Source organism: Periplaneta americana, chromosome 6 (genome assembly GCF_040183065.1).
Source record: "Periplaneta americana isolate PAMFEO1 chromosome 6, P.americana_PAMFEO1_priV1, whole genome shotgun sequence".
NCBI lineage: Eukaryota > Metazoa > Arthropoda > Insecta > Blattodea > Blattidae > Periplaneta > Periplaneta americana.
The window spans coordinates 179,198,997-179,271,085 of NC_091122.1; positions in this window are offsets into that span (position 1 = coordinate 179,198,997).

Genomic DNA, 72,089 nt, shown 5'->3' on the forward strand with positions numbered 1-72,089 from the left:
TTTTTAAACCAACACACATAAAATGTTCTTAAAATAACAAAATAAAGTGCCTGAAAAGGATGATGAAGCCTCTTTCTTTTCTAATAAATACAGTGGGGTCTATAGGCCTATCCATTTGCTATAGTCGTTTCATGTAGAATACCGACTTGTTTTTACTTACAGATGGGCACTGCTTTACAGTAAATCCTCTAACGCTTTATCTGTATTCAATTGAGTAGAAGAATTTAGTTGGTTTTTAGCAATCCAATTAAGCTTCTGGTCGTGTGGATATTTTGAACGGGATTTCTGGATAAACCTCGTTTGCTTCGAGACTTGCCCTCAATTAGCGGTGACGGCAGAGCGCAGGAGAGGAGGAATTTGTTACCATGCCAACTGCAATATCCTGTCGGTTGTAGCAGAATCGCTAACAAGTCAACACGTCTCAAGATAGCTTACCAACTTAGAAAAATCTTATTTCATTAACAGAAGGTAATTTTATTTCAGTCACTTTCCACACAACTATTAAAAGTTTTGTACAAAGTGAAGGATCCATAGAGACACCATGCTGAAAACTGCGAGGTACTTTCTACATGGCAACAAAACAAAAGTAGGTAGCTATGCGCGACAATTTTTCCCGTCCTTCCGCGGGTCGTAGAACTAATTCCAACCGAGGTAGTTGTCTTATTTGAATTCCATGTCAGATTTCTCTCCTTCCTAATTTTTTCTGCATTATTTTTGTATCTTACATGCTATCTTCATCTATCGTCCAGAGGACTGGGTGTCGTGTGTTGTTCTGTGTTGTCTCAGCGGTGGTACTGTACAGTGCTGACCACACGACCAGTGAGGTCCGCAATGTGTGGCTGTCTAGTGTTTGTCAAAAGGTAATACCTTCCCTTACACAGCATTGTATTGGATTGTAAGGTGGTGTGGCAGGATTAGGTAAAACATGATAAAGGAAATATATTGATGTTTGCTTCCCACCATCCTTTCCATTTTGTCCAGACAGTTATTTTGCCACTAATTCCTATTATACTAATTCATTACTTTCATGCCTCCCTCTTTCTTTTTGGCGCCGTATTTTAATTTATGCCTTCGTTTTCCTTGCCTATGCCCCCCATTTTTCTGTGCTTAATCGTCCTCCCTTTTTTTCTTTGCTCATGTCTCCGATTTTTCTTTACTTATACCTTCTCTTTTTTATTACTTATGCCTTCCTTTTTTCATTACTTATACCTCCCCTTTTTCATTACTTATACCTCCTCTTTTTCATTACTTATACCTCCCCTTTTTCATTGCTTATACCTCCCCTTTTTCATTACTTATACCTCCCCTTTTTCATTACTTATAACTCCCCTTTTTCATTACTTATAACTCCCCTTTTTCATTAGTTATACGTTCCCTTTTTCATTACTTATACATTCCCTTTTCATTACTTATGCCTCCCCTTTTTCATTACTTATGCATTCCCTTTTCATTTCTTATACCTCCCCTTTTTCATTACTTATACCTCCCCTTTTTCATTATACCTCCCTTTTTACATTACTTATACCTCTCCTTTTTCATTACTTATACCTCCCCTTTTTCATTACTTATACCTCCCCTTTTTCATTACTTATACCTCCCCTTTTTCATTACTTATACCTCCCCTTTTTAATTACTTGTACCTTCCCTTTTTCATTACTTATATCTCCCATTTTTCATTACTGATACCTCCCCTTTTTCATTGCTTATACCTCCCCTTTTTCATTACTTATACCTCCCCTTTTTCATTACTTATACCTCCCCTTTTTCATTAATTATAACTCCCCTTTTTCATTACTTATAACTCCCCTTTTTCATTAGTTATACATTCCCTTTTTCATTACTTATACATTCCCTTTTCATTACTTATGCCTCCCCTTTTTCATTACTTATGCATTCCCTTTTCATTTCTTATACCTCCCCTTTTTCATTACTTATACATTCCCTTTTTCATTACTTATGCCTCCCCTATTTCATTATTTATGCCTCCCCTTTTTCATTACTTATGCATTCCCTTTTCATTACATATACATCCTTTTTTCCATTACTTATACCTCATCTTTTTCATTATTTATACATTCTCTTTTGATTACTTATGCATTCCATTTTTCATTACTTAAGCATTCCCTTTTTCATTACTTAAGCATTCCCTTTTTCATTAGTTATACCTCCCCTTTATCATTACTTATACATTCCCTTTTTCATTACATATACCTCTCATTTTTCATTACTTATACCTCCCCTTTTTCATTACTTATGCACTCTTAATCTCTGTTTCTCTCTCAAAGTGAGAGTCCAAGTTTCACAACCATACAGAACAACCGGTAATATAACTGTTTTATAAATTCTAACTTTCAGATTTTTTGACAGCAGACTGGATGACAAAAGCTTCTCAACCGAATAATAACACGCATTTCCCATATTTATTCTGCGTTTAATTTCCTCCCGAGTGTCATTTATATTTGTTACTGTTGCTCCAAGATTTTTCCACCTCTTCGAAGGATAAATCTCCAAACTTTTATAGTTCCATTTCGTACAATATTCTGGTCACGAGACATAATCATATACTTTGTCTTTTCGGGGTTTACTTCCAAACATATCGCTTTACTTGCTTCCAGTAAAATTCCCGTGTTTTCCCTAATCGTTTGTGGATTTTCTCCTAACATATTCACGTCATCCGCATAGACAAGAAGCTGATGTAACCCGTTCAATTCCAAACCCTGTCTGTTATCCTGAAATTTCCTAATGGTATATTCTAGAGCGAAGTAAAATAAAAAGAAATATGTATCTTTGTTCTACCAATAAATTATTATTATGATTATTATTATTATTATTATTATTATTATTATTATTATTATTATTATTATTATTTGCCAATGATTTATCAGTTCATGTGGACACATATTACGCTTGGGTCGACCATATAGTCGAAATTGGTTAACAATTCTGCTTAAAACAAAAGACAAGAGATACACAATCATTGCTATGCACAGTAAGTAAATGTCCGCTTTCCCACAGGGAGTTCCAATCGATTTGCAGCTCTGTGCACATATTCAGAGATCAGGAATATTCGCTGATCTTGATGACCCCGCTATCAGCTAGTAATCTCAACATGATTTATGTCTCTGAATAATGCGTTATGTCTCAGGTGTTAACTTAATAGACTGCGGTCGTATATTGAATCATGCAATTATATCGCGGACCAATTAGATTCCCCTTGCGTGCAATAGGTTAACCACCTCTGCCGTAAGGAAGGGGAGGTAATAATTCCGTGAGTTGCAGCACTGGCCTGCCACCTACCGAGCGCGGCCGGAGTCTCGCAGAGCCAGTACATGTGTCAGGCCGAATTAAACTGCTGGTTGACGTCTATTTCCAATTAGTACCGCTGCAAGTAATGGGCGCGGCAGGGCGCCGAGGTGACATCTCCGGGGACAGGATCCCCCCCCCCTTCCGGCCACGGCACTGTTTGATTTTGTTTGATAACGTCTCTGTTGAATAGCATTCGTGATGGATGTTGAGAGCCTCCTAACAAATCTACTCGTTGCTCGTGGATGAGGTTTGGCTTACCAGAGACCTTATTTGTTTTAAGGCGATTGTCGACTATTTATGCACAGAATGTCAACAAGAATTCATTCCCATGCCGTCCACTTCAGTTTATTTTAAATTCGGTTCTTTTCTATCTTCATTGATTCTCTGGGGGTAACCATATGAGTCCTACAGTTCCAAAACGTGTCTTATCCACTTTTGATGTTTTTTCACAAATCACGAAAAACATTTTTCTCGTTTTTTATGTTAAAATAATAACTTTTCCTCTCTCTAAAATAAATATTTTATAGTATATAGGTCAGGAGTATAAGCTTAGTAGATTACTTTGTTCAGTAAGGTTTGTATTTAAATGTTAAAATTAGAGAATGCAAGTTCTGGAACTAAACCTAGGAGAAGGCAAGTTTTGAACTATACCTAGAAGAAGGCACGTTTCAGAACTATGCCTACAAGACAAGATTTGGAACTATACCTAGGAGAAGGCAAGTTCTGGAACTATACCTAGGAGAAAACAAGTTCTGGAACTATATCTAGTAGAAGGCAAGTTTCGGAACTATACCTAGGAGAAGGGAAGATTTGGAACTACACCTAGGAGAAGGCAAGTTTTGGAACTATACCTAGGAAAAGACAAGCTTTGGGACTAAACCTAGGAGAAGGCAAGTTTTGGGACTATACCTAGATGAAGGCAAGTTTTGGAACTATACCTAGGAGAAGGGAAGATTTGGAACTATACCAAGGAGATGGAAAGTTTTGGAACTATACCTAGGAGAAGGAAAGTTTTTGGAACTATACCTAGGAGAAGGCAAGTTTTGCAACTATACCTAGGAGAAGGCAAGTTTTGCAACTATACCTAGGAGAAGGGAAGTTTTGGAACTATACCTAGGAGAAGGCAAGTTACGGAACTATATCTAGGAGAAGGCAAGTTTTGGAACTATACCTAGGATAAGGAAATTTTTGGAAACAACATTGTTGAATAAGGCAAGATTTGGAACAATACAAAAATCTTCAAAGTAAATTATATTTTGTATTACAAGACTTAAAATCAAAAGTCATACATTGTTAATGTACAGGGACATCATTTTATTTTTACTAACATTTTTTATATTAACCTGGCTATACCTTTCTATTAACGATTGAAACAGGAAACACCGTTTGCTACCCTTTCCACGACGGAGTTCGATGATACTGGCGTAAAATACAAATCACTTTACTAGGTATAGGAGGGAAGAAAAGTGGTTCATCCATTTATGTAAACTAGGAAATATCGCAATTTTGAGTTTGATAATTTTCATTAGGTTTTTGTTTAATCAAAATACAGTACTGTATTAACAGTGTTTTACACACGAATTGAGCTATACATTCGGAAGCATTAATTATGCAGTGTATATTGTACTGTTACAGTACATAAGCGTACAATATAGAGAATGAAGTTAAATTGAAAAATAATCATAATATGGATATTTAAACACATTTTAGAAAATGGTGGCCGTTCATTTCGATACAAGCTTCAGTTCTTTTGTGCATATTATCGCACTATAGACTATTGTACCTAATTCCAATTACCAGTTTCGTCCTTCGTACTAGTAACTCATGTTGAAATAATTCTGTACCTACTCTATAAAAGAGTACCTTACGTACTGTAAATTCAATCTTCACTTCTGCCCGATCCGAAAAGATAAAATCACTCAGAAATGCTATCTACTGTCCGTTCAAGTGATTTTGTCGCAGGGTTGTAGAAAGGGGGGGGATCACGTGACAGTTAATTACTTAAGGAGGTCCTTTTATTTTAGTTATTTTAAACACTTGAATAATATTACGTAGACGTCCAATTCCTAACAGAAATTATTGTTTTCAGAAAAGAGCTAAGATAGCCCAGCTACTAGACTTTACAAAGGGGCGAACAGAAGCAGGTGGGGGAAACCGGGATGCGACATAGGGAAACGGACGACAGTACCCGTACGAAAGTATGATTCAATATTGAAAGCTCTTTCGTCACTGGAAAACGCGAACATATTTCTGAAACGTACTATACTCAGTAACTCAGTACTGCTTACGCGCCCTCGGCTCTGTGTCGTGAACGGTTGGAAGTTTACTAGTAGAAGGGGTGGGAGTGAAGTACATTCCAAAACTGAGGTACAATAAAAATTGAAGTAAAAATAAAATGATGTCCCTGTAGTAGTTTAATGTCAATAATTAGTAAAAAACTGGAAACCTACTAAAAGATAATTCAAACTACATTCATAATTAGAAAACGTCAATGTAAATTAAATTTTGTATTACAAGACTTAAAATCAAAAGTTATACATTGTTAATGTAGTAGTTTAATGTCAATGATTAGTAAAAAACTGAAAACTTACTAAAAGATAATTCAAAATACATTCATAATTAGAAAACGTCAATGTAAATTAAATTTCGTATTACAAGACTTCAAATCAAAAGTTGTATATTCTTAATGAAGTAGTTTAATATCAATGATAGTAAAAGGAAAAGCTGACAGCTTACTAAAAAATTCAAAATACTTTCATAATTAGGAAAAGTCAATGTAAATTGAATTTCGTATTACAAAACTTCAAATCAAAATTTATACATTGTAATGAAGTAGTTTAATATCAATGATTAGTAAAAAAACTGACAGCTTACTAAAAAAAAAATTCAATTGTTTTTAAGTCTCCTAAGTAACAACTAAACTCCAATTGCTTATAGCAAAAACAACTTCAATTGTTTTTTAATGACGAACCGTAGATTCGCAAATCCATTATTCTGTAGTTAATAAAAAACGACAGTTGATTTAGAGTCGCCAAACCTAACAGCACTACTACAATCGTTATGGAATTGTCAAACATGATTGATTATTCAAATTGCAAGCACAGGCTAACGAAGTCAACCCGATTAGCAGACCTTCACATCTCGACATATGAATCTGATTATTAAAGCAGGAAGTGGTTTGGAATCGTCGAAGAAATTAAATCACAGGTCAGAATAGCGAAAACATAAGCGAAGAGAGTTGTGCACTTCTTGCTCTGAATTGTGTCCTCTATTTACCTGCCGGCAGCTTTGTGTACTATTCAAGTTTCTTTCCATTTGTGTTGTTATTCGCAAATATTTATTTACATAACTTCAATTTGTTCAACTCTTGCCCAGGGAGTTAATTTTTTGCTTCCTTCGTTAATTTATTTTCAGCAAAACATAGAATGTTGAGGTTATTTTGTTAACCTCCCCCTCTTACTGTTAGTTGTAATGCATTTCAACATATTTAATTCATTTGGTATTCTGCCCAAGGCCAGGTCTTTCACTGCAAACGCAGCTTTCTCCAATCTTCCCTATTTTCTGCCTTCCTCTTTGTCTCCTCATATGATCCATATGTCTTAATGACGTCTATCATCTGATAACTTCTTCTGCCCCGAACTCTTTTCTCGTTCGCTATTCCTTCCAGTGCATCCTTCAGTAGGCAGTTTCTTCTCAGCCAATTCCTTTTCCTCTTCCTCATCAGTTTCAGCATAATTATTTCTTCACCCACTCTTTCCAACACAGCTTCATTTCTTATTCTGTCTGTCCACTTCACACGCTCCATTCTTCTCCATATCCACATTTCAAATGCTTCTATTCGCTTTTCTTCACTTCGTTGTAATGTTCATGTTTCTCCCCCATACAATGCCACGCTCCGAACAAAGCACTTCACTAGTCTCTTCCTTAGCTCTTTTCCCAAAGGTCCGCAGCAGATGCTCCTTTTTCTTTTAAAAGCTTCTTTGGCCTTTGCTATCCTAGATGATCATAGCAGTTTGTAAAGCGTCGTGAAATAACCAATTAAAAATTCAATTCAATTTAATAAATTCTGGTAGTGTGGAAGAAAAGACCTAAATGAATAATAAATAAATAAATAAATTTAATTAATTAACTAACTAATTAACTAACTAATTAATTAACTAATACATAAATTAATTAATTAAGAAATAAATTATGAAAGAAAGATATTAATTAATAAATTGATAAATTAACCAATTAAAAATTACCTAAATAAATAAATATATAGAAAATAAATAAAATAAATAAATAAGAATATGGATTAATTAATACATTTATAGATTAATAAATTAAAAATTAAAGAATAACTAAATAAATAAATAAATTTGTTTATTAAGAAATAACTCGTAAAATTAATTGATAAATAAATAAATTAATTAAAAATTAAGTAATAACTAAATAAATAAATATGTATTTAAGCTTATATAAATAATATTAATATAATTAGGAAATTAATTAATTAGTAAAGAAATTAATAAATTAAACAATTAAAATGTTGAGGAATAAGTAAATACATAAATAAATGAGTAAATAAACAAATAAATAAATAAGGAAATAAACCAATGAATGAATAAATAAATAAATAAAAATAATGAAAAAAACTTCATGAATGAATAAATACATAAATAAATGGATAGGTAGATAATTGAATTACCCAATGAATGAGTCAGTGAATGAAAGAATCAATGAATGATTAAACAAATGAATAAATATATAAGTAAATGAAGGAATAAATATACAGTAAATAAATAAAACATAAATGCATGAATGAATAAATACATAAATAAGTAAATTGGTGGATGGTTAATTTACTGAATCATTTAATGAGTCAATGAATGAAAGAATTAATTAATTAATTTATTAATTATTCAATAAATTAATGAGTAAATGAATTAGTGAATGAATAAGTAAATAAATGAATAAATCAATAAAATAATTAAATTCATACATACATAAAAAATAAATGAGCCACTTCTCGCTATCATTTATTGCATTGACGCCAAATAACTAGTAGTTGATAAATAACCAAGTAAAAAAAAAAGCGAAGTAAGAGACTGAAATGAGATTAGTGGGCAAGTTGACGTACTGGTAGATAACTTATTCTGTACCATTTTTAATAGAATCTGCAGGGGATCAAACCCTTGTTCTTCAGTTGAGAACTTTTCAACTAATTTAAGTACTTACAGTAGCCAGTTTTTTAAAACTCAAAAGAAATATCAAGTATGAAACACCGTACAAAGATTTCTCTAAATATAGTTGAAACAAGACCTATTGGCATCTATATGCATATAACAGTATATAGGCCTACATAATGTACGTATGCCAGTTTCTCTTTTTACAGTTGGGTTTTATTATTCACATAAGGAATAGCTTTTCAGACATTACTACTGTTTTTATCTGCATGATATTTAATTTTTTCCGATTTTAGAACATGCCACCTTATGTATTACGTTAAAATATGTTATAATATATAATTATTTTAAATATTACATTATATTTCAGCGAAGTAATAGGGGCTGGATTGAGTCCAGGCAAAGAGTCATCTAGACTTACAGCTGGATGCAACAGTTTTTATTCATCCTTCCGATTGGTTAGTTTTGTGTGTTCTGTATAGACACCTGCAAACAGCTATGATACACGTCCTTCACGAAGAGAATCCCTAAGAAAAAGTGTAGAATTGAGCCATGCGTTTGCAATATCGTTTGCCGAGGCACTGTAATTTTATATAATGCTGGTGTGTTCTTCTAGCCAATAGATTCATTGCTTTTAAGTTCGTATGGTAATAGACGCCATATTTTCTGTGCCTTGTACTTTTTAGATGTTATGTGGGTGCTTGTTAGCAGAAATTATGTGTATTTATACTGAAAAATTGCGGTTATTTTAGTGGTGTATTAATTTTATTTAAGTGTACATTTAACATAAAGTTATTTCGACATTAAAAGATGAATATCTGCAAGCAGCAGAAAGGTAAGACTAAAATTATGCTTAGGAAATTGTCTTGGGGTAGAGGTGAATACGTGAAATAGTTCGTATATTTATTTTCATTAAATCTGTATTATAAAAACTTTGCATTATTTTCAAGCAAGGTACCTGACAGACAAAACATTCATCACTTACAGGGCAGCAATGATATAAACTTGAAATTTTGGTATCTTTACGAAGTTATTTTACTTTAGGATTGAAGAGAAGTGAGGAAAGAAATTTATAAAGTAATCTTGTGAAGTAGATAGATATCTTGATTTGGGACCAGTTTCAGAAGTAACGACTCTGTTTTATGAAGTGGACTACATTGGGAATTCCGTGCATCTAGTGTTTTACCCACGATTTAATTATGTCATAAGTAATAAGAAAGAATTTTGTGTGGATTGATATTTCGATAACAGTTTTATGAAAATGTGATGGAGGATCTTCTGAATTGCCCCAAAAAGATGTAGTGCCGACACCAATAATTTCACACCGAAAATAACGGTCGAAAGTTACTATGAAAATTGAGTCCGGCGGAGATGTGCGGTAACCTGTGACAGGTTAGGTTAGTTTAGGCACTAAACTAGCGCTGAGGTAGTTCCCTTCGTACTCTTCTTTATACAACTGCAACTCTCTTACAGGTCTTTCCTCAGTCTTACCAACATTATTTATTTAATGCAATAAGCACATGGCTCGCATCAGTCTCCTTACAAATAAAGACAAAAACAAGTCAATACCAACGTAACTTAGGTGACAATCCCAAAAGAGTCACGCTAGTGTACACTATATTTTTTTTTATACATGTGTATCACGATACGCGTCTTTCGTATGCCTTGCATATACTAATGTTACAGGTTAGGTTAGGTTACTTTAAGCTTTTGGTATGCCTTGCATGTACGAATGTGTGATAGGTGACGTTAATTTAGACTTTTGATATTTATTTTATTTATTTCTTTATGTATTTATTTATGTATTTATTTACTTATTTATTTATTTACTTAATTATTTTTTATTTATTTACTCACTTGCTTAACGGTACATATTTATTTATTTCTGTTTTTCTTTATTTCTTTCTGTCTTTCTTTCTTTATTTCTTTCCGTCTTTCTTTATTTCTTTCTTTATTCCTTTATTAATTTATTAATTTATTTATTTATTTCCGTTTTTCTTTTTCTCTTTCTTTATTTCTTTCTGTCTTTCTTTATTTCTATCTTTATTTATTTCTTCTTTTCTTTCTTTGTCTTTCTATCTTTCTTTATTTATTTCTTTCTTTATTTCTTTCTGTCTTTCTCTAGTTCTTTCTTTGTTTCTTTCTTTGTCTTTTTTCTTTCTTCATTTCTTTCTTTATTTCTTTCTGTCTTTCTTTCTTTATTTCTTTCTTTATTCGTTTTTTTATTTCTTTCTGTCTTTCTTTCTTTATGTCTTTCTTTACTTCTTTCTTTATTTACTTCTTCCTTTCTTGCTGTCATGCTTTCTTTGTTTCTTTCGTTCATTCTTTCTTTCTTTCTTTATTTCTTTCTGTCTTTCTTTCTTTCTGTCTGTCTGTCTTTATTTCTTTCTGTCTTTCTTTGTTTCTTTATTTCTTTCTGTCTTTAATTCTCTCTTTCTTTATTTATTGCTTTCTTTCTTTCTGTCTGTCTGTCTGTGTTTCTTTCTTTATTTCTTTCTGTCTTCCTTTCTTTATTTCTTTCTGTCTTTCTTTGTTTCTTTATTTCTTTGTTTATTTCTTTATTTCTTTCTGTCTTTATTTATTTATTTATTTATTTCTGTCTTTCTCTAGTTCTTTCTTTATTTATTTATTTATTTATGTATGTATTTATTTATTTATGTATGTATTTATTTATTTATGTCTTTCTTTCTTTATTCGTTTTTTCTTTATTTCTTTCTGTCTTTGTTTCTTTCTTTATTTCTTTCTTTCTTTACTTCTTTCTTTCTTTATTTCTTGCTGTCATTCTTTCTTTGTTTCTTTCTTTCATTCTTTCTTTCGTTATTTATTTTTTTCTGTCTTTCTTTCTTTCTTTCTGTCTGTCTGTGTTTCTTTCTTTATTTCTTTCTGTCTTTCTTTCTTTCTGTCTGTCTGTGTTTCTTTCTTTATTTCTTTCTGTCTTTCTTTGTTTCTTTATTTCCTTATTTATTTCTGTCTTTATTTCTTTCTTTATTTGTTGTTTCTTTCTTTCTTTAATTATTTATTTATTTATCTGTCTGTCTGTCTGTCTCTGTCTGTCTGTCTATTTATTATAAAACAAACGTTCTATTGTACAATACAATACAAAACAATACAATATAATAATACTGTCAAAATCTGAAGACCGAATGAGCAGCGCTAGTGTTCGGTCGCAGTTCAGATATGTTATTAATATAAGAGGAACATAGAAAATAAAATAAAGTAGAAAATAAAATTAAAATTATAGCTACAATGAAATATATTATAATATTAACATAGAGGAGAATAATATCGTATATGAACAAGATAGGAGAATTTATGAAAAATATATATTCAGAATTTATAAACTACAAATATACTACTAAGATTTATTTTAAATCATCCGTCCTCAAGTGAGGTTGACCACTGGGATCCGGAATTATCAAACATAAAAGATAAAGGGAAATGAAACGAGCAAAATAATTATTCGACTTCTACATTAAAACAAAAAAGTATGTTTGAAATATAAATGATAGTGTAGAATTTGAAGAGAGGCCTTCAGAATTTCCTTACAATTTTCTGCATCTCATAAAAGGAAATTAATTAATTCACATAGACTATAAATTTATCTAATCAAATTAAAGACATTAACACATTTCTAATTTTTTTGTTATATGTTAGTGGGTTACATGTTAGAAGTTCTGGGTGTGATTTAGCTATGCTATGCTTTAGACCAGCAGATGTGAAACATTTAGGTCCTACTAATGTTGAATTATTATTTCGTCTTGTGTCATAATTGTGTGCCTGTAATGTAAACTTATTACGATTTTTGTGATAAAATTTTAATAGTGTATGTTTATAAATTTGTTCAATATTAAATACATTAAATTCAGAATAAATTAATTTAGTTAGATAATCAAAACGTTTCTTCAAACAAATTTTAATTATTCGTTTTTGTAGTAAATTTAACGGACTAAGATTAATTTTTGTACTTCAACCCCAAACAATAATGCCATATTGAATAATAGACTTGCATATACTCACAGTTGTTTGACAATGTATTCTTTTTTGCTGTCCGCGTTCTCTTTGTAACGCTATTGTGAAGATTTACAAAAAAATATTGAAAGGTCTGTAAGCAATTATTCTGACTTCACATAACATATTTTTAAATTCCGCATGCAATAAAATGCATTAAATATTAACTGTAAGCCACAAAAAGGGTGTAATTACCAATTAATACTCAAGTTTAGCCAAGTAGTTAATGAATTTGTGCAGGTTACATAAAAAAAATAAGAATTGATTAACGATCCATGAAAGGAAAGATGTAACTTAGCAACACGGGCGAACTGTCTCGATTGTAGGACTCTAGTTTAAATGAGGGCTCTGTAAATAACAAAGAAAATTAGCATGAATGCTTGAGCCTATATTTTGTCGGCCATTAAAATAAAATATTGCATTCTCTCAGATTCTCTCCTGCTTTTAATTGATCTTGCCAGAAGTAAAAATGGACTGACGCTGTAACAAGGGTGTAACCAACAAATCTATAATTCATGTTTCAGGAGAAAAGAAAATAATTTCAGGGGCATATTTCATTAGGCCTATATTTACTAGGAGAACCATTTGATTAATCAAGGATACAAGTTTATTCAGCTATTGGCTACAATCATTTATTATTTCGGAATATGTATGATAAGTACTTTCTTGTGTTAAATATTAACGGCAGATCATTTCAAACACGTTACAAAGAACACATCACAGCCATAACAAATTACAAAACACCACCACATATGCAGAACATATCACAAATGCCAACCACACCTACAGAGACATCAACACAGACATGGAAATACTGCACAACCAACCAAAAAGCCAGAAACTCAACACACTAGAATAATATGAAATATACAGACACACGAAAACACACCCAACGATATTCTCAACACACAACTCACAATTTCAAAACACATACACTCTTTGACTCTACACTACGAACGCACCCACACAGGAAACAAGAGGCGCCAAGACCAACAACGACCAGTTCCGAAGATGACCGAAAATAGGTCGAAACATGTTAACAAGGTACGTTAATATTTAACACAAGAAAGTACTTATCATACATATTCCGAAGTGATACAGTGTTAAAAGTTGTGTAATCAAGATGTATAACTTATTATTACAAACGAATGCTTAAAAATTAATTTTTCCACCGAAATCGCTTATTTAATTAATTTGACGTTGCACCCTTTCTCGAGGAAGGTCTTCTATTTATTGTTGAGTTTTAAGAATGAAAGAATATTCCAGATAAAGAATGAACTATTCAGGAGTATCATTTCTTTAATTAGCTAGTATCCTGAAGCTAAAAATGTGTTGTGGATTCCATAGTTGCTTCGTACAGTATTGTTTTCCATTTTGAATCTTGCGTACACTACTTTTAACACTTGAATATAAGTAATTGATTAATTGGCGGACTTACTCGTGTTAATGATGTAAGTCTGTGCGGCTTACAGGTGTTTCGGTGTTTCATCACACCATCCTCAGAGCCTACTAGATCTCAACAATCAAACGCACCCACATAACAGGCAGAGAAGTTCGAGATTACGCAGAGATCTAGTAAGCTCTGAGGATGGTGTGATGAAACACCGAAACACCTGTAAGCCGCACAGACTTACATAATTAGCACGAGTAAGTCCGCCAGTTAATCAATTACTTAGAATTTTTTTCTCTTTTTAATACAAAATTACATTTTCTTACGCATTTATTTATTTTATTTATATTTATTTATTTATTTATTTATTTAATACTATATACTTGAGCTACATTAGTCATTGCAGCCCGAAAGAGCAGAAGCTCGTGCTCGGGCGCAGTTCAGATCAGTTATACAAAATATATCACAAAATTAAGAGAGTTCATTGAGCACAATAACATTAATAATTGGTAAAATACATACAGCATGTAATAATAAGGTCTATATACAAATAGAAAATACAAAGTACATGAATATTAGAGTATCAATTTTCAACTCAGTTAGCTTAAACAATTAAATAATTAATCTGATTTGTTTCTTAAATCTATGTGTGTTAAGTGTACTTAGCTCAGGGTAAGCTCTAATTAATGTATTATATATTTTGGGTCCAAAATTTCTGCTGTGTTTTAATCCAGCAGTTGTGTGGCATTTGGGAGTATTTAGAAAGAAACTGTAGTTTTGTCTCGTCTGGTATTCATGAGGATCATATTTAAATTTATTGTGGTTTTTATGGAAGTAAATCAGCAATTTTTGTTGATAAATTTGGTCTAGATTTGATACGCCAAATTCCTGAAAAATTAATTTTGTTGGGTAATCAAAAGGTTTATATAGAAAAATTTTGATAATTCTTTTTTGGAGCAAATTTAAAGGATGGAGAGTCGATTTATCACAACAATTTTTACAAATCACGCCACTCTTGTAAACTCTTTAAGACTGTACATTAGGATGCATAATTAAACTGTAAAGAATCAAGTTCCTAAAGTCGTATGATTTGTAATATATTTTTTTTTTTGATAAGTACTTAGGAATGATGTCATTTTTTGGTTAAAAATAAAAAAAAAATAAATAAAATCTGTGCAAAACGATTAACAACATATTTTTAGATTCAGAACACTAGGCAATTAAAGAGGCGACATTTCAGAATAGTTCATTCTCTATTTCTAATATTTTTTTGCCCTTAAAACTAAAGAAAAAAGATATTTTACTAACAACTTCAAATCAGTGTAACTTCGAAAATATTGAGATTAGGACAAATGTTTATGTGACATTTTTGCTCAGAATGTCTTCGGATATAATCTCCGTAAGGGACGGTAAATCATCGTGAATCATCCTTTATATGTACAAATATGGAACTTAAAAACGAATATTGGGGAAAGCGACTTTTGACCCACCTTGTATAATTATCTTAATTTCCTGTCACATCTAAAAATTTTTAACGCCCCTCCTGGGTATGAACCTGAATTACCTTGGCTGTAATGTGCAACAGGACTGAAAATGCAGACTTTTATTAGACAGGGAAGCTATGGGAATGCCTGACAAATATCATTGCAACTCTGCAGGTTTGTTGCTCTTTTATGTAACACCAACATGGTATTCTTTTTTATTCTGCAAAATTCAATGCTTTTCATTTTGTACAACACCGTTAACTCATCCTCCCCCCTACCAATATACTAAGGTTTTTACGAAATATTCTGCAGCAGATTATAGATTGTTTTATGCTCGGATTGTTTATCCGCTGCATTCTTGTTTCCTAGCAACGTAAAATATTCATTTTTAAAATAAAAAATATCCTACAGTTAAATCTCGCTGTAAAAAATAATAATAATCTAATGCTGAAAAACGGGGTTCACCATGCGTTTAAATTGTACCAGTCTGGGGTGGAAAAAGGCTTTAAATCTGCGTAGGAACTCCGCTATACAGCGAGCATACGTACGTATATGCGGTCTATATACTCCCGACTATGAGAGGGCTATGTGAATTGGAAGCGTGGATTGTGTAGAGTTGGGGGTGGTGGGGGCGAAGTAGGGAAGGATTTGGGGGTTCTGTGCAAACCTTGTCTGTATAAACCTAATTTGTCGCCTGGACTACCCATAGGGTCAACCCTTTTTTCTTGTGGGCACGTTACTGTCCACTGGCAACACCAGACAGTGGGATGGGCGAATTGACGTCAGCTAATCTCATAAACGATTGTGAACCTTCGTGTACCACTCCGGATGTTGGGAAAAGGATAAGGGAGGGTCGGCTAAGAAAGGGAGCGAGGAAGAAATGGAGAATTGAGATACTGCACCTAAAGCCAAGTGGCTGTTTCTAAAATGAATGTAAAATCGTAAAGGTTAACAAGAAAGAATTGGAAATATAACTGTAAAAATAGGACTTGGAAATGTTTGTAGGAAGGTATTTAAATTTTATGATAACGCAATATAGACGAAAATGATCGTTGAATTTAGAATATGAAACCGATGACGTAAGGTCGTTATGGAACATTGTTTTATTGCTGATATTCTGTAATTGTTTTCGTTTTGCATGCTTTGTTTAGTTTTATTATATTTCTGTTTTCCTTTTTCTTTCATTTCTTTCCATCATTAATTTTCATTTTTCCTTCTTTATTCTATCTATTTTGGATATTTAACTATTTTGAATTTACTTTCCCTTTTGTCGTTGCTTTATCCTGCGATCTTTTCATTCCGCTGCTTTCCTTTATTGTTATTTCCCTCTCATTTAAAATTTCTGTAACTCCCTTTCTCTTTTAGCTATTATAATATTCTTAAATATTTTTATTTTCCGTGTTCTTCCTCTCCCCCTAAGTGTTTCCTCTTTCTATTCCTGATTTCCTTATTATTTAATTTCTTACTCTCTATTTTATCTTTCCCTTACTCTTTTCCCTTTTCTTTCTCTCTACCTTTTCTGATTTCCTTAATCTTTCATTTCTTACTCTTTTTTACCTTTCTCATTCTTTCCTTTCTTCCTTTTTCTCTCTCATATTTTTATCCATCTCTTTCTCTTACTCTTTTCCCTTTCCTTTCTCTCAACCTTTTCTGATTTCCTTAATCTTTCATTTCTTACTCTTTTTTACCTTTCTCATTCTTTCCTTTCTTTCCTTTTCTCCCTCATATTTTTTATCCATCTCTTTCCCTTACTCTTTTCCATTTTCTTTCTCTCAACCTTTTCTGATTTCCTTAATCTTTCATTTCTTACTCTTTTTTACCTTTCTCATTCTTTCCTTTCTTCCTTTTTCTCTCTCATATTTTTATCCATCTCTTTCTCTTTCTCTTTTCCCTTTCCTTTGTCTCAACCTTTTCTGATTTCCTTAATCTTTCATTTCTTACTCTTTTTTACCTTTCTCATTCTTTCCTTTCTTCCCTTTTCTCCCTCATATTTTTTATCCATCTCTTTCCCTTACTCTTTTCCCTTTTCTTTGTCTCAACCTTTTCTGATTTCCTTAATCTTTCATTTCTTACTCTTTTTTACCTTTCTCATTCTTTCCTTTCTTCCCTTTTCTCCCTCATATTTTTTATCCATCTCTTTCCCTTACTCTTTTCCCTTTTCTTTGTCTCAACCTTTTCTGATTTCCTTAATCTTTCATTTCTTACTCTTTTTTACCTTTCTCATTCTTTCCTTTCTTCCCTTTTCTCCCCCATATTTTTTATCCATCTCTTTCCCTTACTCTTTTCCCTTCTCTTTCTCTCAACCTTTTCTGATTTCCTTAATCTTTCATTTCTTACTCTTTTTTACCTTTCTCATTCTTTTCTTTCTTCACTTTTCTCCCTCATATTTTTTATCCATCTCTTTCCCTTACTCTTTTCCCTTTTCTTTGTCTCAACCTTTTCTGATATCCTTATTCTTTCATTTCTTACTCTTTTTTACCTTTCTCATTCTTTCCTTTCTTCCCTTTTCTCCCTCATATTTTTTATCCATCTCTTTCTCTTACTCTTTTCCTTTTTCTTTCTCTCAACCTTTTCTGATTTCCTTAATCTTTCATTTCTTACTCTTTTTTACCTTTCTCATTCTTTCCTTTCTTCCTTTTTCTCTCTCATATTTTTTATCCATCTCTTTCCCTTACTCTTTTCCCTTTTCTTTGTCTCAACCTTTTCTGATTTCCTTATTATTTCATTTCTTACTCTTTTTTACCTTTCTCATTCTTTCCTTTCTTCCTTTTTCTCTCTCATATTTTTTATCCATCTCTTTCCCTTACTCTTTTTCCTTTTCTTTCTCTCAACCTTTTCTGATTTCCTTATTATTTCATTTCTTACTCTTTTTTTACCTTTCTCATTCTTTCCTTTCTTCCTTTTTCTCTCTCATATTTTTTATCCATCTCTTTCTCTTACTCTTTTCCCTTTTCTTTCTCTCAACCTTTTCTGGTTTCCTTAATCTTTCATTTCTTACTCTTTTTTTACCTTTCTCATTCTTTCCTTTTTTTCCTTTTTCTCTCTCATATTTTTTGTCCATCTCTTTCTCTTACTCTTTTCCCTTTTCTTTCTCTCAACCTTTTCTGATTTCCTAATTCTTTCATTTCTTACTCTCTTTTTATCTTTCTCATTCTTCTCTTTCTTCCTTTTTCTCTCTCCTATTTTTTATCCATCTCTTTCTCTTTTCTTTCTCTCACCCTTTTCTGATTTCCTTATTCTTTCATTTCTTACTCTCTTTTTTATCTTTCTCATTCTTTTCTTTCTTCCTTTTTCTCTCTCTTATTTTTTATCCATCTCTTTCTCTTTTTCTTTCTCTCACCCTTTTTTGATTTCCTTATTCTTTCATTTCTTACTCTCTTTATTATCTTTCTCATTCTTTTCTTTCTTCCTTTTTCTCTCTCCTATTTTTTATCCATCTCTTTCTCTTTTTCTTTCTCTCACCCTTTTCTGATTTCCTTATTCTTTCATTTCTTACTCTCTTTTTTATCTTTCTCATTCTTTTGTTTCTTTTTCTCTCTCCTATTCTTTATCTATCTCTTTCCTTCTTTCCTTTTATTTCTCTCACCCTTTTCTGACTTCCTTATTCTTTCATTTCTTACTCTCCTTTTTATCTTTCTCATTCTTTTCTTTCTTCCTTTTTCTCTCTCCTATTTTTATTAATTTCTTTCTCTTACTCTTTCTCTTTTTCTTTCTCTCACCTTGTTCTGATTTCCTTATTCTTTCATTTCTTACTCTCTTTTTTATCTTTCTCATTCTTTTATTTCTTCTCCTTTCTTTCTCCTATTTATCCATCTGTTTCTCTTATTCTTTTCTCTCTCTTTATCCTATTCTTTTTCCATCTGTTTATCCTATTCTTTTTCCATCTGTTTCTCTTATTCTTTTCTCTCTCTTTATCCTATTCTTTTTCCATCTGTTTATCCTATTCTTTTTCCATCTGTTTCTCTTATTCTTTTCTCTCTCTTTATCCTATTCTTTTTCCATCTGTTTATCCTATTCTTTTTCCATCTGTTTCTCTTATTCTTTTCTCTCTCTTTATCCTATTATTTTTCTATCTGTTTATCCTATTCTTTTTCCATCTGTTTATCTTATTCTTTTTCCATCTGTTTCTCTTATTCTTTTCTCTCTCTTTATCCTATTCTTTTTCCATCTGTTTATCTTATTCTTTTTCCATCTGTTTCTCTTATTCTTTTCTCTCTCTTTATCCTATTCTTTTTCCATCAGTTTATCTTATTCTTTTTCCATCTGTTTCTCTTATTCTTTTCTCTCTCTTTATCCTATTCTTTTTCCATCTGTTTATCTTATTTTTTTCCCTCTCTTTATCTTATTCTTTTTACCCTCTCTTTAGCTTATTATTCTTTCCTCTCTTTCTCTTATTTTTTCTGTCCTATTATTTTTCTTCGTTATTATTATTTCTCTTTTTTTTGCTCTTTCTCATTCCTTTTTCACTCATTTTCTCTCTCATTATTTTTCCTCTTATTCTTTTTCTCTCTTATTTATTTCTCTCTATTTGTCGTAATGTTTTCTTCTTTCTCTTCTTTTCTTTCTTTATCCTTCGTTGTCTTTTCCTCTCTTTGTCTCCCTCTCTCTCTCTTTCCTTTTCTCTCTAATAAAAGCCGTCTATTAAACGGTTTGAATATTTTTCCTTGACTGTAGCACGTATGGGCGAATCCAAAAATGCATATAAAGTGTTAGTTGGGAGGTGGGGGGAATAAGACCTTTGGGGAGGCCGAGACGTAGATGGGAAGATAATATTAAAATGGATTTGAGGGAGGTGGGATATGATGGTAGGGACTGGATTAATCTAGCTCAGGATAGGGACCGATGGCGGGCTTATGTGAGGGCGGCAATGAACCTCCGGGTTCCTTAAAAGCCAGTAAGTATTCCTCACCCTGTTTCTCCCCCGTTTCATCCTGTATAGAGACAGTACTGTATCATGGCTATCACTGATAAATTATTTCCTACAACTACAAACAAAGCGTCATTATGTACCGAAACCGTTGGTGCTACTGTTACATTTTGTTCTATTTTTTATTTTTTTTTAGTAAAGTTCATCCTTTATTATTTATTTTCAAATTACTTCTTAGGTTTATGCATGTTTTTGCGTAATTGGTACCTCATAAGTGACTCCAATAAGGCATCACTCATGAGACAACTAAGCCAGAAGATAATGGGTTAGGGTGGCTAGTTTCTTTCTCCCTCCATTGCATACATGGCTGACTAGTAACTAAGCCTATAAAAACAATTGTTGTTGTTCTTCTTCTTCCATCTTCCTATCGAGAAGTGAGAAATATATTTTTCTTACTTACTTACTTACTTGCTGTTAAGGAACCCGGAGGTTCATTGCCGCCCTCACATAAGCCCGCCATTGGTCCCTATCCTGAGCAAGATTAATCCATTCTCTATCATCATATCCCACTTCCCTCAAATCCATTTTAATATTATCTTCCCATCTACGTCTCGGCCTCTCCAAGTCGACCTGGTTGGCAAGTTGGTATAGCGCTGGCCTTCTATGCCCAAGGTTGCGGGTTCGATCCCGGGCCAGGTCAATGGCATTTAAGTGTGCTTAAATGCGACAGGCTCATGTCAGTAGATTTACTGGCATGTAAAAGAACTCCTGCGGGACAAAATTCCGGCACATCCGGCGACGCTGATATAACCTCTGCAGTTGCGAGCGTCGTTAAATAAAACATAACAATAGCCTCCCCAAAGATCTTTTTCCCTCCGGCCTCCCAACTAACACTCTATATGCATTTCTGGATTCGCCCATACGTGCTTCATGCCCTGCCCATCTCAAACGTCTGGATTTAATGTTCCTAATTATGTCAGGTGAAGAATAAAATCCGTGCAGTTCTGCGTTGTGTAACTTTGTGCATTCTCCTGTAACTTCATCTCTCTTAGCCCCAGATATTTTCCTAAGCACCTTATTCTCAAACATCCTTAACCTATGTTCCTCTCTCAAAGTGAGAGTCCAAGTTTCACAATCATAAAGAACAACCGGTAATATAACTGTTTTATAAATTCTAACTTTCAGATTTTTCGACAGTAGACTGGATGACAAAAGCTTCTCAACCGAATAATAACAGGCATTTCCCATACTTATTGTGTTTAATTCCTCCCAAGTATCATTTACATTTGTTACTGTTGCTCCAAGATATTTGAACTTCTCCACCTCTTCAAAAGATAAATTTCCAATTTTTATATTTCGATTTCGTGCAATATTCTCGTCACGAGACATAATCATATACTTTATCTTTTCGGGATTTACTTCCAAACCTATCTCTTTACTTGCTTCCAGTAAATATATATTTTTTTTCTTACTGCCTGATAATATCTTAGATTTGTATACCAGTTAACCTCAATCGGTGACACCTCAGAGGTTAATAATGCATTTTTCGGCAACAATAAATGTGATTTATTAAAGAGAATTTCATTTATTGTTTAAAGCATTTTATTCTACTTAGTGTTCCTGGCGATGTTTTACCTGTCCTTAATTTCTCTCGTACGTGTTTTGTTTTTGATGTAGCAGACGGTTTCGCAGTTGTCACTGGAAACGAGCACAATATTATTTAATAATCTATCACGGAAAACTATATGCGTCATGTTTCCACTAATGTATTTGTAAAATAAACTTGAGAGTTTGCAGACTTCATTTTATGACAGAGTACCACCGTAAACAGTGCACCTTGTGTGTTTGTGTTCATTTCACAGAACTACTGGATCCAGCTGTTATGTGTTGTAAATTCATGACAAAATGCGGTGTAATGCATACGAAACAGTTTTTTTATTATTTAAATATGATGTGTCACATTTGTAACGCAAGTGATATTTAACATCTGCTACACTGTGTGCGAAGCTAGAGTCAGCAAAGTGGAAAATACATCGTCCTCCACAGCGAATATATGAAGCTTTGCTCACACGCAATACTTTTGCTCTGCACATGTACGGGTAAATGGAGGAGGATGAGTCAAGAGATGTTCTCACTTCAGGTGCGGAAGCTTGGCTGCTGCTCAACTCCAGAAATGTTGAAAATAAATTGATGAAACTGCACGGTGTACATCTCTTTCTTACTACGTCTGAAATTTCGATAGATTCTCTTCTGTAAGCAGTAAATAAATTATTGTTAAATGTATTAATTGTAATTAAGGAAAGATTTATGTATGTGTATGTATTTATTCACACTGCAAATGGATATATACCCGGTGGCAGTGGTAACTAATTATACTCAATAATGACAATTAATAATAAATATAACTAATAAAACAATAATTAATAATAATTAATAATAATAAATTAATAATAATAATAATAATAATAATAATAATAATAATAACAAGGAGCAACCTAAATTAAATGAAGCACGACCACTTAAAATAACATTTAAAGTAAATCTAATTTGTATCTTAACCCTAAGTTCGAACTAAGACCCACGAGTCTGACAGGATCATACCTGCACAAGTACCTTTCGACACTACACTTATTTCGCTGTCAACTAACTCACTGCACTGATTCTACCTGATTTCACTAACACTTCTAACCATTTCACTGTTCAAATACTTTGCACAGCCACTTCACTGACACCAACACACTTCACTTACACAATAGAATTCACTGACACAACACACTTCCTCACTGATAGAACACTTATAATAACAAGATAACAATTACACCCTTTAAGTAGTGTGTTTAATATACTACCGTCTATTAGTAAAGTCCTTAAGCCTATTTTATTTCATATTTAGTAAACAAATTTATAGTACATTTTATTTTATTTTTTTTTTTCATCCTTCAGAGCTGCTGTATTCAGAATTCAAAGTATTTGACTTCCATCAAATTTATAACAATGTATTATTGAATTTCGTACACAAAAACCGAAATATATTTTAAATTTATTACTTACTTACTTAATTGCTGGCTTTTAAGGAACCCGTAGGTTCGTTGCCGCCCTCACATAAGCCCGCCATTGGTCTCTATTCTGAGCCAGATTAATTCATTCTCTATCATCATATTCCACCTCCCTCAAATCCATTTTAATAATATCTTCCCATCTACGTTTCGGCCCCCCTAAAGGTCTTTTTCCCTCCGGCATCTCAACTTACACTCTATATGCTTTTCTGGATTCATCCATACCTGCTACATGCCCTGCCAATCTCAAACGTCTTGATTTAATGTTCCTAATTATGTCAGGTGAAGAATAAAATGCGTGCAGTTCTGCTTTGTGTAACTTTCTCCATTCTCCTGTAACTTCATCTCTCTTAGCCGCAAATATTTTCCTAAGCACCTTATTCTCAAACACCTTTAACCTATGTTCCTCTCTCAAAGTGAGAGTCCAAGTTTCACAACCATAAAAAACAACCGGTAATATAACTGTTTTATAAATTCTAACTTTCAGATTTTTTGACAGCAGACTGGAATTTTTAATTTATATTCACATAAATATAAAATCAAAAGATCAGACAACATATGCTTAACAGAACCTAAAGGTACCACAACTGTAGCTTATAATCACAGTAGCAACTTCGGTCCAAGGCTTTGTAACAAGATAATAGCTAAATTACCAAACGTACAATTTGCTAATGCTCCTTACTTCAAAAAATCAATTAAAAATTGCTGTTTAGAGAGACAATTTAAAGTGCAATTATTGTGATATGTGTGTTTTTTCTTCTTCTTTTTCCCTTTTTTAAACTTTTTACTCTGTTATTCAATAAAATGTCTTGACATTATGTGGAATGCCCCTTAGCACGAGTATGTAACTTATTGTACTCTTTCTGGGGTGCTAGGGTGTTTTATATAAAAAAGCAATATATGTCTTTGTTCTGGCAATAAAGTATTATTATTATTATTATTATTATTATTATTATTATTATTATTATTATTATTTAAATATTAGTCATAATTTCTCGACTGTCCATACCGCAGACCAGGGTTCTCTTCTGTAAACAGTGAAGAATTGTTAAATGTTTTAATCATAAAAGGAAATATTTATTTCATATTTAGTAAATAACTTTACAGTACATTTTATTTTTATCCTTCAGAGCTGTTGTATTCAGAATTCAAAGTATTTGACATCCATCAAATTTATAACAACGTATTACTGAATTTCGTACATAAAAGCAGAAATATATTTAATTTATATTCACATAAATATAAAACCAAAAGATCAGACAACATATCCTTGACAGTACCTAAATGTACCACAACTGTAGCATAAAATACAGTAGCAACTTCGGTCCGAGGCTTTATTTATTTATTTATATAGCAGGGCAAAGCCCCAATTACAATAGACAGTACAGATATTAGTTTCAAAAACATAAAAATATAACATAATAGCTAAATTCCCAAACGTGCAATTTGCTGATACTCCTTATTTAAAAAAAAAAAAACAATTACAAATTGCTGTTTAGAGAGCAAAATTTAAAGTTCAATTATTGCGATATTTGTGTTTTTGCCCCTTAGCACGAGTATGTAACTTATTGTACTCTTTCTGGGGTGCTAGAGTGTTTTATATAAAAAAGCAATATATGTCTCTGTTCTGGCAATAAAGTATTATTATTATTATTATTATTATTATTATTATTATTATTATTTAAATATTAGTCATAATTTCTCGACTGTCCATACCGCAGACCAGGGTTTGAGACCTAGTAAATTTCAAGTGTGGTGAAGCACAGACTACGCTGGTTTGCTTTTCTCTTGCCACAATTTCAGTATTTTCCGACTAAATGGAAGCATACTCTCTAAATTATTTTCTTACCAAAATAATTTTTGTTTTCTCCCTTCATTATAACTCTTCCTTCTCCCTTTTCCTCATCCATCTCCTTTTTCCCCTCACCTATCTTTTTTTCCCTTCATCTGTCTTCCCATTACCCTATATGTCTCCCCTTTCCTCATGTCTCAAATTTTCATCTGTTTCCCTTTCTCCTCATCCGTCCCCCTTTCCACGTCCGCCCCACTTTGCTTTATCCATTTCCCTCTTTCTTGTCCGTCTCCCCTTCTTCTCGTATCTGTTCCCTATTCCTCATCCATTCCCGCGTACAGAAATTTGATCCGAACAAATGTAACATTGTAAAATTATTTTGTGCGAGATCGTGCGTATTTGCTTGGTTTCCGCACAAAACCAATCCGCGGAAAGTCTAAAATTCCACATTCAGTATTCCCAACCTAACACACACAACAATTTCCCTCTTCTTACCGCTTAAGTGACATATTGATTTTACTGCTTTAGGCTTTTAACATATTATTTTTAGAGACGTTCATTATAGTAATAATTATAAATTGGAAAATTACCACTGCAATTTCACCTAAATTGCACTGTTAATTATTGTTTTTAAGTATTTGCAAAAATTAAGTAAAGTCTACAACTCCACTAAAGTTGCTGCATTCGTGATGCAAGTAACATTAAGGAAGCCGTGAAAAAATCAACAAGATTCCAGACTCATCATTGACTGGGGGGGGGGGGGAAGACAGACGTATATCACGGCCTGCTGGAGTATAGTAAACACAGAAAACATTTTAAAGCAACAATGTTGAAAATAGATATTTTTGTTTTGCAAATTTGCCGTCATTGAACAGAAACCAAGATGGAGATTTCATTGCAACTAATTAGAAATTCCTCTTTCAGGTATGTAATAAACAATCTTCGCACAAAATAATGTACGATACACGAGCGGTATGTTTTCTTTCAATTCTCGGAAATTAAAAAAGTTCAACTACGTTTCGCTTTTTCAGACTTTTCCTTGAACATGAAAACTTCAACATACCGCTCTTGTAACGCATATTACTATTACAGAACGAAAAGTTACATTTGTTACGTTCAATTTTATGCATATATATGTGACAAAACTAAAATTCTTTGAATAATTTATTATCATAATACTACTTTATGACGTCACAGTTTGGGATCGAACCTTAGACTCCATAATCATATACCTCCTTACAATTCTATCCTTTGCGGCTGATATCCACCGTCTGGTTTTAAAAAACGTGTTGGCATCCTTTGCCACTGCAACAATTCAGCGATCCCTGTGTTTATCATAATACACTGCTCTCTTAAATTGACTGAGCATATTGGGAATTCAATCAATGGCTTTCCCAGAACATGATATGAAATGTTTTATATAAAACAATTTTTATCAACAGTAATCTCACTAGAGTTTTTGATTTATCTAGAGAAAATCAAAACTCGAGTGGGATTTAATTGACTATTACGCGATTAGAAGAAAGTATATAAAGATTAGAAGTAACGAAGTACTCCAATACAATAAAATATTAATTGACTTACGAAAATACAAAACTGTCTTCAAATTTGTACCATCTCAACATTATAAATATTACGCTAGTAGATGGCATTAGTGTGCTATGAATAGCTGTTTTCTTATCAGTTGTGCCAACTATGGAATCTTCATTGAACTCTGTGGACGGTTACTGGTCAAGAAGGCTTTGTTGATTGTTTCATTTTTATTAAAACAGTTGCATTCCACTTCATTTATCCCGATCCCAGTAATCAACGTCACATGACAGATGATTTTCAATAAATCTTAGTATTAAACAATCTCTGATACGTGACTATCCATAATATCATATAGCAGAAGCAATAGCATAACCTAAATATTATAAATAAGTGTTAGAAAAGTTTTAATTAGGGATGATGAAATAAACAAGAAACATTTTAATTAACGATGATGAAATAAAAAATAAACACGAATAATTTTAAAAGAAACAATTATTGAAAGTACAATTTTCAAATTTGAATGTTTTAGTGATTGGTGGTTCAGTTGATGTTATATTGGACGTGTGCGTAAAAGAAGTGAACTCGGTGATGTACATGGTGTATCCCTGAACTTATTCAGGATTTCCGAATGGTGCTCTTCATTTATTTGTAAATAGGGTTTCAGGGAAGATGCATAGCTATGACGAGTAATTTTTATTAGTTCTTGTTCTTGAATGCCAATGCGAGTCATGTTTGAAAGTGCTGTGCATCGACTGGAATGTCGACCTGGTTGGCGAGTTGATATAGCGCTGGCCTTCTATGCCCAAGGTTGCGGGTTCGATCCCGGGCCAGGTCGATGGCATTTAAGTGTGCTTAAATGCGGCAGGCTCATGTCAGTAGATTTGCTGGCATGTAAAAGAACTCCTGCGGGACAAAATTCCGGCACATCCGGCGACGATGATATAACCTCTGTAGTTGCGAGCGTCGTTAAATAAAACATAACATTAACATTAACATCAACATCGACTGGAGTGGTTTGTAATTTTCTGTTTTTTGACGTCCAGACCAGTGCAGTTTGAAATGTCGGGAAACAAAGAAACAAATGCTAGGCTAGTGATAAAAATAAACAAATGCTAGGGACGCGATAAAATTAAACAAATGCTAGGGACGCTATAAAATTGTGCGATAAGCAGCCATGATTGATTTAAAGACGTCGTTTCGTACCGTTTTATTGGTCAAAAGTAGTGTGACGTAGTAAAAGTGTAATAGTCTATAGTAATCTCAGACCTCGAGTGACATTTATTAGGACTATTTCGTGAACAAAATAAAAATGTAAATAATATATCCCTAAAATTCGATCACAAAATGTTAATAATTGTATATTTATAAATACTTAACCTATTCATTGTGAAGTCGAAATAGATGAATGACGATTACTGCAATAAATAAATTGAATGTTATACAGTAATGCCAATTGAGAAAAGCGAAATACAGGTTTAACAATGTTAATTACATGCACTGCGCTTTTCTCTTGTTATTATAACAGAAATACGTTTTCATTATCTGCTGAAATCATAATTTAATTTAAACACCTTATAGTATAATACAAATAACATGATTAATACATTAATTAAATGAACAGTTATTATGAAGGAGTGTCATTTTCTTTAGATACAATGAACATTTATTTATTTTATTTATTTAACTAGCTAGCTAGTGAGTAAAATTAAATTTATAAAACAAAAATATTTCTAGGCACTACCGTAAGACCCAGGCTCGTGTACGGTGTGGTCTTAGTCAATAATATAACATAAAATTTACAAGGACAGAATACTAAATATACAGTAAGTAACTTAATTCAAACCAATAAATAACACACAGGAGCCAAAAAAAAAGAAGAAGAAGAAGAATGAAAAGAAGAGAGAAAATGCACATTTAATATAAATTGACAATCAGACAGAAGCCAATGATATTCAATAAAAACATGAATATAGTCGACAGAAATAAAAGATAAAAAAATACATTTGTTAATATTATATGTCATGAATAATTTTATTAATTTATTTTTTAAAAGCTTCAATTTCAAGATATTTCAAATTTGGAAAATGGTTTGTAATTTTATTATAAAGTCTTGGGCCGAAACTAGCACAATGTTTAAGAGCTGCACTTGTATGACATTTAGGCTCAATTAATGGGAGAGTAGACTTTTGTCTTCGAGTACGATATTCATGTCGATTAGATTATATAGATGAAATTATAAGATGAAGATGTAATATGGAAGTAGGATTCGCACTTTATTTAGTACACTGGATTCATGCTCATCGATTTACTTGGAAACAGTTTGCGACACTGACTAAACAAAAGAACGACCATGCGATAAATTGATAGTGACAAATCGAGCTGCAGAAATTATCGTGATGTATGACTGTGATTGGTTGGAATAAAAAATTTCATTACACTTCTTTGGCCGAAAATAGAATGACGTCATATAAACGAAATAGTCTCCAAAAACTGTTTTATTTAAAATATCTGAAAGAATAAATTAAAGACATTAAACGTAAGTTGTGTATTCTCCCAAACTGAACTCGAAGGCGAAATATTCGTCTCCTCTGGAGGCCTGTGAGTCATATAATAAGAAACTCGACGCAGCGTTGGATGCGTCACGTATCACGGGAAGAGCGATGTAAAATTTGAGGCACTTGACTCTCTGGCCAATGACAGCGACATTGCATCGTGAAGACAGCCAATGAAATACGTGAGACACCTGAAGGGGAACACTACCGTAATAAAAATGACGCACCCTTACGTATTCACTGCTTTTTACTTCTCAGTGCCCCACTGTGCATATAGGTGGTAATAGATTGGTGGCAGTTGACATTGACCTGTAATCATTGTACGTATCTCTATCCGTTTTTTAATTGAGCTTCAATATTTCTTTCACATTTCTTCCAAGTTGCAGAAGGATAATAGTTATTATTTGTCTAAAGTAATATATCACTATCACCTTTACTTTTTAACTTTGCTCTAGAGTATGCCATTAGGAAAGTACAGGATAACAGAGAGGGTTTGGAATTGAACGGGTTACATCAGCTGCTTGTCTATGTGGATGACGTGAATATGTTAGGAGAAAATCAACAAAGGATTAGGGAAAACACGGGAATTTTACTTGAAGCAAGTAAATAGATAGTTTGGAAGTAAATCCCGAAAAGACAAAGTATATGATTATGTCTCGTGACGAGAATATTGTACGAAATGGAAACATAAAAATTGGAAATTTAACCTTTGAAGAGGTGGAAAAATTAAAATACGTGGGAGCAACAGTAACAAATATAAATGACACTCGGGGGGAAATTAAACGCAGAATAAATATGGGAAATGCCTGTTATTATTCGGTTGAGAAGCTTTTATCATCCAGTCTGCTGTCAAAAAATTCTGAATATTACAATTTATAAAATAGTTATATTACCGGTTGTTCTGTATGGTTGTGAAACTTGGACTCTCACTTTGATAGAGGAACATGGGTTAAGGGTGTTTGAGAATATGGTGCTTAGGAAAATATTTGGGGCTAAGACGGATGAATTTAAAGGAGAATGGAGAAAGTTACACAAAGCAGAACTGCACGCATTGTATTCTTCACCTGACATAATTAGGAACATTAAATCCAGACGTTTGAGATAGGCAAGGCATGTAGCACGTATGGGCGAATCCAGAAATGCAATTAGTTGGGAGGCCGGAGGGGAAAAGACCTTTGGGGAGGCCGAGACTTAGATGGGAGGATAATATTAAAATGGATTTGAGGGAGGTGGGATATGATGATAGAGACTGGATTAATGTTGCAGAGGATAGGGACCAATGGCAGGCTTATGTGAGGGCGGCAATGAACCTCCGGGTTCCGTAAAAGCAAGTAAATAAATAAATAAACAACAATAATAATAATAATAATAATAATAATAATAATAATAATAAAGGTATTATATTTATCATGTAATGTCATTATGATTTTTAATAGCTTTTCTAACTTTGACGTTAGTTTTTGATAATTATTTTATTGGCCATCGAAAGAAATCTTTTAGCTAATGAAATTCCATATTGAACCTATTTAAAGTTGGCATTCTATGAGAAAGAAAGGCCGTGTTAATTTCTGTTCAGATATACGGCAGAGTAACAGACACTTCTGTTTTTACCGGTGGATTCTTTCAGCTACTGGACAACAGCCTTTGTGATTTAAACGAATCGTTAAAATGAAAAATGAGCGTTGTTATCGTATGATATTTAGCTATTTCCCACAATTCCCCTTTGGGGAAGAATGTGATACAATTCAAACAGTGTTTTCGATAACCCAAACTTCTCTTTGGAGTCCAGTTATTGAATAAACACGCCGGCTGGAAAATCTTCCTGTAGATTGTTTGCTTGCGCATTTCCTCCTCGTACAAGAGGCTGTTGTTTTAGCCTTTTGTTCCACTCCTCAGTGTCTCGTTTTCAAGAAAGAGATTACAACCTCAGACATTTTACTGCCCAGTTTTATGGTTTCCCGTGAGAGACGTAATAGAAAAGATCTCCGAGAAACAATCTACAGTGGGACATAACTTTGAATCATCTCCAGGGTCCATTATTGTGTGTAAAGCACAGCACATAGTGCGGGAAATATCCTATTTATTTGTTGCTTAAAACGTAACTTGCAGAGATAATTTCTCATCAAGATGGTGCGTTAGACTGCGTTAGTTCTCTTTCTGTCCGCTGAATTCGTATTGCTTATTCATTGTCCATGTGGATCTAGATAAACAAACCTGAAAATCTCAGTTACGAAAATTTTCCAGTTATTGAGCAATTGCAGTATACTTTTATCTTATTGAGTTTCCTTAATTCTATAGTTTTATTGCATTACCATACTAATAATAGTACAATATGCAACGAGCCTATAATGGTAGTAATTAAGATGCCAGTATGTTTGTTTATGAAACGAGCGCAAGCGAGTTTAATAATTTTCATACGAGCGTCTTAATTACCATTATAGGCAAGTTTCATACGACTTTTTATGCTCGACCATATTTCTAACTTGAAATTATTCATAAGTATTCATGTTATGTTTATCTAAGTGAAGAGCGGAACTGACTTCTAAACTGTGAGATGTGCGCAGACGCGAAATTATTGAGTTTTTCCGAGGAACGAATGTCATTGACCTTGATATAATCTAGAGAATAACACGAACATTAATATTGATATAACCTGGAAATTGATTTAGAATTGAAAAACGAGATGACAAATTGAATTTATTTGAATATTATTTACAATTAACGCTAATTATTATAGTAACAGAACATAACCTTCTGGATTTCCAGACGTTTCGCTAATTGTCTTTCGATTGCATATCCGAGAATAATCGATACTTGCGATTTTATAATGGTACAATGGTGATTTCTCATTGGCTGAACAACTGAACTATAATGAATAGGTGTACTTTAATGAGGTGCATTAAAGGGCTACTACCAGCTGTATAATTACTACATTTCGGCATGGTCGAGCATAAAATTATCTATAGTAATGTGCTGATAAATCTCAGATCTCGAGTGACATTTATTAGGACTATTTCGTGAATAAAATAAAAATGTAAATAACATATCCCTAAAATTCGTTCACAAAATGTTAATAAGTGGATATTTATGAATATTTAACCTATTCAGACATTGTGAATTCCAAATAGATGAATAACGATTATTGCAATAAAGAAATTGAATGTTATTCAATAATACAGTTTGAAAAAAAACAAAATACAGGTTTAACAATGTTAATTACATGTACTGCGCTTTTCTCTTATTATTATAACAGAAATACGTTTTCATTATCTGCTGAAATCATAATTTTATTTAAACATTTTATAGTATAATTAGGCTACAAATAACCTGATTAATACATTAATTAAATGAACAATTATTATGAACGAGTGTCATTTTCTTTAGATACAATGGACATGGAATTAGAAGATAAAGATGTAGATGTGGAAGTAGGATTTCGCACTTTATTTAATATAATAGATTCATGCTCATCGATTTATTTGGAAACAGTTGGCGACACTGGCAAAACAAGAAACGACCATGCGATAAATTGATAGCGATAAATCGAGCTGCAGAAATTATCGCGATGTATGAGTGTGATTGGTTGGAATTCAAAATTTCATTACACTTAATTGGCCGAAAATGGAATGACGTCATATAAACGAAATAGTCCCTCATATCTTATCCTCATTAGGGCTAACAAATTGTTGCTCAAATAGCCACTATGTATTTACACAACACATTTATTCCTAATTACACAACCACATGAACACTGAACACTGAACACATCTGACTTCTTCAGGTAACTCGTAATCAATGGTTACCATGGTGACAATTGGATCCAAATGGGAACGATAAAATCCTTAAGGGAAGATTGGAGATTGATAAAAACTTTCACTTTTAATTCAGTTAAATGTTCCGCTTTTTTCTGAATAAGAATACAGTTTATTAGAATTATCATTTACGCCCTTTAAATTATACATTTTGAAGAATGTTAGACTAAATAGAATCAATTAATTAATTCCATTGATTTATTGATTGATTCATTCATTCATTCGTAATTTTCTTCCCAATGGCAGGTCTTTCACTGTAAACCTAGCTTTCCTATTTTCTGCCTTCTTAAACAGCTTAATGTTGTCTATCATCTGATATCTTCTTCTCCCCTGAACTTTTCTCCCGTTCACCATTCTTTCCAGTGCATCCTTCAGTAGGCAGTTTCTTCTCAGCCAGTAACCAAGCTTATTCCTTATCCTCTTCCTGATCAGTTTCAGCGTCATTCTTTCTTCACCCACTCTTTCCAACACAGCTTCATTTCTTATTCTGTCCGTCCACTTCACACGATCCGTTCTTCTCCATATCCACATTTCGAATGCTTCTAGTCGCCTCTCTTCACTTCGTCGAAATGTCCATGCTTCTACCCCATACAATGTCACACTCCACACTAAGAATTTCGCTAGTCCCTCCCTTAATTCTTTTTCCAGAGGTCCGCAGAAGATGCTCCTTTTCCTATTAAAAACTTACTCTGACATTGTTATCCTTTTTTTTTTACTTCCTGGCAGCAGCTCATGTTACTGCCTATAGTACACCCCAAGTATTTGAAGCTGTCCACTTGTTCTACTGTCTCATTTCTTATTCGTAAGTTTATCTTCTTTACTTTTCTTCCTATGACCATGGTCTTCGTCTTGTTTGAATTTATCTTCATCCCATACTGCTCACGGCTGTCATCTAGCTCCAGTAGCATATCTCTTAGTATCGTCCCCTCTTCTGCTAACAACCCCATATCACCAGCAAATTTTATGCAGTTTATTCTTCTTCCCCCTACTATCACCCCTCCATGTTCTGAAAACAGTTGTCCGCTAAATCCACTCAGAAATCTATTTTCGTCTTTCTTTGGGACGATCCTACTTCTTGAGTTAAAATGGGGGTATACTGGGTGTTCATTTCAAAGTGTGTCATGACGTCACTGTTCAGTCAGCGATTTGAAACGAGTTTCAGCTTTTGTGTCAGAGAAGTTGCCTATTAATCACGGCGTTCAGTCTGAACTTGAGAACGTGTACGGTATAACTTGAACGTCGTAGCAACAGATGGCGGTCTGTACGGGCTGTGTGCTATCATAACCTCTTTCGAACTGTGTTTTGCCGGGCAAGTCATACGCAGGGTATTTGTTATCATTGGTTGCGTAAGGAAACATTCCACAACACAAATCAAATGCTCCGTGTCCATGTTGACCGTCGAAATTAATGTCAACAAATACGTAAGTAATCGTCTTACCTCTCTCCACATATCCCGGCAGTAAGAAAAAAACTCACCTCAGTACATGTTTCGAAACAGTTCTTATTCCTGCCACTACCGGCGTTACCGTACGTATCGGTAAGTACTCTTCTGAATGAACGCCGTACTTGCTAGGCGACTTCTCTGACACAAAAGTAATACACCTCTGCGGAAGTGTAGGAAGATTGAATTCTCTAGGCTCATCGACCAGCCACATGACGGCATACGGCGAGCCATGACACACTTTGAACTGAACACCAAGTAGAAGTTAATGTTAATTTATTTTGTTGTAAGGAGTAACCTGTTTTAGTTCGTGATTTTCTTTCGAATGTTCGTATTCTAGTAATCACATAATGTTAATGATATTATAACATAAATCCATGCGCTTTATAAGTGTTGGTGCACGTAATCTAAGTTTATACGTGTCACGGAGATGACCTGTAACCTAGATCAAAAGGCAGTATTTTATCATGTCCGAAATTAAATTGAATTAGCCAAAATGAATCAGTGAGAGGGAGAACCTCCCACCAAGTCGTTTGAAGGGGGACTGATGCTATCCCTGCTAGCATTTGAGTACCGCGAGGAGTTCCGCCCTGACGTCAAAGAGTGAGCCCACGCATAAAAGCAGGGGTGTCACAATCTCGCACGACATTTATACTACCAACGTGTTATTACGGTTTACAGAAAACGTAAATTTCTCCAAGATTTGTTATGCTCTTCATAAATCCTTTACTGATTTGCCATTACAATGTTCGTTGTATGTGTAGGTATTTATTCACACTGCAAATGGGTATATACCCAGTGACAGTGATAACTAAATACACTCAATAATGACAATAACAAACACAACTAATAAAAAATACAATTAATAATAAATTTATAATCATACTACTACTACTACTACTAATAATAATAATAATAATAACAATAACAATAACAATAACAATAACAATAACAATTACAGGGAGCATCCTAAATTAAATGAAGCACGATCACTTAAAATAACATTTAAAGTAAATCCAATTTGTATCTTAACCCTAAGTTCGAACTAAAACCCACGAGTATGATATGTTCATACCTGCACAAGTACCTTTCAGCACTACACTCATTTCGCTGTCAACTCACTCACTGCACTGGAACTACGACACATTTCACTGATTCTAGATTCTATCCTGATTTCACTAACACTTCAAAAACATTTCACTGTTCAAATACTTTGCACTGCCACTATAAAATGTAAAGGTTCACTGACAGAAACACACTTCACTTACACAACACACTTCACTGACACAACACACTTGTATGTATTTATTTACACTGCAAGTGGGCAAGCACCCGGTGGCAGTGGTATACACAATAAAATTACAACACACAATACAATTATACAATACGGAATACAATTATATACACAATACAATAAGAATACACAGTACAATTTAACACAATAATTACAATTAATAATAAAACATAAAATAACCTAATTTTACAATACAACCTACATATGTATAGGCCCTACATAAGTTTCTATAGTCTTTCACTTTACTCTCATCTCATTCCCTGTAGTGGCACTATGACGCATTTCACTGACACTTTAGCACACATTTCACTGACACTCTATAACACATTTCATTGATGCTATAAATTATCACTGATACAACACTTCAATAACAAATATCAATTATACCCTTTAAATAGTGTGTATAATATATACTATCGTGTATTACTAAAGTCCTTAAGCCTACTTTTAAATACATATTTGTATGAAAAATAATTCCTTCATGGAGAAGAACGACTTAATTGTGACTCAGTCAGTGGTTCGATCAATAAGTCTACCTGTCTTCGTCAGTATGTATTAATATTTATCCTCCTTTTCCAATATAATCTGTCAATGTATGTAATGGAGTTCGACAAGGTTGTCCACTATCACCAACTTTATTTAATATTTATATAAATGAAATTATTTAAAAATGGAACCAAATCTACACATCAGGAATCAAAATAACCAGTGCTCTAACATTAAATACCTTACTCTATGCCGACGATCAAGTCATAATTTCCAATTCAGAGGATAATTTACAAAGAGGATTGTATACATTAAATGAAATATTAAAAGATTTTGTGATGGAAATTTCAGCACAAAAATCAAAAGTAATGGCATTTTTAGGACAAGACCCAGTGAGAAGTAAGATAATACACAATAACCAATGCCTCGAACAAGTGCAAAATTTCAATTATCTGGGTTGTGAAATATCTTATCAAAATGAAAAAGATGTGAACAAGAAAATTACCAAATTTACACAAATTCTAGGAATAATAAACAATACATTAAAAGCTAAATTAGTACAAAAATCTACAAGAATAAAAATATATAATACACTAGCATTACCCTCCCTTTTATACGGAAGCGAGATTTGGACATTAAAGAAAAAAGACATGAACAGAATCAAAGCAACGGAAATGAAATTTTTCAGGAGAACAGCAGGATATACTCTTTTAGACCGAAAAAGGAATGAAGAAATTTTAGAACAATTAGAAGCAGAGTCAGTAGAAGAAAAAATCAGCAGATACAAATTCAATTGGCTAGATCATGTAAGAAGAATGGAAAATTCAAGAATCCCAAAAATTATGATGCAATATAAACCTAGAGGACATCGTCGACCAGGAAGACCTTTAAGAAGACTGCTAGATGGGGCCGAAACAGGTCTACAGAGGCCTAATTCGTGAAGGATGATGATGATGATGATGATGTATTCTACTCTATCTGGCCTAATTTGTTTACTTTATCTAATCGGTCCATCATATCCCACCTCCTTACGTCAATATTATCTAGTCTCTCTAAACTGTCACTACCACTCGAATTTCTCCAATCTACTCAATCTCTTCAATAAATCCATACTATGTAATCTGTCTAATGGTCATGCTATCTATTTTGTATGACATGTCCAGCCTATTTAATCTCTATAATGTACTCTCTGCCTAATTTCTGTAATATGTCCATCCTTTCTGATATTCCCTTTATATTCACTCTATGCAATGTTTTGCCGTACTATATTCTCTCTATCCGAGTGCCCAAAATATCAAAATAAGTGTTGGTATAGAAATATATTACCTCCTGTAGCTGGACCGGAGAATGTCAAATAATCTCTATTATGTTGTATGTGTGTAATATCTGTTATGCCCACCGTTTTACCAATGTATTATAGACCTATCGACTATGTACAATTTCTCTCTCATGCCCATAGTGTAATCTATAATTTATCTTTCATGCCCACCATGTGTAATTTCTCTTTTACACCTACTTTGTATAATTTCCCTTTATGTACTCCGTGTATAATTTCTCTCTCATATCCACAGTGTGTAATTTCCCTTTAATACCCACACGTATAAATTCTCTTTCATGCCCACAGTGTATAATTTCTATTACATACCCATAGTGTATAATTTTTTTTTCACACCAACACTGTATAATTTCTCTTTCATATCCACAGTGTATAATTTCTTTCCATCCCCACAATGTTTAATTTCTCTTTCATGTCTATAGTGTATAATTTCATTTCTCTTTCATGTCCACAGTGTATAATTTCTTGTCATGCCAAAAATGTATAATTTATTTTTACGAACACAGTGTATAATTTCTTGTCATGCCAAAAATGTATAATTTATTTTTACGAACACAGTGTATAATTTCTTGTCATGCCAAAAATGTATAATTTCTCTTTCATTTTGTTCACCGTGTGTAATGTCTCTTTTATGCTCACCGTGTATAATGCCTCTTTCATGCCCAAAGTGTATAATTTCTTGTCATGCCAGAAATGTATAATTTCTCTTTCATGTTGTTCACCGTGTATAATTACTCTTTTATGCTCAACGTGTATAATGTCTCTTTCATGTCCACAGTGTATAATTTCTTTTATGCCCACCGTGTATAATTTCTCTTTTATGCTCACAATTTATAATGTCTCTTTCATGTCCACAGTGTATAATTTCTTGTCATGCCAAAAATGTATAATTTCTCTTTCATGTTGTTCACCGTTTATAATTTCTCTTTTATGCTCATAATGTCTCTTTCATGCCCAAAGTGTATAATTTCTTGTCATGCCAAAAATGTATAATTTCTCTTTCATGCCCACCGTGTATAATTACTCTTTTATGCTCACCGTGTATAATGTCTCTTTCAAGCCCAAAGTGTATAATTTCTTGTCATGCCAAAAATGTATAATTTCTCTTTCATGCCCACCGTGTATAATTACTCTTTTATGCTCACCGTGTGTAATGTCTCTTTCATGTCCACAGTGTATAATTTCTTATGTCAAAACTGTATAATTTCTTTTTATGCCCACCGTGTATAATTTCTCTTTTATGCTCACAATGTATAATGTCTCTTTCATGTCCATAGTGTATAATTTCTTGTCATGCCAAAAATGTATAATTTCTCTTTCGTGTTGTTCACCGTGTGTAATTTCTCTTTTATGCTCATAATGTCTCTTTCATGCCCAAAGTGTATAATTTCTTGTCATGCCAAAAATGTATAATTTCTCTTTTATGCTCACCGTGTATAATGTCTCATGCCCAAAGTGTATAATTTCTTGTCATGCCAAAATGTATAATTTCTCTTTTATGCTCACCGTGTATAATGTCTCTTTCATGCCCAAAGTGTATAATTTCTTGTCATGCCAAAATGTATAATTTCTCTTTTATGCTCACCGTGTATAATGTCTCTTTCATGCCCAAAGTGTATAATTTCTTGTCATGCCAAAAATGTATAATTTCTCTTTTATGCTCACCGTGTATAATGTCTCTTTCATGCCCAAAGTGTATAATTTCTTGTCATGCCAAAAATATATAATTTCTCTTTCATGCCCGCCGTGTAAAATTTCTCTTTTATGCTCACCGTGTATATTGTCTCTTTCATGCCCACAGTGTATAATTTTTGTATTATATGCACCGTGTGTAATTTCCCTTTAATGCCCACCATGTATACTTTCTCTTTTATATCCACCGTATATAATTTCTATATTATTCCCACCTTGTTTCATATATCTTTTATGCCCACTGTGTACAATTTTCACTTTTATAATCACGGAGTATAATTGAAGTGTGTGATCCCAAAACTGACTCAGTCCATTGACCATTTTTATGACTTACACATATATAGCCTATGCTTATGTTTGAGACCTCTATCATTATATTTTAAGCTTCTTTTCTTCCAAAACAACGCAAAGTTTTGTCTAAAAGTTTGTGTTATTGTGCATGTCACTTGAAAACCCGCTCAGAATGTAGACCTGTGGATAAAACACTAGCCCAATACTTTCATAAAAATGGACTCAACGTGTTTTGGAATAACACTCTTCAATTTCTTTTATGCCCAACGTATATAATTTCTCTATGATGCTCGCCGTACATAGGTTTTTAATTATACCCACCGTGCCTAGTTTCTCCAATTTATCCGTCCTGTGTAATTTTAGTCCTTTTATATAATTTTTCTACCCTGTTTAATATATTAGTAAATAATACAAGCTAATCTGATCTTTCTATCCTGTCTAATCTCTACTTGACTATTACACTCTTACTATGTCATACTACTTTTGACCAATAAAACGGTACGAAAGGACGTATTTCAACCAATCATGGCTGCTTATCGCACAATTTTATCGCGTCCCTAGCATTTGTTTAATTTTATGCGTCCCTAGCATTTGTTTAATTTTATCGCGTCCCTAGCATTTGTTTCTTTGTTTGCCAACATTTGAAACTGCGCTGGTCTGGACGTCAAAAATATATGTAAAATTACAAACCACTCCAGTCGATGCACAGCAGTTTCAAATATGACTCGCATTGGCATTCAAGAACAAGAATTAATAAAAATCACTGATAATACCTATGCATCTTCTGAAATCCGATTTATAAATAAATGAAGAGCACCATTCGGAAATCCTGAATAAGTTGAATACACCATGTAGGCCTAAATCAACGAGTTCCACTTCTATTATGCACACGTCCAATATAACATCAATTGAACCACCAACCACATTCAAATTTGAAAATTGTACATTCAATAATTATTCCTTTTAAAATTATTCATACGGAAATTCTGAATACGTTGAATACACCATGTAGGCCTAAATCAACGAGTTCCACTTCTATTATGCACACGTCCCATATAACATCAATTGAACCACCAACCACATTCAAATTTGAAAATTGTACATTCAATAATTATTCCTTTTAAAATTATTCATTCGGAAATTCTGAATAAGTTGAATACACCATGTAGGCCTAAATCAACGAGTTCCACTTCTATTATGCACACGTCCCATATAACATCAATTGAACCACCAACCACATTCAAATTTGAAAATTGTACATTCAATAATTATTCCTTTTAAAATTATTCATGTTTATTTTTTGTGTCATCGTCGTTAATTAAAACTTTTCTAACACTTGTGTATATTAGTTAGGTTATGTTATAGCTTCTGCTCTGAGAGGATAAAAAGAACTTCTGCTATATGATATTATGGATACTCACGTATCAGAGATTGTTTAATATTAAGATTTATTGAATAGTAATCATTACAGTGTCTGTATAAAGACACTACTGCCATCTAGCGTGCATCTAGCGTAATATTTGTAATGTTGAGATGGTACAATAATACATTTGAAGACAGTTGTATTTTCATAAGTAAATTAATATTTTATTGTATTGGAGTACTTCGTTACTTCTAATCTTTATATACTTTCTTCTAATCGTGTAATAGTCAATTAAATCCCACTCGAGTTTTGATTTTCTCTAGATAAATCTGCTCGTTTTCCACTCGTAGATTTATCGATAAAATCAAAACGTCTAGTGAGATTACTGTTGATAAAATATTTTCAATTGTACTTTAGTATATCTAAATGTAACTCACATGCAGTATGATTATAATGAAATTGTAATGAAACGATTGGCTGGGGAAAGTTTGTAGAAAATATTTCTAATTTGTATATTCTTAACAGATTTATATTTCCCTCAGATATTCACGTAATCTAATGGAAAACCTGCGATCGCTCTGAACTAGAACCAAATGTTATTTCAGTGTGTGAGGTTGCTGCTACTGTAAATGCTACGTCACAACCTTAGGAAGTGCTTTTCGTTTTGGACTGTTTCCACTGTTTTCAATTACGGGCTTACGAATAAAATACAAACAAAGAGAATCCGGTATTAATAGAAACACAAAGAGCTTCATTTATTTTTATATTTTGCAGAATCTAAAGTAGATAAAATAATATTGTTAAATGCGCGTTATACCCCCAGATAACCTCATAAGTTACTGGTGAAATAATCAACGGATCATAATCCTTGTACGTTGATTTTAAGTCTCGCTTCAGCGTTTCATTCTACACTGCCAAAATGTTTTTTATAATAAAATGTTAAATATCGTCGGCACCTAAAATTCTTTGTCCTACCCTGGAAATTCCTTTGAGGTGTAAATTACATTCAATAGTTTTAGCAAATATCCTGCACATGGCCCTTCTATTCGGATATTACAAGATCGATTCTAAATCACGACTAACAGTTCTGTCGTCGAATGTGTGACGTAGAGAAACCTACAAGATCAGTGACAATTTATTTTATTTAATTTATAAATCACTCACAAACTTACAAATGGTTTTTAAGGAACCCGCAGGTTCATTGCCGCCCTCATATAAGCCCGCCATCGGTCCCTAAACTGTACAAGATTAATCCAGTCTCTATCATCATATCCCACCTCCCTCAAATCCATTTTAATATTATCCTCCCATCTACGTCTCGGCTTTCCCAAAGGTCTTTTTCCCTCCAGTCTCCCAACTAACACTCTGTATGCATTTCTGGGTTAGTCAATTCGTGCTACATGCCCTGCTCACCTAAAACGTCTGGATTTAATGTTCCTGATTATGTCAGGTGAAGAATACAATGCGTGCAGTTCTGCGTTGTGCAACTTTCTCTATTCTCCTGTAACTTCATACCTCTTAGCCTCAAATATTTTCCTAAGAACCTTATTCTCAAATATTCTTAACCTCTCTTCCTCTCTCAAAGTGACAGTGCAAGTTTCACAACCATACAGAACAACCGGTAATGTAACTATTTTATAAATTCTAACTTTCAGATTTTTTGACAGCAGATTAGATGACAAAAGCTTCTCAACCGAATAATAACACAAATTTCCCATATTTATGCTGCGTTTAATTTCCTCCCGAGAGTCATTTATATTTGTTACTGTTGCTCCAAGATACTTGAATTTTTCCACCTCTTCGAAGAATAAATCTCTAGTTTTTATATTTCCATTTCGTACAATATTCTGGTCACGAGACATAAGCATATACTTTATCTTTTTGGGTTTACTTCCAAACCTATCTCTTTACTTGCTTCAAGTATAATTCACGTGTTTTCCCTAATCGTTTGTGGATTTTCTCCTAACATATTCACGTCATCCGCATAGACAAGAAGCTGACACTTGGGAGGAAATTAAACGGAGAATAAATATGGGAAATGCCTGTTATTATTCGGTTGAGAAGCTTTTGTCATCTAGTCTGCTGTCAAAAAATCTGAAAGTTAGAATTTATAAAACAGTTATATTACCGGTTGTTCTGTATGGTTATGAAACTTGGACTCTCACTTTGAGAGAGGAACAGAGATTGAGGGCTTTTGAGATTAAGGTTCTTAGGAAAATATTTGGGGCTAAGAGGGATGAAGTTACAGGAGAATGGAGAAAGTTACACAACGCAGAGCTGCACGAATTGTATCCTTCACCTGATATAATTAGGAACATTAAATCCAGACATTTGAGATGGGCAGGGCATGTAGCACGTAAGGGCGAATCCAGAAGTGCATATAGAGTGTTAGTTGGGAGGCCAGAGGGGAAAAGACCTTTAGGGAGGCCGAGACGTAGATGGGAAGATAATATTAAAATTGATTTGAGGGACGTGGGATATGATGAGACTGGATTAATCTTGCTCAGGTTAGTGACCAATGGCGGGCTTATATGAGGGCGGCAATGAACCCCCGGGTTCCTTAAAAGCCAGTAAGTATTATTATTATTATTATTATTATTATTATTATTATTATTATATGAATCAAATCATACAAAATTGAGCATACAGAATTCCAACTGATTGTAAAAATTGCTACAGTTTCTATTGTTCAGTTGTTAGTTTCCTGAAAGCTTCGCGCCTTCAAAGTACCCTCTTTTGGTTCGTTGGGATCCTGCTGGTATTGCAGCTCCGTGTTAACAGTGGAAGTCAATATTAAACCTTTGTTCCAATTACATTTTTTCTGCAGCTCTATGCTTTCATTATCCCCTACATGGCAACGAAACCAATTCGAGTGTTTCTTCTCCTCCCATTTTCTACCAATCTGTACGAATTTCCTTACTTTACAATAAAATGTTTCATTAGACTTCATTCCACAATAACCAGATAACACTGCAGTACAGTTTATTGTTAAAAATTGTGTGTGGGCTTAACTTCAGTTTTTAATTTTACGTTTGGTCGCAGTAAAGATGTATCGACACGCATAGGTTTCTTACAATTCGATACTTAACGAAGATGCATATGTATATAATTCATTTATTATTTATATTTATTTACTTACTAGCCGTACCCGTGCACTCCGCTGCACCGGTTAGAAATAAATATAAAGTAATTACATAATTAAAATAGAACATTTGATCCAGGGAACATTCGTGTTTGATAGAAGGATAATTAGTTTAATATGTTACTTAATTTAAATTGCATTCAAATAATTAAAATGCGATCATTTTGGTCCAGAGACACTCATTTGGTGCAATGACAATTCCTTTAACATGTTTCTTAATTTTTATTACATGCAACCATAGCTTAATGAAGATTGCCATCATTTAGATTTAATGTGTATATTTTATTTTACTTGTTATAGGTTTCTATTGAATTATGGTAATAACTTAATTTTAACCCTTGTTTTCTACGTATTCAGTAAATGGCGTTTGGCCCACTGTGGTTCTGAACCCTTCAAATAGTTTAAATTATATTATATAATATTACATATTATATTATATTACATTATATTATATTATATTATACTATATTATATTATACTATACTATATTATATTATATTATATTATATTATATTATATTATATTATATTATATTATATTATATCAGAAGTTACTGTAATAACATTATAGCATTATGTCCATCTAGAGAAACTACACTTTCCAATGGTGAAATAATAATTAATTATACAAATCGGTTAATTTAGCTTCCGATATTACTTCATACAAACACAGAAACATTATCTATAGGCTATCTTTCATAGCTTTCGATTGTTGTTGTCCAAGGCCCCTTATAGACGAAGTCATTTGTTTTTTAATTCATTACACGGCCTTAGATGGCAGTTATTTTAATTTTAAAACTCATTTATCTCGTTAAATATCAGTCCTATCAAAATGTTTTAAGGAATAAAACTTATCGCAATTTATTTTTAAAGAAACGTTTGTTATGTAACATTTTTCACAAAAATCAATAATAAGCGAGATATTTCGATTTATTTACTTCAGGCCCCCTTATAACCCCCCTTTTAAATAATGTATTTTGAATGCCATATAGCCTAAAATCTAAGTTATAACGAACTTAATTTATATTCCAATTTTCATCGAAATCCGTTCAGCCATTATCGCGTGAAAAGGTAACAGACAGACAGACAGACATACAAAGAAAAATTTCAAAAAAGCGATTTTCGGTTTCAGGGTGGTTAATTATATATGTTAGGACCAATTATTTTTGGAAAATCGAAAATTACCAGAACAATTTCGGCTACAGATTTATTTCTCTATTAATACTTGCAATAGGGCCATGAAAGACTTTCCACAGTCAACAAGAACTTGTAAGATAAGTAGCAATGTAGATGGTTAAAACACAATATTCCTCAACTGTAAAAATTCATTGATACTGTAAAATGCCTTCTGGGTCCACCAACCAGAAACAAGTCGCTTTTAAGCTTTCTTTGCTAAACTGGAGAATTTTCTAGGTAACTTTGAACCGTGCCGTTACGGTTACGACCAAATTTAACTAAATACACAATGTCGCCAACATAAGGACATGATGTTGGTCTGTGGCATCGTTAGAAGGAGAATTTTTTTTTCTTCCTACCTCCTTCGTTCTCAGACAGATTGCACCACTGTTAGCGACAAGATATATTTGCGTAAATATTGCAAGTAGATTACGTGGCTTAGAAGAGTGGCTCGCGACAGGAACAGTTGTGCTATGGCGCATGCGCGGATCACTCATGCAGTAGCAGCGTGATCTTACTTGAATTTATTTTCGTGTGTACATTCCAGATCAAATCAAGAAGATCCCTTCTTGCTCCGATTACACATCTTGCATATTATACGAAGGTTAGATTTGGTTAGTTTAGGTTTTTATTATCCAAGTCCGCGCATGCGCAGACAGCAAAAATGATCCTGTCGGTCATGGCTCTTTTGATAGTTTTTGTTTCGTAATATTGGTAAACAATAATATGATGAAAGCAGTGAACAATTTCATGGCCGCTAAATATTTTCTTTGTAAAAGACAAGGTATTTTTCTCTAGACCACAAATAAAAAGGCAACGCGATCATAATTTCGTACATAACGCTTTGGTCAATATTAACTGGAAATTTACTTTTCTTCATTTGAATGTTATTCCTTGAAACACACCTATTTCCCCCTTTATTTCGTTGTGATAACCTATTTTAGGATCTTACTGCATTTTCATTTTCATTTGGTGCATTCAAAACATCGCCGTTGTACTGCATAAATCTTACACTTCACTAACGGAGTGTATCAAGGAATATAGTCTCGAATTTTACTACTACCACTTCGATTATCTTTTGTTTGACACGGCTCGGTACGGCCCGGTGACTAGTGGCCTGCAAGCAACGTCGACTACCGATGTTGGTCTACCGTGCATGTTATCCAGTTGTTCCGCTTTCTTTTCTAGTTCAAACTTTGTCTAGGCAGATTATTACATATGAGAAGAGCATCGACCATGTTATTTTTCAATGTCTTTCACAGTATACCGTACATTTAGAAAAGTGAAAATATTAATTCTTCCTAAGACCATAAGAGTATGAATAATTTGTAATCTCATTAGAATTATCATTTCATAGCCATGCATAATACAGGTTGAATCAAAAGTCTGGAACCATATAAATATCTTCCATATGCTTGATTTTCGATTACTACAGGTGTTACCAGTATTTGTAAGACCAAATGCTCTACCAGTGACACATTCGATTCTAGCCCTCACCTATCTCAAAAGCCGCCATTTTGGATGCAACTTTGAAATTTTAAATGGAAAGGGGGGTCATGTAGGTACTCAAAATCATGTGAAAGTTTCTGAAAAAATCAATGGTGCAATCCGTTTTGAGTTATCTCTAATCGTTTTCAAGTTATTTAAAGATAACTTTCATAATGACACAAACATTGGTTACTGCATCTACAGATATTTTGTAACATGCTACAGTACTAAGGAGGCTTTGGAAAAGGTATTTTTATTCAATTCTGGTAATTAACTTTTCGTGCTTTACTGTTTGGTTAATCTGTGACAGTTTCAATGTATTGTTGTGATTATTTGAAGTTTTTCTATAACAAATTTCTTGATTTTCGTGATGGCATTATCGAAACAAGAAGAATTGATATCATTCTTCATTCTGGTGGGTTAAGACGAACTGGACAAACAGTTCCCTGGAACTGGATTGGTCGCCGTGGACCAGTAGAATGACCGGACAGGTCTCCAGATGTAACACCTCTTGATTTTTCCTTTTGGTGTTACATAAAGAGCTTGGTACATGAAAAAAAAATTGAGAATATGGAGAGAACATTTTGTAGCATTTCCGGGGTGATATTAGCACAGGCTCAAATGATACGGTAGGAAAAAATCAAGGAGTGTTAAATCTGGTGACCTGGCCGACCATTCTACTGGTCCACGCCGACCAATCCAATGTCCAGGGAATTGTTCGTCCAGTCTGCTGCAACATTTCTGTGGCTTAACCTACCAGAATGAAGAATGATATAAATTCTTTCCTCTTTGCTTTTGAGATAGCTGAGGGATAGAATCAATCGAATGTGTCACTGGTAGAGCATTTGGTCTTACATACTGGTAACACCTATAGTTATCGAAAATCAAGCATATGAAAGATATTTAATATGGTTCCAGAGTTTTGATTCACACTGTAGTTTCAAGGATATACAGGATGTATTGTAACCTCTTCGCCAAAATGAAAGTGGTTATAGATCATGAGGAGAGATTTGATAAATCAAAATAAGTTTTTTTCTCTAATGTTCACCGTTTTAGAGGAAATCGTTATGTTTCTATGAAGAATTTGGCAACATCACGGCTGCTGCAATAACTCTAAGCAAGTGCTGCTTGTACTCCTTACCGACTCCTTCGCCTCTGCTGTACTCACTCGGTAACAAGTGAAGTGTGCTGCGTTCCAAGATTTATTTATACGATTTTCGCTATCATTCAATTTAAATTTAGGGCTAAACAGTTTAATTAGCAAAAAACAATTCAAGACATTAATTGTTTAGATTATTTTTACCTATCTGCTTGTATAGCATTCAGCCATTTCTCTCGGGCCGTTACCGCAGTAGAGCGCTGAAAACATTGGACAAAGACTATTTTTCTCCTTAACAGTGCTTAATCGAAGGAAAAGTGTCGTAAATGTTTTATTGTATTTAACATGCAAAATCACCTCTTAAATTTTGGTGCAGGAGTTACCATACACCCTGTATAGATAGCCTAGTTATAGTCATTATTTTCGCTTTTTACAAATAATGGTATGTGAAATTGAAGACGGACCAGTTATGACTATTATTGCCCTTTTCTGAATAGAGAATATCTTCTGCATGTGATACTTTTTACCTCACATTAGTAAATCATATTAGTATTGCTCTGGAAATAAAAAAAAATAGGCTGTTGATGTGGAATATATCGTTTTAATAATTTCTCAATAAATAAACCAATCTTGATAAATTAGAGAGCAATATGATAAAATATGTGTTATTCCAATGTTATTGTCATATCTGTTTGCTGTTTTAAAAATATATTTTCCTTTGTGAATGATACTTTCCATTAATATTTGTAATGTTTATAAAAGCGTATTTGATGTAAAAATATCTGTAGCGCCCATATTTGATGACATAATCGTAGTTTTCCTGAGGCATATTCCCATTTATAAATTTAATTAACCTGCCATCTCCTGATTTTGATTCAAATTATTATAGTACAATTATTATTGATATAAAACCAGTTACTGAAAACAAAATACTAAATAACTGTTGGTATATTGAGAAATACATAACTAATTTGAATAATTTCTAGGGAAGAATTGTTCCGGGGCCGGGTATCGATCTCGGGACCTCTGGTTGAACGTACCAGCGCTCTGCCAACTGAGCTACCCGGGAACTCCACCCGACACCGTCTCAACTTTTCCCTTTATATCCACACAACTCGCGTGGGCTGACGAAACGCCAGAGACCCATATCGAGTGCACACAAACTCTGTGTGACTTGGAATTGTGGTTTTCTGTTGACGTACACAGTGACGTATATATTATGCAAATCTAGTCTTTCAGGTAAAGCTTCCTGTAAATCAGATTTGAATAATTCCCTCCAAATTATTCAAATCTGCTTTACAGGAAGCTTTACATGAAAGAGTAGATTTGCACATAACTAATTTATTACAGAATTACTAAAATCTTATCTCAACGATAGAATTCATACGATGATTTTCTTAGTAAACCTTGTCATATTAATATTTGTGTTCCTCAGGGTACAGTTCTTGGTTCTATTTTGTTTTTGGTATACAGTACATTAATGATTTATTAACAATTAGTTTACTAGATGAAAAAGATATACTGTAATCCTATGCAGATGATATAGCATTATTGTATGGGGGGGGGGGAACTTGGAACGACACTTATTTTAATGTAAATAATGATTCAAAATTAATAAAAGCTTGGTTTGATTCGAATATTATTTCTCTTGACACTGTTAAAACTACAGTTATTCCTTTTTCATTAATTAGTATATCTTATAAATTGTCTATTTCTCCCCTAAACATTAAAATACACAATTTTTATTGTTCTACAATTTGTTGTAATACGCACTTAGTATTCTCTCTGAAATTCCCTTTGTTTGGCAACGAAAGAGTTTTATTGCCAGAAAATTTGAACTAAAATTTTTGGCCAGCCAGGTCGCCTGACCTGACGTCACGGGTTATTTTGCGTGGAGTTATCTCATAATATAGTTTATAAAAATCGGTCACGAACAATTGATGAATTTGTATGATTCGTGGCATATTCATATTGCACTTAGATTAAAATATGCTGTAAAGGCAAATTCATTAATTTAAAATTTTTGTCACTCTCTATTTAGACTTAGCTCAGAAAACTAATTAATTTTTATTCCCATGACTGTTTTCAAGCTTTTGAGCAAATATGAACTAAAAATTTTGAAAACTTTGTCGCAAAGAGCCTTTTTAGTGACATTGATATAAAATACTAGTGGCTTGTGTAGCAAATACTGCAAACTAAGTCGATAAAAAGTTCAAATAAAAATTGTTCAGATTTATTTTCAATGAAGAATACCAGACATTGGGAAAGTTATTTGCTTCCATAATAATGAAAGATACTCTCTCTCGAGCCAATACTGAAGAGAACCACGCATATAAATATCTACACCACACCGCCATTAAATATATGAAAAAGACCCAACCCCATGTGATTAATAACTATAAAAATATTTGATTTTTAATAATATTATTATCTTACGTAAGTTTTATAGCTTTCAGTAACATATACTATATAGCCGCCACTCAGTAAAATATAGAAATCAAAATCTAATTTAAGTTATTCTGTACATTCCTCTACTTAAATAACCCCAAAACGTTTCACTTTCATATCATCAATATAGCATTAATATGTATAATTAATGAAAAATAGTCACATCACGGCAAGAACTACAATAATATTTCATTTCTAATGGTAACAATGCCATCAAACCACCTCAAGTTTTGTAGTTTTTAATATCCAATACACAGCAATACCCAGAAAATTACACACCACAGATTCGAACCTGTAAATTATTTTTAGTAAGTTAAGTTTTTAATAACCAATTTAATTTGAGCTCTAAATATGTCAGCATTCTTGCAGATAATGGCCTTCGTGTAATATTGTTTACTGTAGTGTGTGTTGTTTTATTCTGAAATGCAATTAGCTAGTTTAGCTAGTTCTCAAAACTGACGACAGATGGATTTTGGAAAATAGGAAAATTATGTTGAAAAATTGACATTTCACTGAAAACTACTATTTGTCTGAAAAACGTTGAGTTCCAAGCTTCAAAATGAGGGGTCATTCATTAAAATCCGTTGAGCCGTTTTCCCGTAATTTTCATTATCAGTTCAAATTTTATATATGTATATATATATATATATATATTTAAATATAATTTCAAAGTTGTTAATCCTAATGGCACCAAACTTTGAACAGGTGGCAATACTATAGGTATTTTTATGTTGTTTAAAGTTAATAAATTTTGGATGAAAATTTTAGAATTAAAAAAAAAAATCATGTAAGCTTCCCCTTAAAGCTATGACGTTCGCCTTTTATGTTTTCCGATTCAAGCTCAGACTTGATGTATATAGAGCACATTGTTTGTAGGAAACGAGACATTCATGACTCCTGAGACCCGTTTTGATGATGGGGCAGAATTTTGCTTGCAGCAAGGTGAACCGAAGTTGTGTGTTCTTGGAATAACGGGTCCCGCAATTAGCGATGCATGTTTAGGACGTGTTCACATGGACGAACATTACGCCAGAACTGCGAATTCTGGCAAAATTTGCCGTCTACAACAGGTGTGGCGTTAGATAAATACATTTAACTTTCCTGTAACATAATGCTGCATATGACATGAATCCGCGAATCCAAGCAATTTTTGTAACCGAACATTTGTGAATGCAGTTTTCGTAGTCTTTCTCAAAATATCAATTGTTAAGAATTTGTTCAATTATTTTTTAAATTTCTCTGTTTATTAAGATTTCAGATGTGTACATTTAGTGTTCCTTAAAGCTTGTTTTTTTTTCAGCATTACTTCAAGCTCTTTCAATTTCCCCCCCCCTTTTAATTTATTGTACATTTTAATGCCTTTCTCTATTATCTCAATTTTCAATTCTTGTTTTATGACACTTTTCTCGTTTTCACTCTTCTTTCTTTCTGTTTAAGAGTTGTTTCCTTGTCACTTTTCATTTTTAGTTCCTTTCGTTTTTACGCTTTCTTACACATTCATTCCATTCACCTGCTCTGGCTTTTCTTTCATTTATTCCAAATGGTATTCTCATTTCACAAGTTCCTCTTATCCATTCAATCTTCATCACCTTTCACACTTTGTTTACATTCCACTCCGAATTCTTTCTCTTCTTCTGAATTCTTTATAGTCCAATCTGAATTCTTGATCTTTCTTTCTTAATTTTTTACCTTCCATTCTGAATTCTTTACCTTCCATTCTGAGTTATTTACTTTCTGAATTGTTTACTACCACTCCGAAATATTTACCTTGCAACTCTGATATATTTACCTGCCACTCCGAATTCTTTATCTTCCACTCTGAATAATTCTTCACTTTCCACTCTGAATTGTTTTCGTTCCACTCTGAATCATGTATCTTCCACTCTGAATCTATTATCTTCCACTCTGAATTTTGTACTTTCCACTCTGAATTCTTTACCTTCCAGGCTGAATTCTGTAGTACCTTCCACTCTGAAATCTTTATATTTCACTTTGAATTATTTATTTTGAACTCTGAATTCTTTACCTTTCACTCGAAGCTGTTTATCTTCCTCTTCGAATTCTTTACCTTCCAATCTGAATTCTTTATCTTCCAGTCTGAATTCTTTATAGTCCCCTGTGAATTCTTTATCTTTCTTTCTTAATTTTTTTACCTGCCATTCTGAATTCTTTACCTTCCATTCTGAGTTATTTAATTTCTGAATTGTTTACCTACCACTCCGAAATATTTACCTTGCAACTCTGATATATTTACCTGCCACTCTAAAATTTTTTCCAGCCGCTCTGAATTCTTTATCTTCCGCTCTGAATAATTCTTCACTTTCCACTCTGAATTCTTTTCGTTCCACTCTGAATTTTGTACCTTTCACTCTAAATTCTTTACCTTCCACTCTGAACTCTTTATATTTCACTCCGTATTCTTTATTTTCCACTCTGAATATTTACCTTTCACTATGAATTCTTCACTTTCCACTCGACCTTCTTTACCTTCCTCTTCGAATTCTTTATCTTCCACTCCGAATTCTTCACCTCCTACTCCGAATTCTTTACCTTCCACTCTGAATTCTTTACCTGCCACTCTGAATTCTTTATCTTCCAGTCTCAATTTTTTATAGTCCACTCTGAATTCTTGATCTTTCTTTCTTAATTTTTTCCTTCCACTCTGAATTCTTTACCTTCCACTCTGAATTCTTTACCTTCCACTCTGAATTCTTTACCTGCCACTCTGAATTATTTACCGGCCACTCTGAATTCTTTACCTTCCACTCTGAATTCTTTACTTTCCACTCTGAACCCTTTATATTTCACTCTGAATTCTTTATTTTCCACTCTGAATTCTTTACCATCCGCTCTGGTTTCTTTACCATCCGCTCTGGTTTCTTTACCTTCCGCTCTGGTTTCTTTATATTCCGCTGTTTTTTTCGTGATTTTTCTTTCGTTTTTACTTTCCTTGCTTTCTTTGCCTCTGATTAATTTTGACACCACTTCTTTCTTAACATTTTACCTTTCATTTTAACTCTTTTCTTGTCTATTTCTTTCTTCTCTGTTTCTGATATTCTTTTGTTTGCTTTCATATTTTCTTTCTTCTACCATTGTCTTTTTATTTGTTCCTCTTTTATTGGGTTTCAGCCTCATATAGTGTCATATTTTCCACTTATCTTATGTTTAATCTTTTTAGCTTTTTTGTGTTCTTCTTTCTCTGTTTTTTTTTTCTCATATGTTACTTCGTCATTTATTTTCTCTTTCTACCGTGTATCTTTCCTCTCATTTTTTAAATTTCTATGCTTACTTTCTTCTATCTTCTAACTTGTCCTCTCTTTACAATTAGATTGACTGTAATGGATAGTTTCAGAAATGACACTACATTTTTTTTAAACGTAATATATTCATATATAATTATATTTTGCTTGTTTTCAAACTCTGTGACGTGTAGCTCACACCACTAAGTGAACTTTAGTTATATTGAAATAGGGCTTATTTAATATTCGTCCAAAACTTAAGTTTTGTGATTGATGAATTTCACATTTCTGGTGATATTAATTCCACGTGTAACACATCGTGACAGCAATTATTCTGATCGATGAAAAACATAATTGGATCCTGGCTGGTACAGGAGCACGTCAGGTGTTGTGCACTTCAAAATGCTAACCATTTGTTCTCTCCACGTCATGGAAAGAATACAACTGTGACACTGATAGGCCTGCAAGCAGTTTGAGAGTTTTATTTTTGTACGCTGCTATATCCCTTCCTCTCTCTTTATTTAATATCGTAGCATAAATATGCGTGGGGGTGTTTTGGTAGTAATAATACTGGTGATGTGCGTAGCTGCAGCTGTGATAAATTTGCGAATGCTGTCGTATGTTATTGCGTATATTACGCGGACGGTATGCGTAAACGGAGTGCAGCGCTCACAGCGGAAGGCCTCTTCACACGGTTCTATAATTAATAGCAATTTAGATAAAATAAAGGGCGTCCCAAATAGAAGCCATGAAGGCGCATATGAAGCTAGAAGTCAGTGTCCATGCTTCCATGACCTCAGAACTATAATGAATTGCTGTTTATCCCTTAAATTGGCAATGTATCCTATAGGATACAACAGGTTTATAGGCCATATATATATAATTTGAACTGGTAATGGAAATTACGGGACAACGGCTGAACGGATTTTAATCAATGATCCCTCATTTTGAAGCTTGGAACCCAATGTTTTTCGGAAAAATAGTAGTTTTCAGTGAAATGTCTATTTTCCTACATAATTGTCCTAGTTTTCAAAATCCATCTGTCGTCAGTTTTGAGAACTAGCTAATTGCATTCAGGAGAAGCGAAGCGAGCATCAAATCGGCCGTGTTTCATTTCAGAATAAAACAAAACACAGACTACAGTAAACAATATTACACGAAGGCCATGATCTGCAAGAATGCTGGCATATTTAGAGCTCAAATTAAATTTGTTATTATAAACTTAACTTACAAAAAATAATTTACAGGTTCGATTTTATGGTGCGTAATTTCCTGGGTACAGCTGTGTATTGGATATTAAAAACTACAAAACTTGAGGTGGTTTGATGACATTATTATCACTAGAAATGAAATATTATTGTAGTTAATGCCATGATGTGACTATTTTTCATTAATTATAGGCTACATATTAATGCTATTTTGATGATATGAAAGCGAAACGTTTCGGGGTTATATAAGTAGATGTAGAGAATAACTTAAATTAGATTTTGATTTCTATATTGTACTGAGTGGCGGCTATATAGTAGGCCTATTATATAGTATATGTTACTGAAAGCTATAAAATTTACGTCAGATAATAATATTATTAAAAATAAAATATTTTTATAGTTATTAATCAATTGGGGTTGGGTCTTTTTCATATATTTAATGGCGGTGTGGTGTAGATATTTATATGCGTGGTTCTCTTCAGTATAGGCTCGAGAGAAAGTATCTTTCATTGTTATGGAAGCAAATAACTTTCAGAATGTCTGGTATTCTTCATTGAAAATAAATCTGAAAGATGTTTATTTGGACGTCTAATGAACTTAGTTTGCAGCATTTGCTGCACAAGCCACTAATATATATATATATATATATATATATATATATATATATATATATATATATATATATATATATAATTTGAACTATTAATGGAAATTACGGGAAAACGGCTGAACGGATTTTAATGAGTGACCCTTCATTTTCATGCCTGGCATCCAAAGTTTTTCGGAAAAGTAGTAGTTTTCAGTGAAATGTCAATTTTCCTACATAATTTTCCGATTTTCCAAAATCCATCTGTTGTCAGTTTTGGGAACTAATTTTATTGAATCACGGCCGACTTGATTGAATTTCAGAACAAAACACACACTGCAATAAACAATAGGCTATTACACGAATGCCATGACCTGCAGGATTGCCGACATACTTAGAGCTCAATTCAATTTGTTATTAAAAACTGATTCTGCAGTGTATAATTTTCTGACTACAGCTGTATTGTATATTCAAATCTACGAAACTTGAGGTTTGTTAACATTATTATAATTAGAAATTAAAAGTTATTATAGTTAATATCATGATGCATCTGTTTTTCATTAATTTACATAATATTGATGTTATATTGATGACATGAAAGTGAAACGTTTTGAGGTTATGTAAGTAAATGTAGAGAATATCTTAATTTAGATCTTCATTTCTATAATTTACTGAGTGGCTACTATATATGTAACTACAAAACTTAAGTAAGATAATAATATTGATATTAAAAATCAAATATTTTTATACATATTTACCCAGTGGGGTTGGGTCTTTTTCATATACTTAATGGCGGTGTAGTGTAGATATTGATATGTGTCATTGTCTTCAGTATTGGCTCGAGAGAGCGCAAAAATTACAGTTCCTAAGGAAAGATCAAAAGGTATTGCTTACTGATAAAATAAGAAGCCTAGAAAATTTTGTAGTCTCCGGATCATTTCAGCAGGATCTCTTAGTAGGATAAAATGATTTTAGGCTCTACATTTTAAGTTCTACATGCAGCAGCTATACGAAAATGCTATTGTTCGAAAGCTTAGCAAACCTGACATTTTTTTAACTTTTTCCTACAATCCACAATGACCTGAAATAGCTACTGCTATGGTCCTGACATTGATACTTGCGTTTTCGCGTTGAAACTAAAAAACTGAAGTTGGATAGGTTCAAGAAAAAGTATTTGGTCTAAAAAAATCCATTCAAAGGGAGTATGTTTCGTTATTATGTAAGCAAATAAATATAAAAAATACTAGTATTCTTCATTGAAAATAAATCTGAAAAATGTTTATTTGAACGTCTAACGAACTTAGTTTGCAAGAGCATTTGCTGAACAAGCCACTAGTTTATATATAATTTGAACTGGTAATGGAAATTACGGGAAAACAGCTGAACGGATTTTAATAAATGATCCCTCATTTTGAAGCTTGGAACCCAAAGATTTAAAGAAAAATAGTAGTTTTCAGTGAAACTTCAATTTTCCTACATAAGTTTCCTATTTTTCAAAATCCATCTGTCGTCAGTTTTGAGAACTAAGTAATGGCTTTTCAGTATAAAACAAAACACACACTACAATAAGCAATATTACACGAAGGCCATGACCTGCAGGATTGCTAACATATTTAAGCAAATCATAGCAAATTCTGTGACATCATAATGACAACAATATGTCGATCTTCATTTGTATAATTTTTTATGACGTCTCTACCGGTTATTAAAAACTTTCGAGACTTATTAAAAATAATTTACAGGTCTGATTCTGTGGTGTGTAATTTTCTGAGTACAGCTATGTATTGGATATTGAAAACTACGAAACGTGAGGTCGTTTGATGACATTATGACATCTTTTATTTTTACTAACATTTTTAATATTAACCTGTCCATACCTTTAGAGAACCGGAAACACCGCTTGCTCCCCCCTCCAAGACTGGAGTTCGATGATACTGGCGTAAAACACAAATCACTCTACTAGGTATAGGAAGGAAGAAAAGTAGTTCATCCATTTACGTAAACTAGGAATTATCGCGATTTTGAGTTTGATAATTTTCATTAGGTTTTTCTTTAATCAAAGTACAGTACTGTATTAAGAGTAAGTGTTTTTACTCACGAAGTGAGTTATCCATGCGAACGTATTCATTATGCAGTGTATATTATACTGTCTACAGCACATTAGCGTACAATATAGAGAAAGAAGTTAAATTGAAAAATAATGATAATATGAATATTTAAACACAATTTTGAAAATGGTGGCCGTTCATTTCGATACAGGCTTCAGTTCTTTTGTGCATATTATCGCACTATAGACAATTGCATCTAATTCCAATTGCCAGTTTCGTCCTTCGTACTAGTAACTCATGTTGAAATAATTCTGTACCTGCTCTACGTACTGTAAATTCAATCTTCACTTCTGCCCGACCCGAAAATATAAAATTACTCAGACATGCTATCTACTGTCCGTCCAAGTGGTTATGCCGCAGGATTGTAGAAAGGGAGGAAATCACGTGACAGTTAATTACTTAACGAGGCCCTTTTATTTAAGTTAAATTAAACAGCTGTATAATATTACGTAAACTTCCAATTCCTAAGAGAAATTAATGTTTTCAGAAAAGAGCTAAGGCATCCCAGCTATTACAGAGGGGCGATCAGAAGCAGGTGGGGGAAATCGGGATGCGACGTAGGCAAACAGACAGTACCTGTGCGAAAATATGATTCGATATTGAAAGCTCTTTCGTCACTGGAAAACGCGAACATATTTCTGGAACGTACTATACTCAGTAACTCAGTACTGCTTACTATCTGCGGTCTTGGTTCTGTGTGGAGTTGGAACTTCCTTAGTAGAGGGGATGGGAGTGAAGTACATTCAAAAACTCAGGCACAATAAAAATTGAAGTAAAAATAAAATGATGTCCCTGTATAAATATATGTTACTGAAAACTACAAAGCTTAGGTAAGTTAAAATTATTATTAAAAATGCAATATTTTTATAGTTATTAACCAAGTGGTGTGGGTCTTCTTCATATATTTAATGACGGTGTGGTGTGGATATTTATATGCGTAATTCTCTCCAGTATTGTCTGGAGAGAGTGCAAATATTACAGTTGCTAAGAAAAGACCAAAAGGTATTACTTACTGATAAAATAAGAGGCCTGCGAGATTTTGTAGTCTCCCGATCATTTCAGCAAAATCTCTTAGCAGAATAAAATGATTCTACCCTCTACATTTCAGGGTAGTTCACGAAACATGCAGCAGCTCTACCAAGATGCTATGTCTATTGTTCGAAAGCATGGCAAACCTGACTTTTTCTTAACTCTCACTTACATCCAAAATGACCTGAAATAGCCACTTCTGTTTTACTCCCACATGTTCAAGAAATAGTAATATGCGTTACAAGAGCGGTATGTAGAAGTTTTCATGTTCTAGGAAAAGTCTGAAAACGCGAAACGTAGTTGAGCTTTTTTAATTTCCGAGAATTGAAAGAAAACATACCGCTCGTGTATCGTACATTATTTTGTGCGAATATCGTTTATTACATACCTGAAAGAGGAATTTCTAATTAGTTGCAATGAAATCTCCATCTTGGTTTCTGTTCAATGACGTCAAATTTGCAAAACAACAACATCTATCTTCAACATTGTTGCTTTAAAATGTTTTCTGTGTTTACTATAGTCCAGCAGGCCGTGATATACGTCTGTCTTCCCCCCCCCCCCAGTCTATGATGAGTCTGGAATCTTGTTGATTTTTTCACGGTTTCCTTAATGTTACTTGCATCACGAATGCAGTAACTTTAGTGGAGTTGTAGAGTTTACTTAATTTTTGAAAATATTTAAAAACTATAATTAACAGTGGAATTTAGGTGAAATTGCAGTGGTAAGTTTCTAATTTATAATTATTACTATATTGAACGTCTCTAAAAATAATATGTTAAAAGCCTAAAGCAGTAAAATCGATATGTCAATTAAGCGGTAAGAAGAGGGAAATTGTTATGTGTGTTAGGTTGGGAATACTGAATGTGGAATTTTAGACTTTCCGCGGATTGGTTTTGTGCGGAAACCAAGCAAATACGCACGATCTCGCACAAAAAAAAAATTAGTAGGAAAAAAAAATGTTATAATACTATAACATTGCACAATATTATAAAATATGGACATTGCGATAGTTGTTTTCTTTACGGTCCGACACGGTTTAATAAACTAGTGTGAGAAATGAAGTTTTTTTTTTAATTTATTTGTTTTATGTCACTTTAACTTAGGAAGTCATATCGCGACAATACGTACATAAACAATTCTTACAGTTTACATTAGTTTACTGTATTACAATAATCATTTAGATACAAAATGAAGTCTTGTCAATTTAAGGGATAAGGAATTATGTCCGCGAACGACGTGTTAAAATCATCCTTATCTATAATTAGTAATCATTTGTACCGAACAAAATTTTTATTGTAAATGATTTCCTACGTTTTCTTATCTTAATGTTTTTTCTTTTTCTTTCCAAGTGTCACAAAATTGTTTTGTTTACTTATTATTCTTTATGAATTGATTAGTAGGCCGATCTATCGAACCCTTATTTAGGGCGGCTTTTGTTTATACAAATTATCTATAGAACGCGTCGGAGAAGAAACTAATAGACGATTTCTCGAATATTATTTAGGCCTAAGTATACATTAAAGATAGTCTGTAAATGAACGAGTTTCTCGAACATTCAGTAGGCCTAATGATTTCTTCAATTACCAACATAATCTCTCGGCCACCGCTGTAGCTCAGGTGTTAGCGCGTTTGCCTGCTATTTCAGAGTTGCGTTCGGGCGTGGGTTCAATTCCAGTTTGTGTTTGTTACCTGGTTGAATTATTTTCCGAGATTTTCTCCAACCTTAAGGTGAATGTCAGGTAATGTATGACGAATTCCTGGCCTCATCTCGCCAAATACCTTCTCGCTATCACCAATTCTATCAACGGTAAATAACGAGTAGTTGATACAGCTTTGTTAAATAATCATTTAAAAAAATTATTCTTTCTATATAAATAATCTTTCCAGTTATGTTTATGTTGGTATATTGTTTCAATTATTGCAGGGATGTTGAGGTCTTACTTGTGTGTAGAATCACCTCCCAAAGTTTGTTGGAGTATTTTAGACACACCCTGTGTTGATATTCAAGTTTTTTTGCAAATATATCCTAAAAGTATAGCGATTTTTTGTTTACTGAGAAAGTAGTTTGATATGTTGTTGCAAGTCTTTGTGTTTTAGATATTAGCATGATTATTGTGAAAGCTATATTTGTGTGTAGAGTTACCTCCTAAAGTTTCTTGGAGCATTTTAGAGCCACTCTGTATTTACATTAAAATTTCGGTTGCATAAACGTTTCCTAAAAGAATCGTGACTTTCTGTTTGTTACATTGTATACATTGTTGTAACTCTTTATGTTTTGGATATTAGTATGACTATTTTGGAAGTTATTTTTGTGTGCAGAGCTACCTCCTAAAGCTTGTTGGAGCATTTTAGAGCCACTCTGTATTTACAGTAAAATTTCGATTGCAAAAATGTTTCCTAAAAGAAGATGGAATTTCTGTTTACTCAGAAAATAATTTTGTTACATTGTTGAAACTATTTGCGTGTTAGGTATTAGTATGGCTATTTTGGAAGTTATTTTTGTGAGTAGAGACACCTCCTAAAGTTTGTTGGAACATTTTAGAGTCACCCTGTATTTACATTAAAATTTCGATTGCAAAAATGTTCCTGTTTGTTACATTGTTTACATTGTTGTAACTATTTATGTTTTAGATATTAGCATGACTATTTTGGAAGTTATTTTTGTGTGTAGAGGTACCTCCTAAGGTTTGTTGGAGCATTTTAGAGTCACTCTGTATTTACATTAAAATTTCGATTGTAAGAATATTTCCTAAAAGAATCGCACCTTTCTGTTTACTCAGAAAATAATTTTGTTACATTGTTGTAACTCTTTATGTTTTAGATATTATCATGACTATTTTTGTGAGTACAGCCACTTCCTGAAGTTTGTTGGAGCATGTTAGAGTCACCCTGTATTTAAATTAAAATTTCGATTGCAAAAATGTTCCTGTTTGTTACATTGTTTACATTGTTGTAACTATTTATGTTTTAGATATTAGCATGACTATTTTGGAAGTTATTTTTGTGTGTAGAGGTACCTCCTAAAGTTTGTTGGAGCGTTTTAGAGTCACCCTGTATTTACATTAAAATTTCTATTGCAAAAATGTTCCAGTTTGTTACATTGTTGTAACTCTTTATGTTTTAGATATTAGCATGACTATTTTGGAAGTTATTTTTGTGAATAGAGACACCTCCTAAAGTTTGTTGGAACATTTATAGTCACTCTGTATTTACATTAAAATTTCGATTGCAAAAATGATCCTGTTTGTTACATTGTTTACATTGTTGTAACTATTTATGTTTTAGATATTAGCATTACTATTTTGGAAGTTATTTTTGTGTGTAGAGGTACATCCTAAGGTTTGTTGGAGCATTTTAGAGTCACTCTGTATTTACATTAAAATTTCGATTGCACAAAAGTTTCCTAAAAGACTCGCGACTTTCTGTTTGCTCAGAAAATAATTTTATTACATTGTTGTAACTATTTGTGTTTTAGATATTAGCGTGACTATATTTTAAGTTGCAAAGTAGTGAAGTAAAAGTAGCTGTAGTTACAAAACATGGCGAGATGAAGTTGGAGCTGTTTTGTGTCACCAACACTTCGTGCACAATGTATCAAATAGACGCATGAGACACGTGACATGCTGCGAACAGGCAGGCAGGCCATAAGTTGATGGAAATTAGGGATTCTGTGTTAGCGATTTGAGTTATTAATGTTGAATGTACATTGAGTGTGCATTTGCCCTTGCGTGAATTACTCAAACGGTCCAGCGCTGTCACATCAAACACAACACACTTTATCTACGGTTCTTCGCTCTCAATCCATCGCTCAGCGACTGACTTCTCTCTAAGCTATTTTAATTCATAGTTAAAATACTAACGAACAGTTTGATATGCTGATAATAATGATCTTAAAAGAAGCTTTTCTGTCAAGTGTCCTTGCAACAGAGAAATGTAAATAAATGCGTTGTCTTCTTGAATTTTAAAGTGTAACAAAATCTTTGCCGGAAAATCAAAGTTTACATTCATTAATTCATAGGGTCGATTTCTAAAACGAGGTCTAGACCACGACCATGGCTTTGAAGCGCGTTTGGATTTATAAAACGAGGTCTTTATCATTTTTATGAGTCATGGCTCGAAACCATGGTCTGAAGCAGAGACCACGGCTGGGGTAGGTTTAAAACCACGGCTTCATGTATACATAATAGCCAAATTGGCTAGTCTCTTATACATGAGACAACTCATCTCGCCTAAGGTATTCCGTGGTTTTCCTCAGGCGTAAGACAAATGTCGGGATGAGCCCTATAAGAAATGGGCCACGGACCTATATGCCCTTCCCCATACATATTCCGCCCTTATTATAAACGATGTATGCCCTAGTTCAGATAATATTAATAGTCTATTAAATATACGAGGTCACTCAATAAGTCGCAAATTGAAAGGACAGGGACCTCTCAAATTGCAGATTAGATTTCACGGCGCTTCTTCCGACGGCCTTCACCTGCTTTGTCATCGAACAACAGATGACGGCGTCTTGCCATTCTAACGGCAAACACCAGCCAACTCCTCCTCGCCCCGTTCCGTGATCACTTGATCAAATCTCAGTCCCCCTCGCGTATGTGGTACCTAAGAGGTTACGTACAATTTCGGCTTCCCCTTCAAAATTTTCTAGAGCTCCTTCAGGGGAGCAGCGTAACCCGGAGTGAGACTAGTGGCCAACAGGCTTGGAGCTCACATATTTAGTTTTGTACAGCCCCCAACCCACTTGCAAGGACGCGTTTTGCGTACCTTTTAAATTTTCCTCCCAATTCTCCTTCGATTTTTCGATTTCGCCGTCGAGATCACTTTTAACCTTTTAACTATACAAGATGGAGGTAGTAGATCAGCTGGATAATTATAAAGGAAAATTTGTGTCTACGAATATTAAATCGCCGGATTAGACTGATGAGAGACAGGAATAATCCTTTGTAACGACGATAATTTCAGGCGAATATTTCGATTTTCGAAGGAATCAACGCTAAATTTAGCAAGAATGCCAAATAATAATCTGCAACGAAATGCAAGAGGCGACAGGTTGACCATTTTTTTACAACATCTTGTTGCTTTCATGGAAGTAAAATATGATATTTTATATTAATTATACCTTTATGCCTATAGGACGATATATCTTAATTCTTAGTATTTACAGTAGTTTTGGACATTTCATTTAATACTCGAAAATGTTATGGGCCTACAAGAATATGAAGCAAACGTGATTTCGTCTTCTTATTTTAAGTTTTATGCTACTGGGGCTTTCCACGTAGTACTACCCTATTATATGTGAAAACAGAACCATACTACATTTTAGTTTCAATTGAAATTTTAATCCAGTTAATATTTAGGTTATTAATTCCTTAGAACCGGGTTTTCAGGTTGTTAATGTTGGTAGTAGTTATGAACAAACGATAAACTACAACATAATATCATTCTGGTACCTAAAAATCCTTTCCCTATTAAATATTAAGTAATGCAATTTTTTTAAACGCACATATATTCCCTAAATGTAACAATACCTTAACTTAGAACAAAAGAACGTGACTTACTGCAATTCAATAAAAATATTAATCCCGATGTTCATTTTTTTCTAATATCGACTGTTTACAGGAATAAAAATCGATTCTTAGCTGCGTTGCCATATATAAAACCCATGAACCTCGGTTTCTTCTCAAGCCGCGTCTCGATTTCGTTTTAGAAATCGCATAAGGATTCAGACCTCTATCGCGGTTTAAAAGCCGAGGTTTGGAACCACGATTTCGTCCGTGTTTTAGAAATCGCCCCATAGTGTTCTGTCAAGGACAAACTCAGCATTCTTCAATATTTTCTATTTTAAGCTTTCCTCATAGTTTCCGCATATGATCTATCCTATAACTTAATGTTGTGATCTGATATCTTCTTTTGCCCCGAACTTTTCTCCCGTTCACCATTATTTCCAGTACATTCTTTAGGAGGCAGTTTCTTCTTAGCCAGTGACCCAACCAAATCATTTTTCTCTCCCTGATCAGTTTCAGCATCATTCTTTCTTCACCCACTCTTTCCAACACAGCTTCATTTCTTATTTTGTCTGTACATTTCACACGTTCCATCCTTCTCCCATCCTCTACAATTACCACCAGCCCCAACCACCAAACTAAAACTCACAAACAAAACCGCATACACGTGTTTGAAATTTTAATACTGTCTGAGGGGACACAAGACAGCAACAGAGTGGCAGATCAATAAAATAACTCCACACCATGAAAGTCTCCATAACCATGCAGAAGCTTCTGTCACCGGAAGGGGAAACTTAAAAATCTAAAAAAAAAAGTATGTGTGCATGTATGTATGTACAGTGTTCTGCCCAAGAGCAGGTCTTTAACTGCAAACCCAGCATCTCCCATTCTTCCCAATTTCTTGCTTTCCTATTAATCTCCCTATACAGGGTGTTTAAAAAATACGGGGCATAATTTCAGGTATGTATTTCCCACGTGTAGACAATCAAAATAGTTCATTACAACATGTGTCCGGAAATGCTTTATTTCCGAGTTATGGCCTTCACAACGTTGAAATTCACCGGAACGTTTTTCTTTCCGCAGGCCGTTGCCGTGAAAGGAGACATTAAGAGGGCACTCTGACAGTTCATTCCGAGGCGAAGGTTACATTCAGTGTTGTGTAGACGTTAGACTGTGCGACATGTATTCAAATCAAGAGCTGGCAGAGATACACTTCATGTACGGTAAGGCGGACGGCAATGCTGCGCTGGCTCGTCGTTTGTACCAGGAGAGGTACCCACAGCGACAATGTCCAGATGGGAAGACATTTGTACGTCTCCATTACCGTCTGTGCGAGTATGGAAAATTTAACTCTCCTGGTTTGGGAATGGGACGACCAAGATCTACAACTCCAGAAGTACAGGAGATTCTGGAGGCTGTGAACATGACTCCTTCTATCAGCACACGAAGGGTAGCGTTGCAAGTCAGTGTTCCTCATATGACTGTCTGGAGACTGTTGAAAGAGTATCAATTGTATCCTTATCATATCTGAGGACATACGCAATACTCTGGAGTTTGGGATCGTGTTCGCAGCTCAATGAGACATCGATGTGAGGTCTGTATTCAAACAGGAGGTGGACATTTTGAACATCTTCAGTAATGACAACGACCTGCGGAAAGAAAAACGTTCCGGTGAATTTCAATGTTGTGAAGGCCATAACTCGGAAATGAAGTATTTCCGGACACATGTTGTAATGAACTATTTTGATTGTCTACATGTGGGAAATACATACCTGAAATTATGCCCCGTATTTTTAAACACCCTGTATAATACCTCAATGCTGTCTATCAACTGATATCTTTTACCCCGAACTGTTGTCCCGTTCACCATTCCTTATGCATCGCAAATTAACAAATTAGGCATACACCAAAATAATTAAAAAAAAAAAATAAATAAATAAATAAATAATCACAGCACTCACACACCTACTGGCACTTATGTCAGAAAGTGTCATATACAGTATGTAAATATATTTTTATTATTATTTATGTACAATGGCTGTAGAGGGCGTCCTGCGAGTATAAGACCCTAAAACGGCCTCTGGCTCAAAGCCAGTAAAGTCAATAAATATCACATCATCTCCCATATCCACATTTCAATGCTTGTAGTCGCTTTTCTTCACTTCGTCGTAATGTCCAAGTTTCTGCCCCATACAATGCCACACTCCACTCAAAACACTCCACTAATCTCTTCCTTAGTTCTTCCTCCAGTCAACACTTGTGGAGTAACGGTCAGCGCGTCTGGCCGCGAAACCAGGTGACCCGGGTTCGAATCCCGGTCGGGGCAAGTTAACTGGTTGAGGTTTTTTCCGGGGTTTTCCCTCAATCCAAATTGAGCAAATGCTGGGTAACTTTCGGTGCTGGACCCCGGACTCATTTGACTCGCGGTGAGGGCGGTAATGAACCTGTGTGTTCCTTAAAAGCCATTTGTAAGTGAATAAATATATTTAATAAGTGTAAATAAATAGAAATAATAAATGTAGGTAGTGTGGAAAACGTCAAGCGAGAGCGATAGACAAGTTTAAGCCCATATCTCCTTAATCTGACTTCACAGAGCCCAAGTTAAGATCTCAAAATTTTCTCCTATTTCTTGTTTATTTTCGCTCGCTTTTACTGAATCACCCTGTACATTCCATTTCCTTTGCATTCTCTGATTATGAACCCACATACAGCGTCATAACATTGGATGATTCTACTGTTCAAAAATCTATAAATACTGCACTACAAAATTCCTTATTTGTTTTCTGTTTTGGAAAAAGAAAACAATGCGCCAGTATTGTAGTTATCCTTTCAGGATTTATTCCCCATAACAGTTGGATAAAATTCATTTATTATCTCATGTCACAAAACTTTTATTTCGCTTCCTCGGAACACGAAGCTGTCCTGTGCTAAACCAGGCTTTCGGAGAAATCTGGCACTGGCTGATAGTTGCTATTCTATCGCCACAGCTTCATTATTTTCCCATCACTAGAGAGCATTTTTCCGACAGATACTTCGAGCGAGGTGAGTGGTAAACAAAAGCACTCCTAGAGTTTATTAGTATGAGATTTTATTGCAATATTTTTCATGTACAGAACCCATCGAAAACAGAATTCAAACTCAGACCGCAAACCGCATAGTAGAACTTTAAAAAATCATTTGAACTCACGAACCTCTGCACTGCTAGTGTGATAGACTCCGAGCCATGAAAACAACTACGATTGTTAAAAAAATCGCGGGACAGATTTCGTGAGATAATATAAACGATAGCAGAAGCAATCATTCTTAATAAAATCTTACCCAGAATTGTTATTAGTCATTAGAGAGCTTTAAATTAGTTGATTTTCGACCTACGGGACGAAAATAACACAGAAGTTGCTATGGAAATGCATAGGTCATTTCCGAATACGAACATGGACGAGTCCATTTCTATGTAACAGGAGAGTTTGCACGACGTATTGATAACATTCTTGGAAGAGATTATTTTTAACCTTGGGGAGTTGCAGTATGTGTATGTATTTATTCACACTACAAATAGGTATATCCCTGGTGGCAGTGGTAACTAATTACACTCAATAATGACAATTAATAATAAACGCAACTAATAAAAAACAATAATAATAATAATACTAATAATAATAATAACAAGGATCATCCTAAATTAAATGAAGCATGATCACTTAAAATAACATTTAAAGTAAATGTAATTTGTATCAACCCTAAGTTCGAACTAAGACCCACAAGTGTGACGAGTTCATACCTGCATAAGTACCTTTCGGCACTACACTTATTTTGCTGTCAACTCACTCACTGCACTGATTCTACCTGATTTCACTAACACTTCTAACCAGTTCACTGTTCTAATACTTTGCACAGCCACTTCACTGACACCAACACACTTCACTTACACAATAGACTTCACTGACACTACACACTTCATTGACATAACACACTTCCTCACTGATAGAACACTTCAAATAACAAGATATCAATTACACCCTTTAAATAGTTACTACCGTCTATTAGTAAAGTTCTTAAGTCTATTTTTAAATACATTTTTGGTTGTTGGTAAAGCCTTTAGTAAGTCTGCAGATAAAGCATTCCAGTCCCTAATAGTACGATTGAGAAAAGAAAACTTTCCAGCGTCCGTCCTCTGTCTTCTTTCCCTCAATTTATATGAGTGGTCGTTCCTTGAAGAGTAATTTGGCTGCTGCAACCTATTTTTTTATTTCTCTCCAGGCAGGCTCACCTCTGTATGTTTTGAACATTGCGCATAATAGAATTCGCGTTCTCCAGTACGTGAGTGTGTCCCATTTTAGTTGTGAATTATTACGACATCGCTTGAGAGCCCGTAAACTTGAAGAAGGCCCGAACCTACAATCTTCGAATCATTATGCAAGCACTCTGCCGCTGGTCTACCACACCCAGATCCCTGGTCTACCAGACCTATTTAAGATCTATTTAAAAATAATGTTACTCAGTTGTGCTTTGACATGGATGCTAAACAGACGTGTACACAATGCATGCGTAAGTGTAGAAACATTATATTTACTTGTCATTATTCATAGATATACAGGCTGAACCGCAAATAATGTCACTAATTTCATGGTGTTATCCTTTGAGATATTTCAAACAAAGAGATTAATAAAATTTTGCTTGTTTTTTGCTTCCTTTTCGAGTTAAAAATTGTTTTATATTAAACATTTCATAGCGTGTCTTGTGAAAGCTATTGATTTAATTCCCAATATGCTCAGTAAGTTTAAGAGACCAGTGTATTATGTTGACTATTACACTCTTACTACGTCATACTACTTTTGACCAATAAAACGGTACGAAAGGACGTATTTCAACCAATCATGGCTGCTTATCGCACAATTTTATCGCGTCTCTAGCATTTGTTTAATTTTATCGCGTCCCTAGCATTTGTTTAATTTTATCGCGTCCCTAGCATTTGTTTCTTTCTTTGCCAACATTTCAAACTGCGCTGGTCTGGACGTCAAAAAAAAAAAATATATATATATATATAATTACAAACCACTCCAGTTGATGCACAGCAGTTTCAAATATGACTCTCATTGGCATTCAAGAACAAGAATTAATAAAAATCACTGATCATACCTATGCATCTTCTGAAATCCGATTTACAAATAAATGAATAGCACCATTCGGAAATCCTGAATAAGTTGAATACACCATGTAGGCCTAAATCAACGAGTTCCACTTCTATTACGCACACGTCCAATATAACATCAATTGAACCACCAACCACATTCAAATTTGAAAATTGTACATTCAATAATTATTCCTTTTAAAATTATTCATTCGGAAATCCTGAATAAGTTGAATACACCATGTAGGCCTAAATCAACGAGTTCCACTTCTATTATGCACACGTCCAATATAACATCAGTTGAACCACCAACCACATTCAAATTTGAAAATTGTACATTCAATAATTATTCCTTTTAAAATTATTCATTCAGAAATCCTGAATAAGTTGAATACACCATGTAGGCCTAAATCAACGAGTTCCACTTCTATTACGCACACGTCCAATATAACATCAATTGAACCACCAACCACATTCAAATTTGAAAATTGTACATTCAATAATTATTCCTTTTAAAATTATTCATGTTTATTTTTTTGTCATCGTCGTTAATTAAAACTTTTCTAACACTTGTGTATATTAGTTAGGTTATGTTATAGCTTCTGCTATATGATATTATGGATAGTCACGTATCAGAGATTGTTTAATATTAAGATTTATTGAAAATCATCTGTGAAGTGACGTTGATTACTGGGATTCGGATAATTGAAGTGGAATGCAACTGTTTTAATAATAAAAACGAAACTGAATCAACAAAGCCTTCTTGACTAGTAACATTGCCATCGTGTATAATAAATCGAGAACTTCTCCACGAGAAGGCATTGCTCACTACTGCCATCTAGCATGCATCTAGCGTAATATTTGTAATGTTGAGATGGTACAATAATACATTTGAACACAGTTGTATTTTCGTAAGTCAGTTAATATTTTATTGTATTGGAGTACTTCGTTACTTCTAATCTTTATATACTTTCTTCTAATCGTGTAACAGTCAATTAAATCCCACTCGAGTTTTGATTTTCTCTAGATAAATCAAAACGTCTAATGAGATTACTGTTGATAAATTATTGAAAGAATTCTAGTTTTGTTCCTTAAATGTGCCGAAATTAGATCCGAATAAATGTTAACATTATAAAATTCCTTTGCAGGACGGAAAGTTACAATTATAGGACAAACCTAAAATTCTTTAAGTAATTTATTATCATAATACACTGCTTTCTTAAATTGACTGAGCATATTGGGAATTAAATCAATGGTTTTCCCAGAACACGCTGTGAAATGTTTCATATAAAATAATTTTTATCTTCAAAAGGAAGCAAAAACAAGAAAAACTGTATTTAACTCTTTTATGTGAAGTATCTCAAAGAATAACCTCCTACAATTAATAATGACATTACTTATTCTTCGGCCTGTATAAACAACATTAATAATTAATTAATTTTTCTTTACTTGTCATCTTAATAGTAGGCCTACTTGGGCTGCAAAAGAAATGCCGAGTCGAAGTGGCTATCGATTTGAAATATTATCGTGTTACGAGGACTTAGCTTAGGTAACGATAGAAGTAGAGATACACAGAAGGCTTTGCATATAAACTTATTGCTCTGTTATCATTACATAATTCAGCTTGTTCGTGTATGTCTTCAATAAACTATAAATAAACTATAAATTTATACATCAGAAGTGACATGTGAACATATTGTAGGGATGTATTAAATAATTATACAAACACATTTGAACTGGCCTGAATTTTTTAAAGAGTTTTTATTCCATGCAAAGGAGAAATGTGTTGTTAAATTTTTCAGTTAGATTCAGTTTTCAGTTCTGTATTTGTATTTATAATAACATATTATATTTACATCTATACTAATAATAAATCTGTAGCCGAAATTTTTCTGGTAATTTTCGATTTTCCAAAAATAATTGGTCCTGACATATATAATTAACCATCCTGAAACCGAAAATCGCTTTTTTGAAATTTTTGTTTGTATGTATGTATGTATGTCTTCTGTCTGTCTGTATGTATGTTTGTTACCTTTTCACGCGATAATGGATGAACGGATTTCGATGAAAATTGGAATATAAATTAAGTTCGTTGCAACTTAGACTTTGGGCTATATGGCATTCAAAATACAGTATTTAAAAGGGGGGTTATAAGAGGGCCTGAAGTAAATAAATTGAAATATCTCGCTTATTATTGATTTTTGTGAAAAATGTTACATAACAAAAGTTTCTTTCAAATAATTTTCGATAAGTTTTATTCTTTAAAAATTTTGATAGGACTGATATTTAATGAGATAAATGAGTTTTAAAATTAAAATAACTGCCATCTAAGGCAGTGTAATGAATTAAAAAACAAATGACTTCGTCTATAAGGGGCCTTGGACTGCAACAATCGAAAGCTATGAAAGATAGCCTACAGATAATGTTTCTGTGTTTGTATGAAGTAATATCGGAAGCTAAATTAACCGATTTGTATAATTAATTATTATTTCACCATTGGAAAGTGTAGTTTTTCTAGATGGACATAATGCTATAATGTTATTACAGTAACTTCTGTTATATAACATAATATAATGTAATATAATATGATATAATATGTAATATTATATAATATAATTTAAGTTATCTGAAGGGTTCAGAACCATAGTGGGCCAAGCGCCATTTACTGAATACGTAGAAAACAAGGGTTAAAATTAAGTTATTACCATAATTCAATGGAAACCTATAACAAGTAAAATAAAATATACACATTAAATCTAAATGATGTCAATCTTCATTAAACTATGCTTGCATGTAATAAAAATTAAGAAACATGTTAAAGGAATTGTCATTGCACCAAATGAGTGTCTCTGGACCAAAGTGATACCATTTTAATTATTTGGATGCAATTTAAATTAAGTAACATATTAAACGATTTTTCCTTCTATCAAACACGAATGTTCCCTGGATCAAATGTCCTATTTTAATTATGTAATTACTTTATATTTATTTCTAACGGGTGCAGCGGAGCGCACGGGTACGGCTAGTTTATAATAAAATTGATACACTTTCTCTTAATGCA